Genomic DNA, 72,089 nt, shown 5'->3' on the forward strand with positions numbered 1-72,089 from the left:
GCTGAACTCAAGACATTGATGAGGAAGGGGATTTCCCGCTATGAAGTTTGTCTGAGAACTAGTGGAACAACACTTCAAATGATCGCTATCATGATTGGTTCTGGTTGGATTTTGGTTCCAACTTAATCAGTGTCACGCCCTCTGCCGTTGCATTAAGGAAGGAGACGACTAGCAAGACCAGTTGGTCATTCAGCTCCGGTTCGGTGGAAGAGAGAGGGGGATGGTGAGGATGAAGAAAAGAGAGGGAGTGTGAGAGAGAATCGAAGAGATCTAAGATGGAGTCAGGTGAGAATGAGGGAGGGATTGCCACCACTACAACTGGTTCGATTTCAGGTTGAGGACGATGCACAATGCTTCAGATTGACCTTTTGGCTCGATGGGGTGAGGAAGAGAGAGGGAAACGATGGGGATGGAGAAAAAAATCTGAGGAAGAAAGAGTGAGATAGAGATCGGAGAGAGAGAGAGAAGGGTCGGAGGGGGGGGGGTCCGTCTGCACCGACGTTGGCCTTCAAAACAAACCACTACATCGACCGCGAGGGACGAGGGAGATTAATGCAAGCAAAGGGACAGCAAGTGAGCAATGGAGGTATTTTTGGGTTACTTGGGTTTTAAGAGAAAATGGCAGTAAAAAAAAGTTTAGTAGGGTATTTTGATAATTTAACACTTTTATCATCTGACTTAATGACCGAGGGGGTATTTGTCATAACATAAAAGTTCAAGGTGGTTGTTGTCACAAAAAAAATGCAAAGGGTCTTTGTTACATGTCCTATAGCTTAGGGGTTACAGTTTTTTTACACTTTGTATTCTTCATTGTCTTCTCCATTGATGTTAACTGAAATGGCTACGGTAACACAACGGTGATTGTTAGAGTTTTCAAAATCCATAACCAACAAGTCAATGTCCCTTTTTAATTAACTCACATGAGATTTTTTTTTTTCTAATGGCGAGTGTCCCTTTTTTTTAATTAACTTACAACTTACTAGAGATTTCATCCTTTTCTAGCAATAATCAATAATCACCGGTGAAATGACAAAAATATTTCTTGACCAGAAGCAATGGAGGTATTTTTGGGTCAATTAGGTTTTAAGAGAAAATAGACCCAAAAAAGTAGAGAAAATTGAGTGGGTTATTTTGGTAATTTAATGTCTTTCATCATCTAGCTTAATGACTAAGGGGTACTTGTGGCAATGTAAAAGTTCAAGGGGTCTTTGTCACCGACCCCATAGTACAAGGGGATCTTTTTTTATATCTATTGTTTTATACAAGGGTGTCTTTGTTATTGACCAGGTCCAATCCAATCGGATGGAACTTTGGACCATTTTGCAATGGCCAATTCCATGTCTAGATTGCCTAATCTGTTCAAATTGGTTTTAATTTAGATTTATTGTAATTCAAACCTGGTCCATTGACACCTATATTCTTATATTTTATCAATGAATTAATATTAATTAATGGATTTTTTACAAAAAATTAATAAAGTTTAATAAATTTACAAAATCAGATAAATAGTGAACGGACAAAATAATTCTTTTTTGACCAATTTGCCTTGTATTAAATCAACAAATCAAATCGCCTTCCTCCTCCATGGCCGGCGATGGCTAAGGCTAGGGAGGAAGCTGAGCAGGTCATGTTTGGTGCTCTAGAAAACCTCTTCACCGATATCTCCGTGAAACCTAAGTCTTAACAATTGAGGAGTGGCTTTTGTTGGGAATACCAAAAGTCTTGCTTGTAATTGTGAACCAAGACTTGTAAATTCATGAGGAAGACGATGTACGGTAACTTATTATTTATTTTAAGAAGGGTCAATTTGGTAAAAAAAAATTTGCTTTATGTATGGATCATTGCTTTCACAATATGTTTTAAATCGTATACGGTTTTGTAAATTCATCCAATTTTATTAACTTTTTTTTGTTTTTGTAAAAAACCCTTAATTTAATCGGACCCAATCGAATATAAATCCATTATAGAAGGACTAGCTCCAATCCAATCTAATAAATATTTTGGACCACATTCAATATGTATTTTTATCCATCCAATCCTTCTAAATTGATTCGGTCCAACTCAAAACCGGTTTATTGACATCCCTATCTCAACCTTCTCTCTTTCTTTTTGATCATTAAATAGGAATAAACTTACAAAGAATAGGAGCTAAGTTATCTTAACTACCCATAAGTTGGGGATGCACCCAAACTGATAATAACAACAATTACAACTAAGTCTAGAACCCAGAATCCCTATTAAGTCCTTTCCTATTTAATCCATCAGCAAAGGAGTTTGCATTTCTCTTTACCCAAGTACACTGAACTTCCATATTCTTGATCATCCATTTGAACTTTCTCTTTTCACTACTATAGCTCCAAAGCTTAGAAGTGTCTTCTTTTAGCTAGTCTACTATGACCATGGAATCTCCCTCTATAATTAATTTCTTGACATTTAGGTCTTTAGCCCTTGGTACCCCTTCCAAAGCTGCTAACACCTCAGCCCTTAAAGAGTCTCCCACTTCAATTGGGTTAGAGAACATAGCTATTACATTACTTTTCTCATCTCTTAACACCCCCCAATTCCTGAGGGCCTTGGATTCCCCATACTACTGCCATCAAAATTTAGTTTGATAAAACTAGAAGGTGAAGGGTTCCATATGGGGTTCGAGGTCTTCTTAATTGAGATTAAACTTGCAATTTATTTCAATTTTCTTAACATATCATCTGTTGAAAAATTTGTGAATTCATCCATTGTTTTCAACCAATGTATTACCCTTATATGAATCACTTCTAGCATAGTTTCCAACACTCTCTCATTTTTTGAAAAAAATCATGGAATTTTTTTCTTTCCATATTGTCCAACAAATAATAGCTTTCACACATCTCCACGTGAATCTTGACCTTTTTGTTGGGTAGTTAAGAGAAGAAGAGGTAAACAAGCTTTGCACATTCGTTGGGGAGATCCACCTAACCCAAACAAAGAAACAAACCATTCCCAAATATTTTTTGCCAAAGCATAGGATGTTAGTAAGTGATAAGTAAACTCACCAGCAACCTTGCAAAGAACACACCGGTGTGGAGATAAACAACTATTGGGTCTTTTTCTTTGAAGTAAATCACTTGAGTTAACTCTTTTTAGGAAAGCTTCCCAATAAAAACTCCCAACCCTCGGAGGTATAGGTTGACACTATACTTTCTTAACAGGGAATGACAAGCAATAGAAATTTTTGGTTATATTAGCACTTTAAAGAAGGATGCACAAGTAAAGGATTTGGAAGGAGACAAAGTCCAAATCCTACTATTGTTTTTATAGGTTCAAAGAAAATCCCATCAAGAATGGATAAGAGAGTTGAGGTAGAATCCAATTCTGTATCCCTAAGAGCTCTTTTCAAACCCAAGTTCCAACCAAACCTAAAATTTGAATTTGAGGGAAAAGAAATGTGGCAATTGGTTCATTTTTGAAGGTAGAGATTGCAAAAAAGGGCCGAAAATTGGTCTCTCAAAGGAGACTCCCCAACCCAAACATGTTCCCAAAACTTAATAAGGTTACCTAAGTACAAATCATACATAATCCAAGGAGAAAATAGAGGCAAAATAACTTGGATTGATTTCCAAGGTGATGCTCTTGTAGTCGTAGCCAAACCCAGCCATCCTCTACAAGCCCGTGAATACTATAAATTATCTTAGCCCACTGTTTTTCCTTTTCCAATGAAATTTTCCACAACCATTTCCCTAGTAAAGCCAAGTTTCCCTTCCTTATGTTTCCAATGCCTAGACCTCCATCTTGCTTACTCCTACACACCATCTCCCACCTAACCCTATGTTCATTTTTCTTCTCCCTTGGCTCCCACAGGAAATCTCTCATTAGCTCTTCCAACTTGCTAGCCACCCTTACAGGCACCTTAAAGACCGAAAAGTAATAAATGGGCAAATTAGTTAGAGTAGACCTAATTAAGGTGTTTCTTTCTCGGAGAGATGGATAATTTTTTTTTCAAGATGTAAGTCTTTTTCAAACCTTTCCACAACTGGAGTCCAAAAACTTCATTTTTGGGGATTATCTCCTACGGAAAGACTAAGGTAAATTAGAGGCCAATTGGACACTTCACATTCTAAAATGTTTGCACATGAAAGGATCTCACTTTTCCCATATTCACACCTACAATACAACTTTTATCAAAGTTTACTTTCAAATTCGACATTCACTCAAAAAATTGTATTGTAAGTTTCAAATTCCTAGTTCAATTCATGTCCCCTCTCTTACAAAAGAGAACTATATCATCCCGAAACTGCAAATGTGTGAGTTACATCTTGGAAAGGCAACCTCTAATTAAGTGAGTTACATCTTGGAAAGACAACCTGGTAAGTTCGCCTAATCTCCATCCCTTAATTAAACTTCTAGAATATGCCCTAGAGATCAACCTTCTATTTACTTTTTATTTTTTCTATCAAACCAAACATAGCCTAGTTGCGAGTTTAATTTAGATCACTCCGTGAAAGACAACTATCGTCTCAAGCACTCTGCTCATGGACACGTAATCAAGCTTGAAAAAAAAAGAAACAAAATTGAAAAGCTCACATTAATACAATGGATTATTCAGTACCTTAACACGGTTGATCCAGTAATTGAACCGATTGGCAGGCTTTTTTCCCGGTTAGATGTCCGGTTTGGTTGGTTGGGATGAGAATGAGAATATGAGAGATAGATCAAAGATGGCGAAATGCCTCCTCAACAATCAACCCATGTTCGTAGTACCCACAGCTGAGCTGAGCTGAGCACGGCAGAGCTTGGGAAGATGACACAGGAGCAGCAGGAGCCAAACTCCGCCAAAAATCTCACTTCTCCTCCTGCTTCTTCTTCATCAACAGCTTCTAGGGTTTCTGGAGAAATCAACATAAACAGCGCCAGCAGTAGTGGCGGTGGCGCTGGTGGTGCGGCGCCAAAGATTCATTATCCGAACCCACCGGATGCAACGAACCCGGACGCTGCGACTTTGAGAGAGCAATGGAGGTTTGCGATCCGACAGTATAGCAGATGGTATTCCCACGCATGGGGCACCGCTATCCTCGCCGGAATTTCTTTCTTCGCCCTCGGATGGATCATTAAGGGGTCTAATCCTCTCCCTTCCAGGCAGGACCACCATGATCATACTTCGGACGAGCGGTGATTCCATTTGATCGTGAGCTCTCTCCCTTCCCCACTTCTGTTCCAATTGTTTCTTGCTTCTTATAAATGATTTATCTGTCTTCTTTTTGTTCGGTTAAGACTTCAAAAGGAACAGCCTTTCGGCGTTTTGATTTGTTGTTCTTGTTTTTGGAGGCTTGATTGCAGAGTTTTCTGTCATTTCTGGTCACGGGGCGATTCAATGATGAAGTCGGTGTTAGGGTTCGTAATCATTAGCCTGTCTACTGTGAGATTAGGGGATAATACTCTCTCTTGACTCTTGTGACACTGAAATGGGAAATCCGGAAATAATTTAACAGACCTGTTCTGTTCTTACGTATGTTGAAGAGGCCGTCAAACCATGGGGGTTTTGCTATGCAATGTAGGGTATCTGTGCTGGTACTATTTACTATATAAGCTACTTTCTAGAAACTTTGTCTTGTAATCGATCAGATAAAACAAAATTATAGCACCTGAAGAGGAAAGGCCAAGGAAAAGGATTTCTAATTTTTGTGTTGATACATCATGGCCAAATAGGTTCTTGTTAATAGCAAAAGTAAGCATTAAATCCCCCCACCATTTTTTTCTTAATTAAGAAAATCCAAACTTTGTAGATACACGAATGAAGATTTATTCCTGTTTATAGTTGTTCCTCCTCTCCCAAAAAATGTACTTCTAACTTTTAAGTCATAAAATTAGGCTGAGCATCATGTATTGCATCATTGTTTTTGATGTTGTTGTTAAGTCTCAAGTTGGAATTGTTGCATCATTCTGTACTAGCTGTTGTTGTTGGTTGATATCTGGGATCTTCTTCCCATGCTTTAAGTTATTGTAGTTAAGGGTACCTTGTCAATTGTCATGTTCCAGCACTTTTAAAGAGTTCTCTATATTTCTAGTAGTAAACAATATAAAGGATTCTTTGGCCTAGTACCTTTTGAGACATTTGGTTTGATAGAGTGTAAGCCTTGTCCACGTTGGGGATTTCCTTGGTTATAATAGCCAAACATAATTCCTAGATCTTAATTTCTCTGAAGGTTGAAAAGACATTTTTGCCCATTGGTGTTCTGGGCCTAAGGCAGCTCTTGTTGTCATGGATTACATAAGATAATTTTTTCATCAGTGACCATTTAAGAGATGGTGGTGGATTTTTTGTATGTTCACAGGTTGGGGAATCCTTTGTTGATGGGAGGAGACAAAGAATTCATGAGGCTACCGGAATAAGGAAGAAAGGGTTTAGGTAAAGCATTGGAAGCACCGTTTGATTGTTTTTCTCTCACTCACATGGCAGTGTAGCAATGTTCTAAAAATCGTAATCGTATTGTAAGTTATAGAGAAAGTTGAATCGAATCGAATTTTGAATTGTATAGTAAGTCATACAATGGCTCTTTATCCAACATATGATAGGAAATAAACTCAATATAGGGTCTTAAATAACATAAATAAATCAATTTCTAGTAAGGTACAAAATGACAAAGTAGAGAACTAATTCTTAATTAGCTATAAAAAAACAGAACTAATTCTTAATTGAGTTGATTTGAATCACAAGATTGCATAAATCATAAGATTTATGAATCAAATTGTAGGATTCAAACAAAAATTTTACGATTTTTGTAGAAAAGGATTTGGACATAAGATTCAAATTGAAACCCTTGGAATTCATGATTCAAATCATGAATTGTAAGATTTTAACAACACTGCAGTGTGGGCATTCTAATGCTTAACATACCGAGATTGAATTGATTCTGCGTCTAAAGGCACAGAGTGTAGGACATCTGGAAATTATCTGCTGTATTGAAGTAGCTTCTTACTGGTTCTTGTTTAGGTTTGTAAATTTTAATTTATCTTTTCTATATGCTGTTTCACTTTAAATGAATGTACTCTATGCTTATATGCTGGCATGACAAGAACGTTTTCATATGAATGCACCAGGAGGGGTATGCCTTGATTTAGTTTAGAAGTTTCAGAACAATAAAACTATCTGGTCCTTGCAGTGGGTGATAAAAAATCCGATGTGGTTTGAATAGACAATTCACACGATTCTTTTATAGAGGAAGACAAAGACCTATATGATTGCTACTCAATCTTAGATGTTTGTTATTTTCAGTAAATCATGTGTCCCTTTTACAGGCACCGTTGCTTGGTTTAATGGTGAATCTAAGGATGAAAAGGGTGAGAATGTGTCTATCCCTCCCAAGACCCAGATAGCTGGGACCAACATTAGGAAATGTTTCCTTTCATTGAGATTTCGGAAAGAAAGAAAAAGAAGAGTTGGTTTAATAGAAATACAAACCCTCAAAGAAAGAAAGGATCAACTCAGAGTGTCTTTGAAGACGTTATTGGGTGACAATGAAATAAGGATCTCAATTACTTGTGAGAATTTTGGATTTTCAAGATTCCAAAGGCCACCCATGATTTGAATGTATGCTTGGAGAATGCGCTTTAGGCAAAACCTTGGACTAAGCATAGTAGAAGGTAGCAGTAAGGACTTGGGCTTTACATGATGGGTGCTCTTTGATGCAGATGCCTGCGTTTTGGGAGGCTTGAAGTTGTTCTCACTAGATTAAAATTGAGGTTGAGATTAGGTGGTTTGCTCGTTGTTTTCATAACAATTCCTTTTTTTTCCTGCTTCCTCAGCAGTTTCAACATTAAATGTCTTAATACTTGATTCCATTTCCCCTTCCATGCATTGCCTTAGTTGTTTTCCAGGAAGGCTTTGACCAATCAAACCCCCCTGTGGATTTGATGAAAACCATCTGATGATTACCTCTTTTATGATGCCGGTTGATTAGTTATTAGTTTTTCTGGTATCATGTCTTCTGGCATCGTAGTCGAATTTGCTATTTTTAGTTTCTGTCTATTGGCTATTCATTCTTGAGTCAATTCTCTTAATTGTCCCCACTTTCTCTCTATTGGTTACTATTTCAATCATTCTTATATTATATTGTCTTTGCAGAACGATTTCCTGCTTAACTGATGGAAAGGTGGATGCTGCTAGGATGCAAGAAGATATGGCTAGTGGGTCTCCATATTATTGCACCTAATGATTGTTGCTCTGTTTCCCATTTTTGAAACTGATTTGGTGCATCATTGACGGCCAAAAAACAGAAGGTTGAAGATCATGTTTGATCTCATCAATTCCAGCAAAAGCTCTGTAAGATATTTACTGTCCGACACCAGAAAATATGCTCTTTATGGATGCCTGGTTAACTAGTTTGCTTATCAATAATTGTGATCCAAGATGTGTGATTGTGGCAACTGGCAAGCATTTATCCTCATGTTAAACCAGTCAATGGTGTTCATTTTTAGTTGCAAATGGAAATCTAATTTTCTTACATGGAGGCATATAAAATAGAATTCTAAATTTACGAGGTTCGGTTTCTTGTTTTGGAGACGAGATGCTATGGTTTGAAAGGAAGAGTGCCAGCATGGATCAGTTGATGCATTTACCGATCTGTGAACATCTGACGTTATTGTTCGACCGCTCCTGCACACTTTCTCCCCACATCCACCCCAACAGGTGGAGTGTAACGTGTAAGGAAGGTGGGAAAGACAAAGGAGAGATGGTAGTGTCTGTATTGTGATTTGTGAGGCTACAAACCTATTGATATATTCCAAGGTTTCTTTGTAAAGATACCTTGTTGAGTAGAGTAGAACAAAGTTGCAAAAAGGCCCCCCGGTTCCCTGCGCTTACTTGCCTATTCCTGCCTTTTATAGGTTCTCGACAGTGTAGCCTTCTCCTGTCTTGTGTGCAGTGCAGCCAGTGGTTGATTTTTCTTTCTTGATGCGTATGTGCTTACTCAAACAGTGACAGCTGAGAAAGGCAAGATTTTATATAAGCAGTCTTCATTAGGCTGGGAGCTTTGCGCCAATACAGATAGTGGAAACTTCACGTTATTACAAGAAGAGTTAGAGACTCAAGGTTTCTATCCAACGAGAGAGAGAGAGAGAGAGAGATGTCGGCGAGCGAGGGGATTATTTGGATGTTGAACATTGGGGTGAGTTCACTAATAAAGAGTTAAATGCCTTTGAGGTGAGCTTCAGAGTTTCAGCCATCTCAGTAGATGTAATCACATCACAAATCACATTTTAGAGTCTTTTGATGCGTTCCTAAAGAGGCTCAAATTGTGTGAATTTCACTTACACTGGTATAAAATACACGGGAGTGGAGTGACAAACTGCCAGACTCCCAGTAGGAGGGGTGCGCTGGAGGCAATCTTAACCTTTGACATTTTTAGCACAAATTAGATGCTCTCTGTCTCAGAGATGGACAGTCTATCTTGTTTGCTTGTGCGAAGTAAAATGGAGGTAGCTGGATGGTTGGTTGTTGGGGAACTAGGAAACTCTTATACTGTGTGCTCTGCACTCTATAAAAAGGACACTGCAGCCACACATGAAGGAGAGGGATTTAGGTTTGGAGGTAGATGATGCAAATTCTGCATATGCTTTTCAAATGCAAAATATGATACAAAAAGTGCAAATTTTGTATCACATGATATTATGAATCATAATTACAAAACAAATGTATATAAAGCTCAACTGGGTTTGGGTGCAAAAATTGCTAATCAAGCGGACTTGTGTTAATATCAACGTTTTATATGGTTTTCATCTAATTTGGTTGACTAGGCCCACAAAACTACGTATTCCTCTTTTTCTTTGGTTGATCAGAAAGCAAACCATGTAATATAATAATTCATTACAATTTGCATCAGTGACATTAAAAGCATTTCAATTATGATAATTTATGCGGCAGCAGCCAGACAATAATGAAGCAGTTGGATTCATAATTAAGTCGATGGGTGATGAACGGTTCAACTTAATACTGCCCATGATTTCATCCTTGACTTTGTCACATTTTGTCCCCCCATGATCTCATCCTCTCCCAATCCCCAATGACGCAGTTGAATTAGAACTGGGTGCTATCCTGGTAGTTTTAAACTTCCCAAAAGCTGTTTCTGTAGGCTGATAGCATATAAAGTTGTTTGTCAACCCCTCGGTTTTATTGGCGATGGTTTTCTTATTATTATTTTTTTTTCTTTTCTCTTCGCTGGTTTTTGTCTGCAGTTTTAGCTCAAATTCTCCACCTAAAAGGGAACCACTCCCAGTAACCAATAAGAATTTTTGTCATTTGAGCATAGAATGTTGAGTTATCTGCTTCATATATGAGGAGGGGGGTCTGTTTGGTGAATTTACTGGCAGGCAGCATGTGCATTGTATGGTCTTTAGGTGAACAGATCAGAATCCACCATAATTGAGAAGAAAGAAAAAGAATATGAGGGAATTGGGACAAAAATTATTAGTTTTAATGGCAAAAGTGTCGTGGTTTTGCCACAAGAAAGCACCCGGTTTGGGTTGGCAGAATATCTAAGTACAGAAACGACAAGAGTGTGGGGTCAAATGTTCATTGAAAATCAAATTGAAATCACGGTTTTGTGTTTTCAAATCTGATAATCCGAAATCATTCTCATATTTTACTGTTTTATTTACTGGCATGAATTGATAAAAAGAAAAACATGTTATAGCCTGCAGCTTCTTATGCAGAGGAAAAGTCTTTCATCTTGGCTTATTAGGTGCAACCACTATTCTCATTAATAATATATTACATACATGATACTACACCTTCATTCACATCTGTTATCTATATATTAAATCAAACCAACCGGTGAGATTCTTTTTTCCCGTTTTCCCCAATTTTTATGATTTTTGAAGAAGTCCTTTTGATATTTCTCACTTCCTCTCTCTCTCAATGACATTAATATTGGATTGGGGGGCCCTACCGCCCTAAAAGGCCATTACAAAATGTTCGCCCCGAAATTGGATTTGGTGCTTATAAATTTGTGATTATACCGTTCTCATACCCGTTTTCAGCCATGGGTTGGGTTGAGAAGTGAGAACATACAAGTATGGAATGTTTTCAATACACAACTGGAAACGACTGTGAGAACAGTGCAAGCACAAATTTGTGAGTACTAAATCCGCTCAGCTAGGGATGTTAACGGGTTGGGTTAAATGGTAAAATTGACTTGACCCGATCTTATAAGGTCGGGTTGGATTGGTATCGGATTAGACCCTATGCATTTTTAAGTCGGATTTGATTTGGATTGCATGCCACTGGAGAATTAGTGCAAACCCGTGCTGAACAGGACCCATTGACATCCCTACACTTTGCTATATGAGGTTTGGGAAGGTGAATTCGATTTGGTCTTATTTTTTGGGATTTTTTTGCATAAAGTGGCTGTTCTCATATTTCCATGCTTGAGAGCCCGAGATTTTACCAATACACCAAGTAAGGGTAGGACCCATGATTTAAAACTTCAAATTTTCGCAATGCACTGTACAATAGTTATCGGTTTTCAGGGTGGGCGATACTACAACTATAATCGGGTTGGATTCACATCGGATTAGCAACATCTAGATCTGATCCAACTATTGAATCTTAAATCTAAATCCAATCCAAAATCTGATTGGATTTGGGAATCTCGAATTGGATACAAATTTAACTTGACTCCACTTTGTATTTTTTAAAATCAAGAATAAAAATTTAAAATAAAAATTAACTACTTCTTAACTTATTTATTTATATATATTATATTAAATCAATATATATTATAAAATAATTAGATTAATATCAAATTGCATAGATTGGATCTGATTATTAATTAGATACAAATTGTAAAATCTAAATCTAATTCAATCATATAAATAAATCATCAGACACCGAGATAATCAAATCAGATGTTAGATCAGGTATTGAACTTTAAGAAACCATTAATAACTTAGGTGATACGTAAAACATTTTTGGAAGAATGAAGATATTCAAAGCTTGATCTTTGAGGGAGAAATGAAGGTCTTAAACCTTGAAATATTTTCATTTTGAGGGAGAAACCGAAGTTTGAAATCGGGCGATACATAAATTTTGGAAAGTTTGAACCAGGGTGGGAGGAGGACCCATCTGAATTGATGCTTTGTACTATCTATGCATAGTTCAGGATGCATTATCAGGTGTATAATGCGTTGCATTGTAATTATTATTTTAATTTTAACTTTTCTTATAATTTTTGTGGGATCCATTGAAATGATGCAATGTACCAGATGCATATGATCATGGGCAAAATACAATGCATCTTACTTCTTTTAATTAAAGAAACTAGCTCTTCATAGTTTTGGGTATGTTGAGAAAAAAAAAAGAGGTTTTTGGATATGAAGAAGTGTGTATATTGTTAATATGTATTGGATTAAATCTGAAGTGCCAGGAATTTTTGCACATTAAGCAATGTTTTTTAACTATTTAGTGATTAATTTATTGAATTCATTTATTTATCCAAGGGCTTATTATATGTTAAGGAATGGTAAGATGGAAGTGAATCCGCGCTGAGTCCCTGTTGGCGGTGACAATTAGGAGTTTAGTACAAAGTTGAATGAAATCAATACATCGAAGAGCCCAAGGGATGATTCGGGCAAGGGGACTCGGGCGGTCAAATTTGTACCGAGTTGACGAAGTGAAGGAACGCTTATAGACAAAGGACTAGAGCACAGTAAGTGAGCGTATTTTTTGAGGGTGAAGGGTCAATTCTTATATAGATAGATCTCAAGGCTTGGTGTAACGCTCGTATGACGTCGCAGTTGCCCTCATCTGGTTCCTCGCGAAGTGGAGGGAACTAGGCTCGTCGGTGCCCATCCACTGTGCCAGATGGGCATTGTGTTCCTGTGCGTTTCAGAGGCGTTAAGTGGTGCGGCTGGATAAAAGAGAACGTGCCACGCCATGTAGGCCGGAGTGGTCCTGAGGTCAATGTGATCCCTAGGTCGCAGGTTGCCCAGATCGAAGGAGTAGTTCAGCGCTCATGAGCTGATCTGTTGAGGAGTATTCGAGTAGGGTCGACGTGCCAGGTATGATGTTGAGGTGTCATAAGGACTGCCACATGGCAGTTTATAATTAGAGAGTCATTTTACTCTTCATCATTAAATAAAATATATGTTTTGGAGCAACATTAATGTTTTCTGTCCTATTATCTAGTGCCATGTCATGTCCCTATCACTGTTACTTTGCAACGAGCTGCAGTCCCCCGAAACATTAAATTTGGCATTATTCTAAACCATGCCTTCTTAATTTTTAAGACATGGCTTAGAGCACTGTTTTTCCAATGTAATACTGATGTATCACCATTTTCTAGGGCAACAACCATACCAAATATATACAAAGAAAAAGCACTGCCAAAGTTTATTTAGAATTCAAATCAACCTCTCACAAGATTGCCCCCCACAACGTCCTACAGCACATCCGTGCTATGTATTGAGAACATTTCCCCAATTATAATAATACTAGAAATGATAATGCCATCATTGGGAGATATTCCCAATACACTGCCAGAGTGTGCTGTGGTATGTTGTGAGAGGCAATCTTGTGGGGCTGATTTGATCTCATTTATTTGGGCATCGTAGTAAGAGGTATAATTGTCAAAATTTACTTTTAGAAATTAAAAATAAGCAAATTTTAACGCCATTGGTTAAGATCAGGTTTTAACATGCAGCCAATATTAATAAATTCTAATTCTCAATTATTTCCTTCGTTTTCTTCTTAATCTTCTTCTTCTTCTTGAGTGATCACGGTTTATAAAGCTCAATAGTTTATGTGATTAGTTGTTTTTGATTGTCAATTGTGTTTTATTTCTCTTCAATTTTTGGTTTATTCCTTTTCTTTTTTCATTTTGAGTTATTTTCCATTCTCAAGCCTTTTACTTTATGATCCCTCGGTTATCGTAAAAGTCTTTTCTTTGATTCAAGATAGATACAAGTGTTTGATGTCTGTGGCTTCTTAAGTAAAGATGATAAAAAAGAAAGAGATAAATACAGAAACTTGTTGGCATGCTAAGAATCTGTCAAACCAACCAGAATGAAAGACAAGGGATGATGGTGGGACAGGAGAGAGGATGGGGTAATAAAAAAATTCAGAACCGTAGATGGGTTGATTAAAAGTTGATAGTTTCTCCTTTCTCAGAATAATCAAAGAGATGAGGTAGTCTCTTTTTGTACAACTTCAAGTACTTTCTGTCTAGCTGAAATATTTTCTTTCTGCAATTTATAGGGAAATAAACACAACCAGATGGTACAGGACAGGAGTAAATTTCACTCTGGAGTCTCAGCTATTCTTTACTCTTGGAAGGGTGAAAACTCTGCCTTTTGCTCCTAGCTATGACACTGAGATGTGTTTTCTGCCTCTTTTTACAGTGGAAACAGAAGCTGTTCTATCATCTATGTGGGCCTCTGCTATCTCTTTGCAGGGTGACATATTGTTGTTTAGTCATGTGGAGGAACGTGTGGGTCAATCTGGGATCCTCAAAAGATAGAGCTCCTTTTGGATTAACCACTTGTTCAATTCTTCCTTTAACATCAATTCTATGGTCCACTATTTATTTTGTTGTGGACTTTGTAGCATCAAACATTTGAAATTTGAAAAATTCAAGTACCCAACAGGAGGAAACAGAAACTTCTTAAACCATCATCAGAACTTCTGAACATTACTGGTTCTGTAGCACATTTCTTTATCTCTGTACCAAAAATAAAAACTAGATAGAAGTTATTATCCAAATGTAACAATGTTTATGTGACAAGCATGTGAAGCCATGTTGTTTGGTCAAGCAACATTTCATCTATCACATGTTAAGAACATAGATGAAACAGATTCCAAACTGGTTTGATCAAGCAACAAACATAATCTTTTTTTTAAGGATCCTTTTTATGCTTGTAATTCTCTTTTCTATAGGCTTCTTAAACGCGAAAGCTGAAGTGGCATATATATATATATATATATATATATATATAAGTTGCGTACAAATTAGCTGTTCCACATGGAAAGAAAGAGAAAAACTTTTTAGGTTGTGTATTGTACCAATCAATACCAACCAGTTACAGAGATTTTTTTTTTTCTGCTTGAAATGTTTTGGATTGATAAATGCAAATTGCTATTTTTACTTGAAACGTCTTTAGTTTAAACATTAATATCAGTTCTACACGTCTTTTTCTAACTTAAATGGAACTCGTGCGATGTGACAAAATATTTCTCACCAATTTGCATTCACCAACCCAAAACATTTCAGTACAAATAGCAATTGGTGCCGAACATAACCTTAGTGGGTGTTTGGCATCGGAGCGTTTTACAAGCGTTCCATTTTTGTTGATGCATCATATATGCCACAATAGCAATTGAATGGAATCAGCAAAAAATCTCATTTGGCAACCCTGTTTTTCAAAGAAAAGCGTTTTTGCAATGATTAGCTTCGGGATTCAGGAAAGAAAGGGTTTCTTGAATAGTCAGATTGACATTTCTTGAATCGCTTTTTATGTATTTAAAGAAAAACAGATGAAAGAAAAAAAAAACATTTGCAAATCAGAACCAACTTATAAAACGGAATACTTAGGAAATGCTCTAATGCCAAACACCCACTTATCTCCCAAATTGGGCTTAAATGAACACAACTTGACCCATTTTGAATGAGTTCTGCTACTGTAATTATGATCTTATATATATTAGCTGACTCCAGATCATATATTTAAAAACTAGGGTGCAAGAGTACATCAAGAATAAAAAATGTGAACCAGTGAGAAAACAATACACCACAGTTGACATCTTTGATATTATTGAAGTTTTGGTGGTAAGTATACTGAAACTTGAATCGATGAAATCAATGATATGATGTGGTTAATGTAATTGGTTGAAATCTTAATGTTAAATAGCTATTGATAGTTGGAAGTATTTGAGTCCTCTTTCAAATATAGTACTTCAATTTTGTCCTCAAAATAAATAAAACATTAATTTTTTTTTATCTATAGCATCTTTAGACTCTGGTACTCTCTACTGCTGTGAATGATCTGGGTCTACCTGATAAGGCTGAACCGATCCGACCCTGTACACATCGATTCAGAATAGAGTATCGGGTCAGACCTTGTAAACCCAATTAATAATATTAATGGGTTTGGTTCTGGATTTATCAAGGACCGGGTTTTGGGTTTTTCATTCTGATTGGGTTAGGACTGAGTCTACCCCTGACCAATTCCCTAGTACTGCCGTAGTACTCTTTACTCCTCTCTTACAATTCAACTTTTATTAGTTTTTTTTTTTTAATTTAGAAGATATATATTTTTAAAATAGCTGTTTTTGGAATATCTCGTTTTTTTTTTATAAATTCAACAAATCCTAATCAGAAAACTTACCTACTGCTTGTAAAGTTGTAATGCTTAAAAAATTAATACAACAGTTTTTTTTTTTTAAGACATGTTTGAAATAATGAAAATGAGTGTGCCTCCTTTATAGAATTGGATTTGCCCCAATTATTTCCCTTTTTGTTAGAAAAAAAGGGTAAAAATAATGAGAAAACAAAGAAATAAATTAAATAAGTTATAGTGCCCTTCATGTAAAGTGAAGGGCTTCACTAGTTTATATTTCAAATAATTAATAAAAGTCCAATAAGGCTAGTGATTTTGTAGCCTTTATCTAGGGGTGGATACAAACCAATATTTCCACAAACTATTCGAGCTTGGTTCATAAAAAACACAATTTGGCTAGATCTAAATTGAGTTTTGAGCTGAGTTCAAGCCTAATATATAGGTACATTTGCTAATTGAGCTAAAGTCAAGCCAATGAAGTTTGGTTTGTGAAGTTTGCGAGCCTAACTGAGTTTATATTATATATAGTATTTTTAACTTTTATATGTATAATAATAAACAAATTTCATATTTATAATTATATATATATATATATATAATTTTTTGTACGTAAACATTTTTATTTTTTATATGAAACTTGGCCCATTATCAAGCCGTAACTTGTCTCATTTGGAACCTAATCAAGCTTATATTATATATAATATTTTTAATTTCTATATGTATAATAAGAAATACTTTTTACATAAATTATATAATTTTTTATTTTTTATATGAAACTTGGCCCATTATTGAGCTCAAGTCGAGCCAACATATTTGCTTTTTGAGTCGAGTCAAATTCGAGCTATGATCTCTAGCTTGAGTTGAACTTGAACTCGAGTCTCATGTTTTTCTGTTAAGTCAAGCTCGAATAACCAAATATTCAGCTTGGCTCGGCTCAAACCCACCCCACCTTTATCCAATAACTTTTATTATTTTCAATAAATTATTTTTTTGTCTTTTCATCTTCATAAACTACCTTTTTATCAAAAACAAGGTATACCCAAATTCCAACAATTCTTATTTGTTCTGACATAGCAAATTGAGAAGATCAGTCCAATCTGATTCATAATTGGCCCTCCAAACTGTTAATTTAACTGAAAATGTAGGAAAAGCAATCAAAAGGGGAAAAACTGTTCTAAATCTGACATTAGTTGAGGCAATCAAACGATTTCAAATTGGCTGTAGGGTTGTAATAACTCCACCTAATTTTAGTGTAATTTGGTTTAATGCTTGAACCTAACCCATAACCACCCAGTTCAATTAAGATCATCCAGCTTGATCCTGCGTTTAGAGAAGCGGATTTGGAAGAGTGGATTGATAAAGAGTTGTGAGCTAGGGATTGATTCACTCTGAAGGGATTCTTGATTAACTGCAATCAAATGACATCATTAATCCACCATCACTGAAATGAATGAATCTAACATGCTTGTAAGTTTAGCAAATTGACAGCCTAAAACTTTGTTAACCAATCTCCGGAATGGAATGAATCCAAAGTCCAAACCCCCCCAACTAATTAGTTAGGAATAGGAATGGAAACCTGTTATTTTGGACAAATTGGGCTTATAAACCATGGGCCCGGCCCATCCGGACCGGACTTGTGTCTTCAAGAGATTGCACAGTAGGCATTAGCCGACATGAAGGAGGAAATTCTAATGAGATTAGCAACTGCTCTGGATTGGCAATGTCAGGCCCCCATGTGGCCCAGAATCCCTGGCATTTCAATGTTGGAAACTGCTTCTCTCTCTCTCTCTCCAAATTAATTAATTTTCTTCTAATTAGGATTTAAGCAGAGATTAATTAATATAAAATGCAGATTAATTGCATAGTGGGCCAACAGTTAACAGTGAGATTATGATATTTAGAAATTAGAAATGGAAAGTTTAGATTAAGAGCGTTGTTGCTTTATTAAAAGGTTTCTTCACGGTCCATTATTCTCTCTCTTTCTCTCTCTCTCTCTGCATTCGTTTCGGATTGCAAGAAGATTTCTCTGTAAATTCACTGAACACGAAAAAGCGCACGTATGCATGATCAACCGTCGATTTGGTTAGTTTTTTCCCTTTCTTTTTCTTCACTTATATTTCTCCTTCTTAATCTACTCCTGTTTTTCTTAAATTTTCTGAATTTTAGATGTCCCTTTCTTTCTCCCCATCTTTTCTTCTCTCTTCTCACTTCTAAATTGCTCGTTATTTTCCCCGTTTCTTGGTTTTCTTGATCAAGGTAGGGAGATGTAACGTCGCTAAATTCTTGAATTTTCTCTTTTTTTTATTCTTTTTCCTCGGTTTCTGTTGTTGTGTTTTTGCGTTGATGTCCTCTCTGTTCGTTACTGATCATTTAAACAAGAATCCAACATTTATTTTCTGTTGCAGACAGGCTGGTCGAATTTCTTCGTTAAATAATATCTATTTGGAGAACTGAATCCTCGATCAGGAGTGCGTAGGTATCTATTTTATTCTGTTATCTCTTGTTATTTTGAGGATCTGGGTTGCATTTGTTGGAACAACGGAGAAGGGTTTGATCAAGGACAAATTCATGATAAAAGGTATTTTTTTTTTCCTCCCTTTTAGGTCTTGTCTTCTGTTTCTACAGTTTGTTATTATGGGTTCCTTTGGTTGGATCGGATCAACTACCATTCCTCTAGCAACATCATGATTACCGTAAAAAAGGAACAGGGGAACAGAGAAAAGAAAAATAAATAAATAAAGTAAAAGAAAGATATCACCTTCCCGTCTACGTTGCCCCCTTTTTACTAAAAGTATGTTTCTCTTGCAATTGTATGCTCAACGTTAGTCTTCTGAGAAATTTTGGCGTTTTACTTTCATTTTTTTATGCATGGTTGCCATTTGACCCAATTTATTTCTCTTCATGTGTGCGTTATAGCAGACTATTGTTTCTCTTTTCCCGTTCTAGTATGAGTTGGTCATTTTTATTGTTTTTTATTTTTTTTTATTTTGATTGGGGATGAACTTCAATTTGTCTGGAACTAAAATATCACCCAGGAACATAGTTGGTAATTCTTATTCATGTTCTACTTTTAGAAGCCTCGTCTGGCATGTAAATTTCACCTTATTTCTTTGTAGTTTTAGAAACTGGTCATCGTGGAAATTGTTTTTACATATTCAGTATATGAAAAGTAATTAGAAGTTGGAAATACAAAGGACCGTTTACGTGTGTGTGTGTGTGTGTGTGTAGAGTCCCTCTTTGTCAAGTACTTTTATTGAACTTTAATTGTACTGAATCCAATAAAAAAACTTTAATTGCATTGAAGTCAAACTTATGTGTTGTTAGGGCTTTAGAGTCCCTCTTTGTTGCATTCAAATTGGTTTGTGACTTTTATGGTCTATAGATCGTAAGTCCAAAACCTTCATTGCAACTCTTCCTTCTATTTGAGACTTGTGAAGTCCAAGTATTATAATGGAGAAGTTGGATGTTTGTATCAGACTAACACTTGTGCATATCGTGCCCATTCCTTGGGCATGGTTTGCATAATAATTTGTCAAATTTAGCCAGACAAAAATTTTATATTTCTTCCGGTTGATTCCTTCTCTTAGACCTTTTAGGAGATCAATATGTTTTCCTTCATGTCCTTATTACCTCTGATGGTGGCTGCTTTTTTATGGTAGGGAAAATTAGGGCTCTACCTGACATTTCATTTTATTAGCAAAATTCCATACTTGGGCAGATTCCATACCACGTCAGGCAACATAGATATAATAAGTTAGGGCTCTCTCTCTCTCTCTTTCCCCCCTTCCCTGGATCTCTGTTTTACTTTTGGCTATTTATTTGGTCGCTTCTGCTTCTATGAGTCCACTTCCAATGGCAACAATGCAATGTTACCCATTTCATATTGATCTCTGCCTTTAATCTTTTTTCCATACTGAACCTCTCAAATATATCTTTACTTATATTGTAGTTTCAATGGGTGTTTTCTCCTGTTAGCAAGCTTTTTTTTTTTATTTTTTTTATTTTTATTTTTTTGTCTTGGTTCAGATCAATAGTTAATCAGCATAAATTAGAGGGCTATTTTATTCTTGTGCATTTAGTGGATTATTGGACTCAAGATCGTGTTATTATAAGTAACACAATGCATCTTTTATTCTATGCAAATTTTCCAAGTATATGGGGATATTTCTTCTTCCTTTTCAAGAAGAGCATGTGGCATCTAAGAAATCCTGAAGATTTTTCTTTTCAAGGTGCCCTGTTCTTCATGGCAGCAAGAAGGAAAAGATATTTTGGAGTTGTTGGAGCATTTTGAAGGAAATAAATAGAAGAATTTTCAATTTCAAACAAAAAAGAGTGACTTTTGCTGAAAATAGGAAACATAGTGCTGGATTTCATATTGGTCTTACCAGATTTTTCTAATGTGTCAAGTGATTTGTTTGGAAATGATTTTTGGACCCCTTTTGGAGATGCCGGGACAGTCCTTTTGATTTGTATCTTTGAGTTTTTGTGTCCATGTTTTGTTTTTATGTGTCAGACCAGTCAGGGTGTTGCCTCATCACCTTCTTGTTTCTTCTATGCATCTTGAGCTTCTTACTTTAATAAAGCTCCTTTTTTGTTTTGCATCAAAAAGAAAAAAAAATTGGGACCATCCTGGACTCTTCATTTTACACTAAGTACCTGTGCAAGGCATGAGACAAAGTGGGATACATGCTTTGGATCTGCCAAATCCATGTCTATGTTTAATGTTAAGTTTTAATGGATTGGGTATATATCAACTTAATTGGGAAAACACTTGGAATAAATTATCAACTGGTATGCTTAACATAAATACTAAAATTAGAATTTGAAACTTTAAATGTATGTAATGCTAAACCAAGAATGTCCCTTAAACCTCATAAAATGTGGATTTTTTATGCACTATTATGATTTTTAATTGTCATGTTACAATTTGATCCATTGTTTCTTTCTTTTGTTGTTGATACTTCCTATTTTTGGACACCGAGAATGAAGACATCTTATTTTCATGGTTAGAAATTAATATCTATCATCCAATGTATGATCATATAATGTGCCCATACCCATATCTGATTCCATGTAACACAGAAGCCAAAGATATGGGACGTCATCTAAATGAGGGAAGAGAAGTGGTGCTTTGATTAACTTCTATGCTCTCTCATTTTTTATTCTAAGTTGCACAGCCACCCATAGTATTCAGTTGATTATTTTGTGTTTTCATGTTTCATCTGTTTTTATCATATGATTGAGTCGATGTAGATCTTGACTTACTTGTTCTGATTTTGTTGGATATTAAAAAACCACAAGGGACTAAGCCTCTACTAGAGAAGGAGTTACATTTTAATAACGTTAAATTTCAATGTCATCTGTGTATATGTTTTGCTTGTTTCTTATATGTTGAGCGCATTTCTTGCATATGTCTGTGACTTAATGCAGGCATCGTTGGCTACCATAATTTATCCAACAAACATGGGGCAAAGAAATATGATTTGTAGTAGTCAGATTCTTGATTTGGAAATGGATCAACGTGGCCAGGGCCAGTTCCAGCTTGAGCCCTGTATTCTTATGGGGAATACTATTGATTTTACACACCATAATGTCAATCCACTGTTGTCAGCTTCTCGGAACATGTTTAGTCTTAATCTCCATCATCTGCCAGATCATCACGATAACAGTGTAATTTATGGGACTCAGTATAACATTCATCCTATTCACCACCCTCTTGCAAACCTTGATTTTGGTCTCTCTGCTGAATCAAATTTTTACAATCCATACATGATCGCTTCATCTGGTGGTAGAATCTGCCACACTTCACCAAATCATGGTTCTACTGATCAGTTGCCTTATTCCAGCAATCATGGAATAAGTGGAATTGGTGTTGATGAATGTGATAGAATTGATAACTCCATGGATGATGCTAGAGGTTCATTCAAGAGAAAGACTGCAGAAGGGATTCCAGGAAACTACCAACATGTTAATGGTGCGACAAGCTCAAGTTCTGCTTCTTTGGGTGCTACCTTGAATACAGGGCTGCAGCAATGGGAAGAACAGTTCAGACCTGTATCTGGCATATTAGATGCTCGCTCTCTCAATCTACCGGAGTATAGAGGGAATGAGGTTGTACCTATTGTGGAAGGAGTTAGGAGAAGTGTGAGGAGCAGATCAGGTCCTATAGGTCTTCAGCTGGATCCTACTCTGGCACATAATCATGGCCATTTTCTTCAGGGGAATCACATCACTCAATCATTTCATCCAGCCAACAATCCTTGGATGGAAGAACAGTTTGGGAGCAATACTGGAGATAGAGGCGTTTCCACCTGGAACTGTGCACCTACTTTTCCTTATTTGAATGGTAGACTCTTCAACCCTTCATTTCTTCAGTAAAGACAGTTTGCATCACAAACAATTTATTGTCATGTAGCCCTATGAGTTTTGTTGGTATCCTAATCATGTTTTGATGTTTTTCTCTTTTAAATATTTAAAGCTGTAAATTTAAGTGTAAGTAAAAAACTCTCTTGGTTTACTTGCAGGAAGGAATATAAATGGAGGCTCTGTGGAGATAGGGAATGCCATTAGACAGGGATACCAGGAGGCATTAAGCAATAGAAGTTCTGCACCTCTTTTTTATCCTTCTCCTATGAACCCTCACCACAGCCAGCAGTATCATGAGAATCATCAGCATCATCACTACCACCACCACCAATTGCCTCCAACTATGCAAGGTCTGCGAGGACATAATTATGGTTACCACCATCAATTACCACCACCTTCATATGTGCATCCATCAAACAGCACCTTGCTCCATAGCAGTCTGAATCCTTCTCATGATGATATTGTGACAGGGCCTAGGTATCAGGGGCCCTTTCTACCCACTGGATTTAGGATATATCGGCCTAGCCGAAGAGGGCCTCAGGCTGCTACAGAAGAGGGAAACAGACCCTGCCTGAGAATTGTTTCAGATAATGTAATCTTTTTCTCCTTTCTGTTACATGAATGCCTTTTTCTTGGGCTAGACCATCTTTGCTATTTTAAATAGTTCTGCTGTTTTATCCTATGTAGAGTAAAATAGAAATATACCACTACTTTTTTCAAGGATATATTCATATTAGGGTGTGACTATGATATGGAAAAGATATGATATCTGAAAATTTTCTGACCAATCAACTGGAATCATAAACGTGGTAGCTAATTAGGTGTTATTTATCAAAATTCATGGGTGGGCTTTGATTGGTCAAAACTCTTCCCATATCATATCTTTTCCGTATCATAGATTTTCCCTTCATTTTAACTGGCAATCGACTTTTATTTTGTAATGCATACAGGATGTTGCTATACTCGAGTTTCAAGGCTTTGGAGATTTCATTGATCATCATAGTGATATGCGGTTGGATATAGATCATATGTCTTACGAGGTAAGTTAAAAGAATGAACAAACACAAACACCCAATAAGAAAAAAACCAGGAGCATTTTAAGCACTTGAATCATTTTGAATTGTCAAATCTTCAACACCATAGTAACAAATTTTAATTGAACATCTCAACTACAGGAGCTACTTGCCTTGGAGGAACGGATTGGTGATGTTAATACTGGAATGACAGAGGAAACCATCACAAGGCAACTGAAAACAAGAGCTCACGTTTCTTCAACAGTCTGTTTCAATTTGGATGAGCCAGCAAACATGGATCAGGATACTGCAACCTGTATTATATGCCAGGTAGTGATATTATCATTTGCTCATGTAAAGTTGCTTATTTCCTATATATGTATGTATTTATGTATCAAGGAGCAATAGTGTGAGTGATTGTTTGTGTTTGCAGGATGAGTACGAGAACCAGGAGAAAATTGGCACGCTCAGTTGTGGACACGAATACCATGCAAATTGCATAAGGAAATGGCTGTTGGTGAAGAATGCATGTCCCGTCTGCAAGACTACAGCTTTGGCTGTAGAAGGCAAGGATTGATAAGAGGGGAATTCCCAGTCTTGTTCTGTTTTGTACATATTGATGCTGTTACTGGTTAGTTACTGGTTAGACCATTCATTGTCAGCCCTCAGAATGTTGGGGAAACTCTCTCTCTCTCTCTCTCTCTCTCTCTCTCTCTCTCTCTCTCTCAAACTGTACAAAAACTCATTCAATATTCATTCATACACTGCAGAATGAATCTACAGTGAACTAATAATATTGGAAGGATTTGCTTGGATATATTTCCTTATTTCTGTTACGACTGTGGGAACTCTCTCTTTATCTTTAACAAAATATAGGAAATCTATGCTAGAGGATTTGTGTAGTTATTTTGACGCGGTGCCAGTTTATAGGGAGGGACCATCTCTCGTATGGGTTGTGATTGTGATTTTTGGTTGATGATGCAATCTTGGATACATGGATATGTAATGGTCATCTTATGATTTTGGAAGCTGGCAGCCACGCTCTCTCTCTCTCTCTCTCTCTCTCGTTAGATTAATCTAAAGTATTCACTTTTTCCAACATAAAGAACAGTGTTGGTCTGAAAGTTTTTTTTGGGTGCAAAATTCTGCCACTCAGGTGATGCTCATGGGGCTTGCATTAACTAAAGAACATGCCATAATAAACATTGGAGTCATATAATTAGTGCTGTCACGGGTTGGGTCTGGGTCAGTTCCAGGTAGAATCGGTCCTGAACCGATAATAAAAAATATGTAGGTCCCGGAATTGAACCAGGGTCTGTATTTCTAGACCCTGAACTGAACCGATCGATTCTTGGGTCCACCGGGTCCAACCCAATTATAATAAACCTGCTGGAGAGAGAAATAGTAGGGATTGTCCAGGGAGAGCATAAAAAATATGGAAAAACAGCTGCAGATGGTTGCAGTGGTTTGGGGCCTTCCGGTGGTGACTGTTTGGTTGAGGAATAACGGAGAGAGAGAGAGAGAGAGAGAGAGAGAGAGAGAGAGAGCAATAGGTGTTCGGTCTCTGAAAGTTCAATTGTTTTTATAGTCTCTTGAACGGTTGAACCAGCTACTATCTGTTTAAATACTGACCTATTTCGTGTTGTATGCAAAACAAAATTTGTCATATTAAACAAAAGCGAGTACAATAAACAAGTATTTTCATTAATAATGAAAGTGGAATATAAATTTAAAACCAGTTAAAAATGAATCATTTTCTATCTAGGTGGCGGGTTAGCAATTCAACCATTGGGGTCAAATGGGTATGCAATAGTTAAAAATAAAATATTTTAAAATAGAAAAATCCAATATATGAAAAAAATACAAAAAAATTATAAAAAAAATTTAGCATGATAAATAAGAATTATTTTATTAATGATGAAATGAAATGCAAATTTTAAAATCAATTGGAAAACAAGACTATTTGCATATCTAGGTGGCATGACAACAGTCTAATTTTTTTGTGTCAAATGGGTCAACTAATGATGTCAAATGTAAAGGTGTCAATGGACCGGTTTTGGATTGGACCCCGTCCAATCCAAAATCATTTTGGACAGATTGGACGGACCAACAAGACATATTGGATTGGATCAATCCGGTCAAAAATATTTATTAGATTGGATTGAACCTGGTCCGTCTGTAATAAATTTATATTGGATTGGGTTGGATTAAGTCAATATCTGGTCCATTGATATAATATAAGAATATATGTGTCAATAAACCGGGTTTGGGTTGAAACCATTCTAAATCAAAATACATTTGAACAGATTGGACGGTCCAAACATTGAATTGGACTGGTCCAAATTGGTCCAAAACATTCATTGGACTGGATTGGACCTGGTCCATTTATAATGGACTCGCATTGGACTGGATCAGATTGGACCAAATCCAATCCAATTGACACCCCTAGTCAAATGGGTCTAATCTTCTAGACACATCTCTAATGTTATATATTCATCACAACATATATTAAAAATAAGATTTACTTTTACTAATGAGAGAAATGAAATATAAAATTTAGAATCAACCCAAAAGTAAAAACGACTTTTTTTTTCCATTAACGTGGTGGGTTAATAGTTTTAACTATTTAGGTCAAATGGATCAACCCATAATGTGATGTATATTATATATTCAACATATTGAAAAAGATGTGATAAATAAGAATTAATTTTATTAATGGGTGAAATAAAATGCAGAAAATAGGAAAAAAGAGAAATAATGTCTAACATGCAACTACACTAAGTTAAATAATTCAATGGTTCAATTAACTAGATTACTATCTTGTTTACTAAGTCAATGGTTTCTTGTAGACAAGTAGTTTCATAGTAAATTGACCAAAAATCTTGGTTGGGAAATGGGTTGATCAGTTTACTCAATTGATTTTGGCCATGGGATAATAAACAATATTCTAAAAATCAATTTGAATTGCATTTTCCTCACAATCAAACAAATCAGTTTTTTGATGTCATAAATTATATATATATATATATATATATATATATATATATAATATTAAAACCGGTCCTGCCATGTCAGCATAGTTCTCCTTTGAGAGAAGCTATTTATCTATTTTCTCCTTTTTTTGAATTTTTTATTTTTCAATTCCATGTCATTATTGAAACAATCAATGAGATTCACTTTCCCAATAACCTAAATAATCTCTTTTCCTAATTTCTCCTAAACTACCTCCCCCACTATCCCTCACTTTCTCCAAAATTATCTCTAATTCCTATTTATCATCTAAATTATCTCTAATTCCTATTTATCATCTCCCCTACTTTTTATCCATATCTATCTAAAGAAAGTTTGGATTAAAAAATTAAGAATTATTTAAATATTCTAACAAAATTATATAATAACTTAAAAAATATTTATTAAAAGCACCAAAAAATTATATTTTTACAAAATATATCACAAAATTATGTACTAACAATTTAAATTATGTTTTTTTACTAATTATCAATTTATTTTTTTTCAAATATTTAATAATATGTAATATCTTTAAATAAATAAAATTAAAATTATGTAAATATTGTATAGATTATTTAAATATTTAAATAACTAAATATTTATCATAACTAGATTTAAATAGTTAAAATAACGAAATCATATAATAAATTTAAAAAATTTCACCAAGTAGAAAAATAATTCTAACATAATATTCAAATTATTAATAATTTAATATATTATAAAATTAATAATGAAATTATGTAATATATATATATATATATATTAAAATAAGGAAGCCTAGTAATTTTCTCTTTATTTTTAATTTTTAAATTTTTTTAATTCCAAGTAATTTTTTAAACAACCAATAAGATGCACTTTCTCAATAACCTAAATAATCTATTCTCCTAAAATTACTCCTAAACTACCTCCCCCACTTTCTCCAAAATCATCTTTAATTTAGTAGAGAGTTTCTCTCCTAAATTATCTATAATTCCTATTTATCCTCCCTTACTTTTTATCTATATCTATGTAAAGAAAGTTTGGATTAAAAAATTTAAATATTCTAACAAAAATTTAAAATAACTTTAAAATATTTATTAAAAACACAAAAAATATTTTTTATATTTTTACAAAATATATCACGAAATTATGTACTAACAATTTAAATTATGTTTTACCGTATTATCAATTTAATTTTTTAAAAATATTTAATAATATGTAATAGATTTAAATAAATAGAATTCAAATAACCAAAAAATTAACTATTTTATATATTATGTAAATGTTTAAATAACTAAATAATTATCATAACTAGATTTTAAATAGTTAAAATAACGAAATCATGTAATAAATTAAAAAAATCTTCAAAGTAGAAATATAATTATAAAACAATATTTAAATTAATAATAATTTAATATATTACAAAATTAATAACTAAATCATGTAATAATAGTATAAATTATGATTTTATGGATAATTAAATTCAATAAATAATTAATATTTTAAAATTTAAATATTTTACATATTATTTAAGTATTTAAGTAAATAAATATTTTAAATAAAAAATATTTAACATAAATATATTTTAAATAGTTAAAATAAAGAAATTATGTAATAAATTTAAAAAATCTAAAATATAGAAAAATAATTATAACATAATATTGAAATTAATAATAATTTAGTATTTTTACATAATATTGTAAATAATTAACTTCACTTATATCAAGTAATAATTTGAGAAAATAACTTTCAAAAAAGTAATACTTATTAATAATGATTTTAAACTCTTATTCTATATTTATTATATAATTATATGTACTAAAATTAATATTTACTGTCTATTGTGATAAATGTATTTTCAATTATTATGTTTAAATTTATTTTGTTTTGTTATTTAATAGAAAACTTTCAATAATTATTGGAGATTAAATTACTATTATTGAAATTTTTAAATTTAATTTGTTGTACTTATTGTATTTATTGTATTTTTGTTATAATTTATTGATTAATATTAAATAGAGGTTAAACTATTTTTTGAGATTATACCATTTATTGACTAAGTTAATATATTTTTAGTACTTATTGTATTTTTGTAATTTCTATAATTATTGTATATTTCATTATCAACATATTTTCAATAATTGTGTATTTTTGCTATAAATTTTCAATAATTATTGGAGATTAAACTATTGTATTTATTAAAGATAAGACTATTAATTTATCTGAAATTATGAGTGTTCATGAGTTGGTTCGGTTTCGTCATAGGTTGTTTGGCCAACCAAACTTGGTCAGGTTAGAGAGTTGGTCAGCTGAAACCGATTAACCTTTTGTGAAAATCGACCCACTCAAGTTGTACCGGCTTGGATCGATTTTTTGATTTGGTTAGTCTGTTCAAAGGATTTAAACTTAAAAATTTAATTTAATTTTAAAAATTACAGTGCAGTTATTAAATAGTAAATTTAAAAATTAGATTTATGATATGAAACATTTTAGACTAAGAAATATGGGAAAATTTCCACTTTTTCATATTAAAAAGTATATTTAAAATATAAAATATTAATATATATCCATGGTTAGGTCGTCTGATTTTGGTCGGTTTACAAATGGCCAAAGTGAAACTAATCCAACTTGGTCAAATTGGGCAAATTTTGAACCAAAGCCAACCTAAAATACTAGAAAATCGATCAACTCAGGTCGAGTTAATTGGGTTGGTCAGTTTCATCAGTTTGATTAATAAACCTAATTAAAATTAATTATCGTTATTTTTGTGTTATAAAATGTTATTAAAAGTAGTATATAAAAAATACTATTGTTTGAAAACATTTTGAGGTTTTGGGTCCCTACGAGGAACCCATCCCCGTCGGGGATAAGGGATGGGTGTTATTTCAAAATCGGGGTCGAGGACAAGGAATATGATCCCCACCCTATTGCCATCCTTGCACACCTTATAGTTTTTAAACCTACCTTATAGTTTTCATTTTACTAAAACATCCCATATATTTTACAACTTATTTATTTAACCAACATTTCATTAAGGATTGTTTGTGATGTAACCGTTTTCTGCCACGTACCAATGTTTTGTGATGTAAAATTTTTTGGCTAAGTACCTCGTTATTTGACCCGGTGGTGGCGTGCCTTAGTGACAAGCTACTTGGTGGTGAACTCCCTGGGGGAGAACTGCTTGGTGATGAACTGCTTGGTGGCGAACTGCCCGGTGGCGAGCCCCCTAGTGGAGAGCTACTTGGTGACAAACTGTCGGGTGGCGAACTGCCTGGTGGTGCTCCCTGGTGGCGAACTGCCTGGTGGCGAACTGCTTGGTGGCGAACTGCTTGGTGGCGAACTGCCTGGTGGCGAACTGCTTGGTGGCGAACTCCCTGGTGGCGAACTGCCTAGTGGCGAGCTGCCTGGTGGCGAACCGTCTGGTGGCAAACTGCTTGGTGGCGAACTGCTTGGCGAACTCCCTGGTGGCGAACTGCCTAATAGGCGGCCGATGCCTTAGAGAATGCTGGGGCTCCCTAGTGCGGCGCAATCCGACTGCCCTCAGCATGAGGTGGTCTTCTTTCCTTTGTAGGCTGCGGGAGATGAGGGACCTGCGAAAACTTCATCTTTTCCTCCTCTTTGTAGGTGGCGGGAGCTGAGAGACTTGCGAGAACTCCATCTTTTCCTCCTCTTTGTAGGTGGCGGGAGCTGAGGGACCTCCGAGAACTCCATCTTTTCCTCCTCCTTGTAGGTGGCAGGAGTTGAGGGACCTCCGAGAATTCCATCTTTTCCTCCTCTTTGTAGGTGGTGGGAGCTGAGGGACCTCCAAGAACTCCATCTTTTCCTCCTCTTCATAGGCGGCGGGAGCTGAAGGACCTGCGAGAACTGAATCAGAGGTCCCTGGGGTGTTTTCCCGGTGGGGGGCTCTCCAATGCTTAAGTTAACACTCTTATTGTAGAGAGCTTTGAAGATAATATGAGAGAGCTAGAGAGCAGGGTTACTTCCCTTTTTTCCTCCCTCTCCCCTTTGGGGGTGAGGTCTTTATATACCGGAGTCCTCGTGGGTTAGGTGGGTGAAAATCCTCCAAACGGTAAGACTCGTCACATCCTGCCAGAACCGGGGTATGGTGGTGAACTCCTCGAGGTCGTCAGGCTGGCGCTTGTGTCAGGCGGCCAGGTCGGCGCCTGGGCCGGGTTGTCAGAGGGGTGCCTGCATCAGTCGGCGGGTCAGTGTCTAGGCCAGGTCGTTAGGTCGGCGCCTGTGTCGGTCGATGGATCAGTGTCTAGATCAGGTCGTCAAGCTGGCGCCTGTGTTAGTCGGCGGGTCAGTGTCTAGGCCAGGTTTGTAGGTGGGCGCCTTGGCCGGATCATGCGCTAGGCTGGTCCAGGTCGGCCGGGTCGCGCAGGCCGTGCACTAGGCCGCGCGCAGTTCGCGCGTGTCGTGCAGTTCGCACAGGCCGCGCGCGCTGCGCAGGTCGCGCCAGGCCGGCCAGACTGGTGCCCGGGTGGGTCACCAACTTCGTAAGTTTGTTGGCTGGGTGTTTTCCTAGTTGTCACGAGGTGCCACGTGTCACAATTTCACTGGAGGGCCAAATCTGCCCTCATCAATAGCCCCCCACTCCCGAGCTAATAGTAACTCAGCGAAGGGAGTAGATTTCTTTTGGCACGTAAGTCGTTGAGCTAGTAAGTGCTGATCTAATTACTAGTATGGCCCGTAGGCTTTGGGAGCGACTCGTAGTTTACTCTTTTTTGACTTTGCCCGTGCCGGAGAGGCGACCGGGTCTTAAGCAGTAATGTGGCCCGTAGGCTTTTGGGAGCGACTCGTAGTCTACTCTTTTTTGACTTTTGCCCGTGCCGGAGAGGCGACTGGGTCTTAAGTAGTAATGTGGCCCGTAGGCTTGGCCTGCATCAGCTTCGTAATGCCGATCACCTACTCCTACAAGAAGCTACTAGGGGCTCGACCTTCGGGGGCAACACTACTAACTTTAGGTTGCCAGCTCACACGGGAGCCTTGGAAGGCTCGACCAGTAAGGGCGCCTATGTAGTCAGTTGGCCGCCAACTCCCGCGGAAGCCACAAAGAGCTAATCTTTGTAGGGGGGACCTTGCGGAGAGGACTGATGTGGCATTATCTGAATTGAAAGTAAGGTTGGTAGAGCTACTTAGTCCGTTAGCTCCCTACATAGTTTCTGAGTTCATAAAAAATGTAAACTATAAAGTGATAGCTTCAATTTCTAAAAAGTGAGGACTTAGTTTTGGCAAGATTAGAACTTAGCTTTGGTAGGATGAGAACTTAGCTTTTTGTAGCGTGTTCCCACAGACGACGCCAATTGATGTAACCGTTTTCGGCCACATACCAATGTTTTGTGATGTAAAATTTTTTGGCTAAGTACCTCGTTATTTGACCCGGTGGTGGCGTGCCTTAGTGACGAGCTACTTGGTGGCGAACTCCCTGGGGGAGAACTGCTTGGTGATGAACTGCTTGGTGGCGAACTGTCCGGTGGCGAGTCCCCTAGTGGAGAGCTACTTGGTGACAAACTGTCGGGTGGCGAACTGCCTGGTGGCGAACTGCCTGGTGGCGAACTGCTTGGTGGCAAACTGCCTGGTGGCGAACTCCTTGGTGGCGAACTGCCTGGGGGAAAACTACCTGGTGGCGAACTCCCTTGTGGCGAACTGCCTGGTGGCGAGCTGCCTGGCGGTGAACCGCCTGGTGGCGAGCTGCCTGGCGAACTCCCTGGTGGCAAATTGCCCGGTGGCGAACTGCCTACTAGGCGGCCGATGCCTTAGAGAATGCTGGAGATGAGGTGGTCTTCTTTCCTTTGTAGGCTGCGGGAGATGAGGGACCTGCGAGAATTTCATCTTTTCCTCCTCTTTGTAAGTGGTAGGAGTTGAGAGACTTGTGAGAACTCCATCTTTTCCTCCTCTTTGTAGGTGGCGGGAGCTGAGGGACCTCCGAGAACTCCATCTTTTCCTCCTTTTCGTAGGCGGCGGGAGCTGAAGGACCTGCGAGAACTGAATCAGAGGTCCCGTGGGTATTTTCCCGGTCGGGGGCTCTCCGATGCTTAAGTTAGCACTCTTATTGTAGAGAGCTTTGAAGATAATATGAGAGAGCTAGAGAGTAGGGTTACTTCCCTTTTTTCCTCCCTCTCCCCTTTGGGGGGTGAGGTCTTTATATACCGGAGTCCTCGCGGGTTAGGTGGGTGAAAAGCCTCCAAACGGTAAGACTCGTCGCCTGTGTCAGTCGGCGGGTCAGTGTCTAGGCCAGGTCGTCAGGTCGGCGCTTGTGTCAGTCGGCGGGTCAGTGTCTAGATCAGGTCGTCAAGCTGGCGCCTGTGTCAGTCGGCGGGTCAGTGTCTAGGCCAGGTTTGTCGGTGGGCGCCTTGGCCGGATCATGCGCTAGGCTGGTCCAGGTTGGCCAGGTCGCGCAGGCCATGCGCAGTACGCGCAGGCCGCACGCTAGGCCGCGCGCACGCTGCGCAGGTTGCGTGTGCCATGCGCAGGTAGCGCAGGCGCGCGTCAGGCCGGCCAGACTGGTGCTCGGGTGGGTCACCAACTTCGTAAGTTTGTTGGCTGGGTGTTTTCCTAGTTGTCATGAGGTGCCACGTGTCACAATTTCACTAGAGGGCCAAATCTGCCCTCATCAGTTTGTTTTGCCATTAGGCCCATGAATTTTTATTCAAAAAATACCCCTAACACCTTTTTTTTTTTGTATAAAAAACAAAATTGATCAAATATAGCCAATAGAGTGGTTTCCCATGTCTTATTAAGGGAAAATGGTATTTTTATTTTTATTTTGATTAAATTTATTAAAATGAACATTAGGGTCAACACTGTCATTTTCCACTATCATTTAATGGAAGATTGATTAAATCCATTGCAAATTATAAATTGGTGTTTTAGTAAAATGCTAATTAAATGGTAGATTTTAGTAAATCCATGAAACTATATGGGGTATTTTAGTATATAACCCTTTTTATTATTTAGCTTTCTCTTAATAAATCCCGTGCATTGTACGGGTCTGCGCTAGTAAAAAAAAATATAAAAAATCTTATAAATTTTATGAAAAAATTGAACAGGTTTTTGATGTAATATATTCTTCATATTAAACAAAAATATGTTTAACAATGAGGATAATTGTTATTAAAAATGGAAATTGGTGAAAATACAAAGAAAAAGAAATTTAATGTATCATAACCTGATCAAATAGGTCAACAGTTCAACTAGCAAGGTCATTTGATTATGAAGAAGTTAAGGTTTTTTATTTATTTTTTCTTGCAATAAAGTTGTTTGGGTTGAAAGGAAAAATCTCACCAGTACATTATACTTTGATTATTTTTGTTACATGTGTTATGATAAAACTTGAAATTTATTATTGTTGTTGTCATCATTGTTATCATTATCATTGATATTACGTTGTGCAAGGTATGCATATTTACTAGTTAATAGTGAAAAGTAAATATATTTATCTTCTTTTGATGCTCCGTTTTTCATGTGCTGGTGCAAAGTTGAAGCATAGGATAAATTAAAAAAGTCATGAAATTGGAACTTGTTTCTTCTGAAGTTGATCTCCATTAATCCATTTAATTGAAGGCTCACCACCAAATAAACCATAACCCTTGTATTATTGTTCCCTATATTCGGGGATGTTTTCCATTTTTACCTTTTCCTCTAGCAAATTATATTTACTCCTAACTCTAAGAGATGATACTTGTAAAGAAAGCGTGGGCAAAATTCTCCAAAGTTGAGGAGATGAGCGGAGATTGGAGAAACACATGAATTGACTAATTTGTTAGGAGAAAGACCATTATCTCGGTGCTCTAACGGCTGTGTTTGGTTTGAAGGAAAAAAGGTGGGGAAAAGAAGGAAAATCTGTATATGTATGGGTTTTTCTTCATTTCCCTACCTTTTCCTTCAAACCAAACACAACCTTAAGGCGTTCTAGTATGGGGATCACCCATTAACAAGGAGATAATAAGATGTAGAAGTTTATTTCACTATTCATCTAATCCACTATCAAACCTTTTTCTTTATCACCTTGTAGGTGATGGGGCCACTGGCCTGCAATAGTCCATTTTCATTTTCCTGTTGACTTTAACATTCATCCATAACCATCTCCATCTTTATCTCCTTAGTTTGCGTTTGATTAATTTGTAGGAAGGCAAGGTATAAAGAAAAATATTCTTTTCTTTTCACATTTGATCTGTAAAATGTCATGAGATAGGATAAAAAGTAATTGGGATTATAGCTCTCAAATTTTGGGAGGTGGGGTCCCACCATTTTAGTGTAAAAAAAAATTCAAAATTTAGCAAAACCCCAACTTATTTATTTATATTATAAACAAAATTATATCAAAAAATTAATATTTTATCACATACTCAATTAGGCTAATGGACGACTCAAGCTGAGGAGATTGGCTTCTGTCAATGCAAAATCTGTCTGAATAGCCTTTACAGTATTGCGTTGGGAATATCTCTATATTTACATGCTTTATTTTATGGAGAGATATTTCCAATGCAAGACGTGCTTTATTTTATGAAGAGATATTTCCAATGCAAGATTATAAGAAACTATCCAAATGGTATAAATATAGGCTTGCACTGACCAAAGCCAAATTCCAAAACTGAATTTTATAAAACTTGAACTTGACTCAACTAACTGTTCTAACTTACTCGAGCTCAGCTTGAAGCTTTGAACTCAATTATCTTCAAGTCAAATTCAAATATATGGTAAGCCAAAACTCAAATAGCTCCGTAGGCTCGGCTCATACACACTAGTTGTTGAGCCGATGATCCAACAGCTAATTGGGTCTTCGGACGTTTTTGATTCAATTGACTGGTTTAACCGGCTAGCTGCCTGGTTGAACTACCAAACCCGATCCGGATTCAACTTTTAACAGGTTATTGCCAAAAACATTGCATGAGTGCCTGAAACCTGCAAGCCATACCAAACACCATTCTGGCGGTAAGTCAATCGTTCAAATTCATGATGGAAGTAGTGCATGTATTACCTCACAATAATATCTAAATAACAAAAATAATCCTAGTCAAGGTTCAAAATATCGACATGTATCGACACTTATCAAAATATCAGCTGATACGTATCGTTCTGGGACCTCTTCGATACGCTCCTACAGTGGGTGTATCGGGGTTCTGACCGATTCAGGGGGCGGAGGAGCTCTAAACCTGCTCCCCTGAACCGGTTTTGAAAAAAAAATAAAAATAAAAAAGGTATCGATTTGCCTGATACACTCCTAGCGTATTGATATTTTGAACCTTGATACTAACCAGAACTATATTACAGAATTCAAATCACTGTTCTATTTCTTTCTTTTTCATTTTTTTTTGTTAAGCAGCTATTACAACTGTTTTACAAAGTATTGGTACACTTCGATATCACGAAAGAGATGTATTGATATTTTGAACCCTACACTTGAAATGGGATTACTTAAAATGTGCCTATCCTTAAAATGGGATTTGACCCCAAAACTTATGTATCAATTAACCACCAATACGATATAGAGTAATTGGATTTTGAGCTTTAACGTAATTGAAAATCTGTACTGCAATTTATACATCACATGGGGCCATAGGGGGCTGCTTTTGAGAAACAGGGAAGTGGAGGATAATTAACTGGAGATGGGATTTCCTGAAAGTGCTCTCAGCGTGTTCACATGATTTTTGCTTTCAGATTGATGGTTGGTCTTTGTCATGGATGGATCTTGAATTCTTGATATACCTTTCTGTGGTGAAGATAACTGATTGGGTCTTGGGAAAAGTAAATTATGCAATATATTTAATGAACCACACTGGGTTTAGCGTGCTGTGGATGACGAATGCCGATTGCCGGACTCAGAAATCATGGACTTGATAGCTCCAAAGAGGAGTATGTTATTGTTTCCCGGTGCTTTCAAGTTTCCTGAAGTTGGAAGCATAAGGTTTGAGGAATCAGAGGTTCCATAAGCCATCATTGCCTCTTCCTCTTAAATGCATATAAAAAGAAAATACTCAGTTGATGATTAACTAATCTATGGTTAGTAGAACTTGAAATGTGCATTTAGTAAATGAATAAGTTGTTATATACATATATATATATATATATATATATATATATATATATATGTATATATGTCCTTTGATTATCACACTCGATAGTCCTTCAGAATGTTTCTTATTCTTTTAGCTTAACCAAAATGTGAATTCGTCATCATCAAAATATCACGAAGCGAATAAAATCCAAATCCTGTAGGTAGGGCTGCAGAAAACAACGAAATGCTTGAAATAAAATTCAATCGACACAACCAAGACTCACAATTAAATTCCAAAAATGTAGGTTTGAGGTGCAACCTCCCCTAGTTAGCAGTGATGCGAAAGCAAGCCTCGCTAATGATTTTTTCTCCCCTAGTGGTTGCGCCCCACCATGTGGGAAGCTCAATACAATTTCCTGGCACTCTGGCAGGGCTCAATACCCCCAAGCAAACCTTTGGAGTAAGCTCGGATCAAACAAAAACAACTCGACAATCAAAACCCACTCATCGCATGCAGACTGCAGAGGAAAAAGCTTCAAGTGGAACTACAGAAAAGTAACCATCATAGTTAGGTTGAGAACTAAAAATTTAATCCGATACAAGAGAAAAAAGAGGTATCTGAATACATCTATAATTCAAAAGCAACCGAATATAAAAGAACCTTTTGGAAGTTAAAAATTAAAGTAATACAACGAGGAAAGAAAAATTGGTGACTAGGTGAATAGCACGGAGTCCACATTGGATGCAAACAGAATTGACAACGACCCACTCCTACATTTCTTCAGACTAATCGTTTTTGCTAACCTCAGACAATTTTTAAATATCCCTATCAATGAATACAAAACAGTTTTAAGTTGGTACTGTAAGAGCTTTTCAATGAGGTGTCAGCCCAACTTACTGACAAATTTCCAGCAGGCACAACACCACACAGAATTTGGACACCCGTACAAAAAGAAGGGACAACATATCATATGATCAAAGGCAGTCTGGCACAAATCTCCTCTTTTCTTCAGGTTAGGCAGAGCAACATCCTACTTTCTTCACAGCGGAGACATCATCCTTTGAGCCCACATTGATGGTTTGCCCTTTGGGCAAGGCAGCAGGGTCATCCCCGATGTCAAGAGCCTTCCTGCTAACAACACGGTATATCTGAGTGAGGACTTCTGTAAAGGCTTTCTCCACATTCATAGATTCCAAAGCAGATGTCTCCATGAAGAAGTTGTTCTCTCTCTCAGCAAAGGCCTTTGCATCTTCAGTTGAAACAGCTCGCAGGTGACGTAGATCAGCCTTGTTCCCCACAAGCATAATCACAATATTAGAATCTGTGTGATCCCTCAGCTCTTTCAACCATCTCTCCACATTCTCAAAAGTAACATGACGGGTGACATCATAGACAAGCAATGCACCAACAGCTCCTCGATAGTATGCACTTGTGATTGCACGGTATCTTCAGATAAGAAATTCAAATAAGGTGTCAATTATTCTGAACACTGTACAACTCAGTCCATGAGACATTCCACAGAGCACTACAACTTTTAAAGACTGTTAAAGGATCTTAAAAGCTTGAAGAACCATGAGGATGACTAGAACTGAAGAATATTTGACTGCATGCTATGACAAAAAGAGGGGAATTGAATTGTCACTAGACCCAACAAGAACTACTTCATTTCTCCCATTGTCATGCAAAAAATTATCAACCATAAAAGAAAAAGTGTAACTCAGGGGAAATAAACTTACCCACCTTAAATCCTGCAAGGAGCATTTGAAATTATAATCATATCTAATGAAAGCATAAACTGCACAAAGATATAGACAAATGCGTATCTCTGAAACAATGCCGTGGAGAATAGGATCAGCAATTTCTGGCTTAACCAATCCAATTTACAAAGCACAACAGTAGGGTTGGCCCCATATACAATCCCACCTTATAACCCACCCACCCCCCGTGCCAGCAAGGCAGACAGTAGTTTATCTTCTAACCCATCAAACCAAGGTGTTGTATACTGTGATCTTCCACCCCCACCCTATAACTTCCCTCTTTGCCAGAAAGGCAGAAAGAATGCAGTTTAAATTCTAACCCATCAATACAAGGTTTTGTATATTGTGATCTTCCACCCCCACCCTGTAACTCCCCTCTTTGTCCGCAAGGCAGAAAGAAAGTAATTTATCTTCTAACCCATCAGTAAAAGGTGCTGTATATTGTGTTCCAACCCCATCCTATTTTATTTGTCCTATTTTACTAAGAAATCCACTTAACCTTGTCCCCACAAATAAACTTCAAAATTTTCGGATGTAAAATGCAATAAAGTATCTGTTTTTTGGCTAAGTGCAGGTAAGTCTGTTGGTGCATAGCATTTCGCTTTGGACAACCAATCAATATGTACAAAATACAATAAAACAGCCATGCATAAATAACAGACATGTATAAATATGCCTATGTAGCTATAAAATCAGCGTCTCTTTTAAAGAACACTTTTATGCATGTTAGATCTATTTCTTTTCTAATTTCACATGATAAAGTATGTCACAATTATTATTGTAAAGACTATTAAATTATCCCACCAGTATCAGAACAAACATATTTAATGTTTTATATATCCAGGTGAGATACAAGGAATGGAAATTACTGATCAGGAAAGAAGGAACAGAAACGTAGGCCATAGATCTACATATTGGGTTTAAACAGTTACATAAACAAGTTGTAAAACTTCTTTCCTATTATGTTTCCATGAACTTCAACCTATCCAAGCAAGCAGAAAATGGAACTCATAATTACAAGCATAGCATGGTAAACAATTTGTTTGAGAACAAGTACTGTGTGCCACTATCTTCAGCAAAAATGATTATTCAAATGGAGCCAAATAAATGGAAAAAGCTATAATTTTGCATAGACCTTAATATAGAAATTTTCTAGAATCATGCACAGGGTTGATCAAAATCAACAAAAAACCAGAGGTAGAGACACAGAAAGGTTTGATGGCTAAAGTTCATTTCCATAGTAGATCTTCAAGTCTAGTAGAATCCTTCCTTATCAATTATTAAGTATGCTACTAGTTAAAGGTAAAAAAAAAATAAAAACCACTTCAGCTAAATCTAAACGTGCAGGCAAAAATTATTAAAATAGATTATTATCTTGCAGAAGCAATTTGATAAATGCAGATTGAAACCTGTTCATGCTGCATTGCCAAAACTCAAAAGTACCAAGAGAAAGATGAGATTTCTACAGATAGCATATCAGTGCATTGATGGTGACCTCAGTTTTAAATCAAGCATGATTAAAGCTGATATGCATGCTTTGCTAAAAATTTCCAAGATCAATATTCAGCATATAATGTGATGTTTATTAGAACCTCAAAGAACAAATGACAAAAATGTTGGATAGCGACATACATAACATACTATGCCACTTTCTTGATGAACCAACCAACAGGAAAGGTGATCATGCAACCTGGAAGTGACTAACCCAGTGCAAGAACCGCAACCAGAAGCAAGACCAGAAAGCATAATGTAGTCACCACCAGATAGAGGGCTCTTATGATTAGAAGCCAACCATGTTCCAAGAATAGGTGAAATTATAAAATGGATCTTCCAAAGTAGTCCTCTCCAAAGAGCTATGAATTGTTGATGTTCCAAAAACAGCTATTCTATGGGTTACAGTCTCCTAGAAATGCTATTCCAGAGATCTACTTGAGCGCTTTTAGGAAACAAGATAAATGGTGAGGAAATGGAATAGACTCTTACAAGGGAGACAACATCATTCTCCATTTCTCATATCTACAACCCATGACATGCAACAACACCTTCCTATTCATGACATTAATAGCTAAATACTTTGCATTGTTTAATTTCTTTTGAAGGTGTAACTATCCATCAGGACATCATATAAGCATCAGACATCAGTACAAGAAAATATTTGCTACATTACTGGAAACAAAAGCAAAATGTCCTCACCAACCTATCCCCTATGATAGAGACAATGTCCTCACTAAACCTTGAACAAGCCATAATATGAATAGTTTTAACAGCATAGTTTGCTTCTTTTTCGTTCAGGTTAATTGGGTATTACAAAGAAAAATTAATTTCACCATATTTACAAACGTTAGATAGTCAACGACATTCTAAACTATTGCTAGCGTTTATAGAAAGCAATAAATTAGACATTTTTTTACGCATTACGGAATGAACAATTGCAAAGTCAAATTTTACAATGTAGCATCTTCAAACCATGATCCTAACACAATGTAGTCACTACGTTCTGCATTCCTCAAAAATATAAGATCTAGCTCATTAGATCTGACAAGAAAAGGTCATTTATAAAAAAATTTCGAGAATTTTGGGAAAATTCAACAGTACTAACAAGAATACCAGGAAAGAAAGGTCAACGGATGACGGATGACGAAAATAAATCCAATTCAATTTGGCAAAACATTTTCCCATCGATCTCAGAAATTATTCCAGAATATACAACGAAATCGACGCTTGTCTTGTGTAACCAATGCATGGAATTTTGGAGAAAAACAAACAGCACAAACATTATAAAAGAAACCAGTAGTTGCACTGCCAATTGAATTCCCCGTCATCGATCTGGAAAACAACTTAAAACAATCTCTGAATGCTGGTGATCTAGAAACCCTAAAATTGGGGATTTAACATGCCAAACAAAAAGGACAGAAGTCCAGATCGAAAACAACGGAAGATCTACATAACCATAAGCAGAATTTTAAATAAAAAAGAAATAAAATCAAGAAGACAACACAGAGATGCGAAAAGGATAAATGACCAAACCTTTCTTGTCCGGCGGTATCCCAAATCTGCGCCTTGACAACCTTATCATCAACGTGAATGCTCCGGGTAGCAAATTCGACACCAATCGTGGATTTGGATTCAAGGCTGAACTCGTTGCGGGTGAATCTGGAGAGGAGGTTGGATTTCCCGACACCTGAATCTCCGATCAAAACGACCTTGAACAGGTAATCGTAATCGTCGTCGGCTCTGTATGCCGCCATTTTCTGTCGGATCCTTTCTCCGATAGAGATAGAGAGAGAAATGCGAGCTTTCACAGATCAAATACGGGCTTTACAAACTCTCTTTTAACAGGTGTCTCTCTTCGTCGCTGCCATCATCAACATTTCTGAAGAGAGAGAAAGAATGAAGAGGGAGAGAGAGAGAGGGAGAGGGGATAGGAACGAAGGAAGTTGAAGGAGTCCTCGGAGCGAGCACGGGCTTTAAAAGGCTTCGGAATAATTTTTCATAAAAGGAGCGAGGAGAAAACGAGAATGAGAGAGAGAGAGAACAGAAAAATATTAGATTGCGAAAATTCCCTATTTCGCACGAAATTGAAAATTCCCTCCTTCCTTTTTCTAAATTGAGTCCGGAATCCGGATCTGATCCAAAAGACGCTCCCAACAGCGTCCCAATAACCAATTGCAGCCGTACATCGGATACATGAAGTACAATGAAGATGTTCCTAATTCACGATTGCAATGGGTTTATGGGACCGTGTGTTGGGACTAGATCTGGGAGGAGACTTATCTTTAATTACCGAAAACGTACTTTGTCTTCGTGGGACAAATGAGAAGGCGAAACCCGTTCTTTTCAAGGGCATTATGGTCAATGTAGTCATCATTTTCATTTATTGACCCTAATTACCTGGTCAGGTCTCGTTTGGCGTGCTTATCCTGTATTCCGTGGTAAAAATGTCTTCCGAATTCCTACTGTTTTCTAGAATACGAGCCGCAGATTGACCCGGTCCAAGTTTTCCGATTTAAATCATTGGGTTTATTTTGGTCGGCCGGACGATGACATTTTAATTAGATTATATGATTTATATCTCCACTTGGGGCCGTTGGATATTTAAATAATTTCTACGCCCCATATATTGTTTATTTCCCCTGTTTCTTTTTTTTTTTTTTTTTTTTATCTTGTTGTTTTTGTTGTAATGAAATGAAATTGCCTAAGGCTTAAAAAAAGATCATTTATTATAAAACTTTCAATAGTTTTATGAATTTATTAAAATCTATCCTATAATTTGTATGTTATTATAAGGCAAGTCTTTTAAAGTATTTTTGAAAATTGACTAACTCAACTCTTATCATTTAGAAATTACCATGAAGTACCCTAAGTTTTTTTTGACAATTGATTAAATCTTTCTTGTTATTAGTGCCTGTTAACGTTTTATCACAATCTGTTCACATGTAACACTAGGTAACGTATAGAATTTTTTTAAACCCAACATTATCCTTTTCGTGGTCTATTTTACCCTCCATTATTCTTCAAAATTTTAAAATAAAACTCAACATCCACCATGTGGACAAGAATGATACAACCTTCAACTTTTACTTAGTTAATTATCAAGAACACAAAAGGGAATTTCTAAACATTTGGACGATTTTGAAATTTTGAAAATTACCTGACCTCAGATCACATCTTTGTGATAGCAGAGGATTGTTGTTGTAGATGGGAAAACATGTCATGTTGGGCCTTCCTCTCTGGGTTCAATGGATTTTCTCTGTCTTCATGCTCTATGTGTTGCATATATTCTACAGATTGTTTTCTACCATTGCAAGCAACAAGTAAGGCTGAAGAATTGTATTCTTGATAAGGCTAGCAGCATTTCAATTGTTGATCTTGATTCCAAACAACTATCTTCATGTTTTGAATCTCATCAATGCCTGCATTCATACTAACAAAAGATGGTGTGTTGTTTATGGAAATAAATCAATCTGCATATGCAAGGCCTCAGAATTGCCATTACAACAAAGTTAACCAACTCATTCTGACTCACCAATGCGATGGAACTTGGTTGTGTTGAGGCGTCTATTTTTTCTCCAAAGGAGGTACTTACAGTTAAAAAAATTGCCCCAAGTCTCGAAGAGCATGAAGAGGATAGGCTGATATGGAGATCCACACAAACTGGAGAGTTCTCTGTGAAAGCGGGATATCATCACATGGCATTGGCGTGGCAGATATTGCATGGGGAGTTAGATAGTTCTCATATTCATCTCGGCTTATGGAAAAAAAATATGAAAAACTTTCTATAGAGGGCGGGCTTTGGCAGTAATATGAAGCCCCTTTGTGTCCTATCCCATCTCAAGCGGCCTATCCCAAGTGTCCAGAGGTGGTGGAGAGTATCTATCATGTTCTGATTCAGTGCCCCTTTTTCCTAGGCAGTGTGGCTTGACTCCTAATAATGTTTCTCACCCTTCAATCTTTGCTTGGTTAGAAAGATGGTTCAGCCCCTCATCAAGCCCAGTAGAGGGACGGGAAAGTTGGAGCCAAAACTTGGTCGTATCATGTTGGGAAATCTGGAAAGGTCGAGACAATCTAGTTTTCAAAAATGAAATTTCCTCTCCCATCCAAGTTGCACACAACATATCAAAATGGGTGCGTAGCGTGAGACCAGACCATATAAACCAAATAGTCGAATGCAAATGCTACAAAATTCCATGCAAATCTGCAGGGCTAGCGGAGCTCCTGGCAATCCGTCAAGGATGTACAGTTTGCTACTATTTAGTGGGGGTTTAATTACTAAGGTCATCTTGGAATCAAACACTTTGGAAGCGATAAAAGCTTGTCATCTTCTCAAATTGAGTCTAAATATTGAAAGAATCCTTGCTATCCTTGTATGTATATGGAGCTAGCTATAATTAAGATGGCATCATCGAAATCTAGTTTTTGGGTGGGAGATAATCCCACATTCCCACCTATTCACTTGTTAAGAAGTACTTGCAGCAACAAAGAAGGAGATGATCCTATCTATTTTTTGAATTGCAAATGATTTCATTGGACATCTCTGTTTCATGTGTTGAGTCAAGATTGAATGAGAAGGATAGGATGGAGTTGGAGAGGGAAGTTACAAGTGAAGAGATTAAATAAGCCTTGTTCCAAATGGACCCAAGGAAATCCCCTGGATCAAATGGTTTCCCAAACCCTTTTTTCTAGAAATTTTGGGGAATTGTGGGTGATGATATTGTCAGATTAGTAAAGAACTTCTTCCTTTCCAGGAGGCTTAATAAGGAGATGAATTTAACCTTCATAGCTATAATCCCAAAAGTCAAGAATCCAGAATTGCCAAACCAGTATAGGCCTATAAGTCTATGCAACACTGTTTATAAGATAATAGCAAAAGTCCTAGCAAATAGGATTAAGCCTCTACTAAACAAACTAATTGGGACAAATCAACGTGCTTTTCTTCAAGATAATATCCTAATAGCTCATGAAGTAATTGATTTTATGAAGAAATCTAAATGGAAGAAAAAAAATTGATGCCAATGAAATTGGATATGATCAGTAAAGCATATGATAGGGTAGAGTGAGAATTCCTCAAACAAGAAATGGTAAAATTAGGGTTTGGAAGAACTTGGATTGATTGGATAATGGAATGTGTTTCCTCTGTCTCATGCAAAATCCTAATCAATGGGTCCCCAAGTAAAACTATCTACCCTAGAGGCTTGAGACAAGGAGACCCCCTGTCTCCCTATTTTTTCCTATCGGTCTCAGAAGTTTCTCTTCTCAATTGAATAGGTTGGTGAATGCTAAACAGCTGTCAGAAATCAAAATTAATCGGGATTTTCCTGTGATCTCTCATTTATTTTTTACAGATGACAGCTACCTCTTTTCAAAAGCTGATCCAACTGAAGGACAAATTCTGTTGAAAACTATCAAAAAATATGAACAAGTTTCGAGTCAATAGGTGAACTTGTCAATATCTGAGGTTTTCTTTAGTGCAAATATGCACCCTAAATTGCAGAAAATGTTAGCTAGAACTTTAGGTATGTAGAAAGTTGAACATCCATCAATCTACCTAGGTTTACATACATAAATTGGGAAATCAAAGAAAACCTTATTTGGGCACTTAGTTGAAAGAGTGGAAAGCAAGATAGAAAGTTAGCAAGATCTTCTCCTCTCTCAAGCCGGAAAGGAAACATTAATTAAATCAGTGGTTAATTCCATTTCCGTTTACTCAATGTTATGCTTTCTAATCCCCAAAACTATTTGTAACCAATTGTTTAAATTGTAGAGAGTTTTGGTGGAACGATAAAAAATCAAAAAGGAAGATTCATTGGGTTAGTTGGGCCACAACTTGTAGGAATAAATTGGATGGAGGAAGAGGTTTTAGGGAACCTCATTTGTTTAGCCTTGTACAGATGAAGAGAGCTTGTGGGTAAAGGTGATTAAAGCAAGATACTTAAAAAGGGAGAAATTTTCTAAATGATCCTTTGCCCTCTAGGGGCTCTTGGGGGTGAAAGAGTGTATTGGCTGCTAGGGAGATTATAAAGAGAGGTGCATGTTGGTCAGTAAATGTTAGTTCAAATATTAAAATATGGGAAGACCCTTGGCTTTCGGACATCCCAGGTTTTAGAATTCAGGGCCTAAGAACCCAAAATTAAAACATCAGGGTAGTTAAAGACTTAATGACTGCTTCGAGGAGAACTTGGAACGAGAGTTTAATAAGAAATGACTTCAGTGAGGTGATAGCAAGCCATATCCTCAGCATTCCTTTAGCAACAGGTGAGTAGAAAGACAGGTTAAACTGGACCTTGAGTATGAATGGAAAATTTATAGTGAAGTTTGCATAGTTTACAACTAAACAAATAGAGCAGGAAATTTCAAATAATTAGGTAAGCACTAGAAGAGCAATATCTTTTCTTAAAAACCACTGGAAAGCTCTTTGGAAAATGAACATTGATCCCAAAATTAAAATTTTCTTGTGGAAATCTTGTTGGAATGCTCTAGCAGTAAAAGAAAATTTGAGGAAGAAGTCCATAGGAGATTCAAACTTATGCCCAATTTGCTAGGAAGAGAGTGAGTCAATAATTCACTCCCTTTTGTTGTGTGATCATGCAAAAGCAGTCTGGTTTGCGAGTTCTCTTAATTTGAAATTTGATACCTTCAGATCTTTTGAGTCATGGTTTAAATGGTGGATTGAAGTACGTAAAAATCAAAGTGGTAAAGAAAACAATATGTTGTCTATATCGATAATAATCTTATGGTCAATTTGAAAAAGCAGAAATGCTTTTATATTTGAGAATGTTTCAGTTAATCCTGTTGCACCTCTAATTATTATTAACGGGATGATAAAGGAGAGGAGATTGACTTCCCAACAAGGATGGCAGCATTATTCTCCAGTTCTTGATCAGAGGTCGAAGTCCTTTTTTTGGTCTCCCCCAACAGCTAGGGTCCTGAAGATAAATGTCGATGGAAGTTTTGTTTCAAAAGGTAAGGCAGGTTTTGGGATGGTTGTTCGTGATCCTGAAGGTAAAGTGGTGGCAGCTCTTTTTGGCAATTGTACAATGAGCTCACCCATTCAAGCTGAAGCTTTTGCAGCCCTACAGGGGTTAAAGATAATTTCTCTTTTTGATGGTTTCAATTTTTGCCTGGAAAGTGACTGTTTAAATTTGGTGAATGTGATCAACAAAGGTGTTTTGGAGCTGGCTCAGGATGCAGTCTTCCTAATCCAAGGCTTTTTAAATGTTATTAAGGGCAGGGAGTTTCTAGTCTCTTTTGTAAATAGATTGGCCCATACCCTTGCTAAAAAAGGGTTAAATGAATCTGGATTGTATTTTTAGGAAGTTCTTGGGTGGTTATAGGAGCTAGCCTTGAAAGACTTTTTCTCTTCTAAAATTTAAATGCTTTTTTACCAAAAAAAAAAAAAAAAGAAAAGCTTTGCCAAGGAGAAAGTTTTCCATGAGGAGAAGATTAGCAAGGTGTTATTGTCAAACTCAAGACCAATGACATGTTATTCAAATGTTTCATTTTGCAAGTTTAAAGAAGAATGATGAATAAATAGTCTTTTCCATCTTGTTATTAATGGACACTACTGATAGGGGAGGATTTAGTCAATTGTAAGAAAATTTGGGGGGGTACTTTAAGGCAATTCCTAAACATTTGGGGTGAATAAGTTAATTTTCTAAAATTTACGGGTACTTTAGGAGATTTTCTTTTTAACAAAATACCCGTGATAGTTTGCAATTGATTTACTTAAATCAATCTTCAATTAAGAACCATTTGTATTGTCATTTGAAAATAATCAGCTGACCACCTAAACCAAGGGGAAAACATTTTAAGGGCATGGGACCATAGTTGTTTATTTTGAAAGTCAAGCTTTCAAAAAGAAACAATGTTTGATTTCAATAAAAAGAAGAGAGAGAGAGAGAGAGAGAGAGAGAGAGAAGAGAGAGAAAGTTTCACTTGAAAAGTTCAAAAAATTAATCAAGGTTGCAAGCTCAAACTCATGATCTTGAATTTGATATATGAACTCTGCTTTTTCACATTTGAAATAAATAGAAAAATATCAATTATTCCAACACTAAAAAGCCTATAGAAATTCAAAATGGAGGTGTTTTGTTTTTTTTTTAAGTTTAGATAGATAAAAAAGACATTGTAAGGCCTTCTAATATTAATATGTTATATAGGCTGTTTAATTAATATATGTTATATGATGTATAATTAAACTCAAGCTGAAATTGTTCAATTAAAGCTAGACCTCATTGCACCCTAAGGTCCTGTTCGCATTTCGGTAAGTTACTTATTGGAGTAAATGCACTTACCTAGGTAATTGTTTCTTAGGAAAGATTTACTCGGATAAGTGCATTTACCCATGTTCTTTTACTTCTCATGTAAATAATGCAATGACCATTTTATCCATAAAAATCTATTATTACAAGAAAAATTTTTGTCCATTTCAAGTTTTGGAGACGTGTAAGTGATACTTAAGAAAATAAACTTTCTCTAGTCCCCACATAAATCTAAAAAAAGAACATAGAATTTTTTGTCAATGAGAATCAAAATCCCATTGACCAACTTTCTCCCCTCTCAAAATCCAGAAAAGAAATGCCCCCTAAGGCTATGTTTGGTTTGAAGGAAAAGGTAGGAAAAGGAAGGGAAACACAAGGAAATCAATACAAGGGTTATAAAGGTTTCCCTACCTTTCCCTTCCTTACATCCTTCAAACCAAACATAACCTAAGAATCAGATTATAAAGAAGGATGAATGCCAAAACAAGGGGGCTGTGTGGCTCACTATCATATTAAATGAACATATAATATTTTCACATACTATCATTTGCCTTTATAAATCTAAAGTGAAATTAAAAAACATGAAAGTTTGAATAACGTGGGATTTGCTCCTCATGTGTATCTCACACCAATTTTACAATACAATCGCAGCGCTGCATTTAGAACATCTTTCCATGGATGATAAAACCATGTGCTGAGAGATGTTCTCAATGCACAACTGAAAACAATGCACGCTATGTGAGCCTGTGAGGAACAAACCAAGATTCCAAAGTAATGGCAACAACGAGTGTGACAGAAGAATCTGGTCCACAAACAAAAAAACGAAAGGAAAAATTTAGAGCATTTACTTTGTCCAGCCAGCAATGGCACTAAAACATTAGCATTCGCAGTTCCCTCGATACAACCAACATGAAATTGGCTTCAGTGCTCACATAGTTCTCACAGTTCCTTACGATCTTGTATTGAGGATATCTCCCCCATAAAAAAATAAATAAGTACGGAAATATTCCTGATACAGTGTAAAAGGGTGTATGAACGACTAACATGCATCCGATGAAAACAAACTTAATATGCGTCAGAATCGCTCAGCTCAGCTCCGTAATCAAATTCATTCATTGTATACTTGAAGCCCTTTTCTTTGTTGAATATCAAATGACCATAAGAAGGGAGATGTGGTATTATAATGTGTGGAATGCTTTCTGCCGAGAATGTTTGGCGTCACAGAAACATAGCACACTGTCATTTAATCTTTATTTCATGCCCAAATTTGTGGGTCTATATTATATCATTCCCAGATGAGAGATGAGGAAACCCGGGTGCATAGCAGGTTTCAAGGCCATCAGTAGTAGGGAATGGATGCCCGCCATTATCCATGAAGTCAAGATCAATGTTGAGGGCATTTCTACGAGTTGTCTTTCATGAATTAACAATCCTTCCTGATTTCCTGCTTTATCATTTAGGCTGTGTTTGGAAATGATGCAAACAAGTGTGAATGTAAATATGTAGAGTATAAAATGGTTCATATAAGTTGAAAAATTGAGTTAGTTTTACATTAACAAATTTACCTTCTTATCAAATAAACTTAGCTATAATAGATGTAAACATAAATTTCAATAAAGTATATGCTTTTTTTTATCAAAAGCCCACTTGAATTCAATTTTTTTTATTGATATACTTTTACATCTTATTATCAATGTAAATATGCATTGGTCTGTCATCATTTGTCAATGCATAAATATAATATTACCAAACACAGGCAAAAGTGAACCAGAATGCAAATTTACATTGAACCGGGATTTACACTCCGTTTGCATCATTTCTAAACGCAGCCTTAGGAAAAATGCAATTAATTAATGGTGATTGGAATTTGCTTGCATTAGAAGTAGAAGAGAGATGAGGTTGACAAAACAACCATTTACAACCCAATAATGTAAATTAGTGCTTTGAGTTTTACAAAGCTGGCAATCCTCCTTTGATCATTCTGCCTGAGCTTAAAACTGTCTGTGCCCTGTTTGGAAGAGTTTTTATGTAATGGCTTCTGATTTTCTAAGGTGGATCCCACATGGATAAGCAGAGATCTGTGTATTCGAGTGATCCCATTGAAGTTCAAAAAAAGCATGAAGTTCATGTATTATTTTCAGGTTTTTCAGCTCACTTTCCCATGTCTTCCTTAAGTTATGTTTGGTTTGAAGGAAAAAGTAAGGAAAAGAAATGAAAAAGAGGAAAACCTATATAAGGTTTGTAAAAGTTTCCCTCCATTTTCATTCATTTCCCTACCTTTTCCTTCAAACCAAACATAGTTAAATGAAAATATAAGATTATAGAGTCAATTTAGACATTTTATTTAGACTTTACTAATTGACTTTTAACTATATATAAGCCTGGTTATGCATGTTAACAGAACCACTTCTAAGAAGCTACCTATAATACTTTCATCGAAAATTTGATTTTTGGGCCATGTAAGTCTATATTCAGCTTTCCAAAATTTTACCAATTTCTGTGTGAAATCCCTCCCAAATGGGCACAACTCTGTGAGATGTGATTGACTTACACAACACTAGAAGACATTGTATGTTCAAGCTACAAACTATAGTTTGAGGCCCCCTCAAACGGGCCCTCATTCTCATCTTTTATAAAAATTAAAATGGAAAAAAAGACCCATTTCACATGCCTCACAAGTTACAACACAACTAAAAAAAGAAAAAAACTCCCTTTGTTTACCTATTTTGTCTTTCTTCCCCTTTTATCTTTGTGTCTCTCTTTTCCCTTCTTTCCTTATGGATTCAGTGGATATATACATATATTCTTGTGTTTAATTTCATTGTTTCAAGGAAAGAAAGAGTCAATAAAAGATGGGGTAATTTGAGTTCAGCCCCCTAAGAATTATCCCTCATTGTCAAGGGGGAAATATTCCCAATTCACGGGGGGATGGTGTGTATTGGAGGGGAGGATGTGCGTCATGTGAGAAACCAATAAAACAAATCTAAGGGGGACTGAACTCTAAGAAAGGCCTGGAAGATACTTTCAAGCAGCCAAGCAAAAGGATGTGACAGGGATGCTGCATTTTCAAGCTTTCTTAGTAATCATATCCAGTGGCGGATTCAGGACCTTTGATCAGTAGGGGCACACCTGTGGACTCTCATTTCTGACTCTGAGGTCGTTTAAAACCATAAGATCTAATTTAAGAAAATTTGACCCCCCACTATTTTATTTGAGTGGGGGTAATTGTAAAAATAATTAAATTTCTTCATATACATATAAAGTAGTTTCAAATTTCAGTGAGGGCAATTGCCCACAGTGGCTTCTACATAAATCCATCATTGACCATATATTGGTTTGATAGAAATATAAAGTTGAGGGAATGCTCATAAAGATCCATTTGTTTGCATACAGATTTTATTTGCATTGGTATAAACAATGAGAGTGAAAATTCTGATTTATTCTTGCTTTAGATTTGACTTTGTCTTATTTATTTGAGGTAGGATGGCAATACTAAAAACGAAGATGATTCAAACACAATATACAGTTAATGAGTTTGGGTTTATCTTAATTGTGTTTATGTCAAAATCGTGTTTATTCGTTTAACATGACTAATAAATGTGTTAATTTCGGATTGACCCACTTAACTTGAAAATGACCTATTTTCTTTACTATCTAAACTATTTATTGTTTAATTTGAATAAGTTAATCATGTTAATTTGGGTTATATGGGTTGTGCCAAGCTACGTATGTAATAAACAAGTTGTGTTCATGTGGACCCAAATATCTGAATACCCATACTTTAACACAGCACAAATAGAACATATGAACATGAATTGCCACCTCTAATTGATTCTCACTTTGGGAGAGGATTGGGGTAGAAACAAGGTGATGCAAATTTTGTACCACTTTTTGGATGCAAATTTTACACTACCATGCAAATATTGGAACAAAAGTATAAATTTTATATTAAATAAAATACATATGCAAAACTGAACCAAATGCAAAATTTGTATCAAATTCAGATTTGTACTACAAACAAACAGAGTCAAGGAATTATCTCTTATTTTCTATCAAACCAAACAGATCGTTAAAATGGATCCAAGTATCCAACACCCTTGAATCGATCAACCATGTAGTCTCTAGCTAGCATCCTCTTGTCTAATAGATTACTTTATAATGATCCGAATGTAGGTTTTTGGCCTCACCAGTGGGGAACGACCAATTTATTGGTAATTAGGTTCACCCACATGTACATAAGTCACATGGCATCCCCCATATGCTCCCTAAAAATGTTTCATGCTTAATTCTTTTTTAATATGCCTTTTCTAGTCTAAAAATTCTTCAGCATTTTATTTTTTGTCGATTAAATATAAAAAAAAAAAAACTTATACTGTTAATTGTAGCCCTTGTAGCCACTGACTGCATGGATGTTGAGGGGTACCTTCGCATGCTGTTAGCAAGAGGAATCCTCTTACAATCTTGTCAGCCTTCGTCTTTGTGTGGCAGAATATGAAGGTTTTGAGCTGAACTGATGCCTCTAGTTGCTAGGTCCGAATCATTTTGTACATGTACATCCATCCATTCAAACCACATTATTTCACTTTGGATGAACAACAACTATGTCCCTCTTCTGAAAGAAATAACCGCTATCTATTGTCAACAAACCATTCTTTGATTTTTGACATATGCCCATTTTGATAGTGCTTATTTTTAAGTACTTATTTGAATAAATACTTATTTACGTCATATCAATACCAATAAGCACTTTTTTATTGTTTGGTAAATAAACCCCAACAAGTGATTGATCAAGGAAATACCAACAAGTGCATCAAGAAAGAACTTATTTTCAAACACTTATAGCTTTCTGACCTGTCTTGACCCATCACATAATTTTAAAATACCTATATCACCCCATTTGAAAGAAACACTTTTCACCAAACACTGGTAATAAGCACTTATTTTAACAATAATTAAGCACTCGATCGCTTAATTGATTGCAATTGGAAGACTAAAGTTTAAAGGAACTCAACTAATCAGCGTTAATAAGTTTTAATTTACTACGCGTTTTCGTATGTTCCGTTTAGTACTGCTATTTTTCTAGAATAGAATTTTGTTCTAATTAAGACTCTGAACTCTGAACAAATTCATTAATCATATAGCAATCAACAAGGAGCTGGACCATCAAATTCACTGCCACATATCAAAGAAAAAAAGGAATAACTTTCTTTTGATAACTTTAGTGGACCGTATTCCTTGAGAAAAAGACTATTCATGGAAGCCCTGTAAAGCAAGCTGATACGGACTAGAACTGTAACTGTGGTCCATCAAGAGTTTCTGATTACTCTGGGCCAAGCCACTTTATTCCTCCACAAAGTTGAAACAGAAGGGGGTCATGGTAAGGAGATCCCGGTGACCCATTTAAAATTCAGTCCATGAAAAGATACATAATGGGGTGGGCTTTCCACATGGGCCCTTTGATTAAAATTCTGAAACATTAATTAGTATTGTGAATCATCAAGGAAAGAACCCAACAGCACATGGTAGGGTTTTGGAGCAATCATCAGTACACCTGGCAAAGATAAAGGTAATTGATCCATTAAATATAAATTAATGATCAAGTTCATGTGATTTTGGATCAACATTCCATGATTTTTCTTGCCATGCTTTGGTTCCATTTCATGAATTCAGACATGGGCACAGCCATCCATGCCATGCCAGACTTCAAAAGACCATGGAGTTGGTAGACCAGAATTGACCCTTGGCCTGCCCAAGTTGACCCATCAAATGAAGACCGGGGTGTTGATACCTAGATCTAATTTTGTTCCGAAGTAAATGGTTTGTTGGTTGAAAAAACATGGCTCCTACCACCACATTGGAGGACATCCATCCTATCATAACCATTTTATACACTAATTTTAGGTTTTTGGGTTAGGATTTAGGAATATATGGTTTAGGACTTAACGGTTTAGAGTTTAGATCATATGGTTTAAGGTTTAAAATTTTTAAGGGTTTAGAGTTTAGATTTTAGGGTTTAAGATTTAAGGTTAGGATTTAGGGGCTTATGGCCTAGAGTTTAGATTTTAGATTTTAGGAGTTTAGGGTTTAAGATTAGGGCTTAGGATTTAGGATTTAAGAGTTTAGAGATTATAGTTTAGGGTTGAAGGTATCGGAATTTAAGATTTAGATGTAAAAATCAGTAGGTGATCCAACGTGGTAGGAATCAAGTATTAGCCTAAGTTGGTAGCCATGTAAGGTAATTCCAGGTGGAAAGTAAAGGAAAGAGAACAATATTTGGGTCGTTGAAAAGGTTCTAGTTTCTTGAACGAACTTGTTCCTTGTAGTCAAAAAGAGTAGCCTTGGGCTAACTATTCCCCTTAGATTTGCTACTAGTTCAGAGTTCATCACATCAGATTCCTCCAAACAGCCCACACGAGAGAGGGAGAGAGAGAGAGAGAGAGAGAGAGAGAGAGAGAGAGAGAGAGATGGGATGGTTTGCTGATCATCATCATTCGTTCTCATGGATGATGGATAGTTCGTTCACAAACGCCAAGAAAAAGGGAAGAGAGGAAAAGCAGAGACCTTGACGTTTCGCAGAGATATAAGGGGAAGGAATTTTTGCAGATCGATAAATCTTTTTCTTTCACTCAACTCTACTGTTGGTGGCAGTGGACACGTAAGTATCCTGCACCACTCAACCATATGTTGACTGACCCACCCACCCCCATCAACAACCACCACCATCACGTTCACACTCACACGTTCTTCTCCCCGTTCTCTTCATCAGTCTTCTTGAGTCTTCTTATTCACTTGAGCTCAATCAAACACAGCGAACGACAGTGCCTACACTGGGATCAATGGATTTTGGACTCCCTCTGTCCATATTCCTAAAACCTTCAGCTTGCTGCCTAATTGGCTCAGCCGCTCAGCCAAAACCTTCAGCTGCTTCGTTGCAAGGATAATGCATATATACAAAGCAATGATCGCTTGGAGATAAACATCCCAACTCAACACAACACATACTTCATTCTGAGGTACCTAGCTTACCATAATTATAAGCAACTATATATACTTCCTACACACATCACCAATCCCTGAACAGTAATGAGAAGAATCTTAACGTAGCGTTCATTATACATGCTAACCATAATGTAATCTACACTCACCCTTGTTTTACAGTGTTTATACAAGGGTGAAAGCAGGTCTCTATTCCTACTCGTGACAGTACTATTTCTTTAAGGGTCGTTTCACCACGGCTGAAATGGCTGAACTGAATGACTTCTTGCTTTGTCCAATAAGTGGATACATGATATATATAGGAACATAATAATCAAGACAACATCACATTCAACCATTAAGGAAAACACCACAACCCACTCATCAGTTCAGCCACTTTAGCCATTTTTGAAGAAGCTGGCTCCTAATTAATACTTTTATTATGCTATGCTTAAGGTTGATAAAAACCCTTGTCGGTATTAAACAGTAAGACATATGTCTCGGATATTGAGAGTTTTTTGTAGTATTTGAGTAGGGTTCCCTTGGGCGACCTCCTCTCATAGACAGAACTTTACTGCTAGAACATTTCACTATTTCAGGATAATCTACAGCTTGATTGACATAGTATCCAAAAAAAAAAAAAAAAAAAGAAAAGAAAAAAACACAAGTTACAGTTACCTAGTCCAAACTGATGGTTGTTCATAATTCTAATTTCTAGAATGGTTATTGAATTCTTAGGTTAATTCCAAAAACAAGGCAAATGGGTTAACCCGTTAGTTAACATATTGATCATGAAAACTATAGATTTCTGCAGTGAAATTGGAGAGTCATATTGGTGCATTTTGGGGCCATGAAGATTAACTATATTTAGCTTTCCCGTGTTATTAATCCTTTGTTCTTTCTGTGCATTTGAGGCATCGAAAAGACTCTAAATAGTTGGCATTTGAGATGGTTTAAACAAAATAAATAAATAAATACAGTGGATAGGGCTATGAAGCTAGCAGTGTAATATTCCAATGGATTATATGAACAATGAAAACAATATAGAAGAGCTTTTGCTCCATCTCCAAACAAATTTTTAATTGCATTTGGTGCACAACTTCAAGTTCCCAATTTTTATGTATTTTCTTTTTCTAGATTTTCTTTGAGAATTGTTTTCTGTTTTTAGTTTTTTCTTTTTATTTTGAACTTGGAGTAATAAAAAATTTATATGACCAAAAACTTGGTCAAATAAACAGGTTACTGTATATAAAAGTCAGGTAAATATGTGCTTCCATTTCATTAAAAAAATTAAAAATAAAAGATTTGGCATATTTTATATCTAATATATCATATGTATAATACCTAGCAAACATTTATCTATAAAAATATAAGCTAAGTTTTAATTGTAAAAGACTTAAATATTTCTTTTTTCTGTTCCATCATTTTTAAATCCATTTCATTCCTCTCTTGTACATTTCTCCCAAATTAATCATAAAACACATATATGCTACATCTTCTTCAAAAAATGAATAGGGCATATAATACAAGTATTATCAATAAAAGTATCTACGTGAGTAAAGAGGAAATTCCAGTAACTATATCTGTTGGCTAAGGATGATCAGACTTAAATAATTCCTTATTTAGTTAACTAGTTATATAGCATATAGGAATCTATGCAATGCATACAGCAATTTAATTAAGATTGGTTAAGAGGCTATAGAAAATAATGTACCCAAGGGGAAAATGTTTCTCCAACAATATTTATGGGAGATGGTAATGTCTAACCCCATTTTTGAAAAGCATGGGATGTCTCAGCCAGTTTCAAAAACCATGGAGAAGGAGAAGTTTGAGTGATTTTCCCTGAACCACTAAACCAATTTAAAAAAATACCCCCTGAACCACTAAACCAGTAGTACGTTGAATTCTTTACTTAAACAATTTGATAAAACTCAAACCACATACACAATTAAAAGGTTTATCTCATGTATCAATAAAAAAGGAGTTGCACCTCATGATTATAAACAATGTATCCTAACGGCTGTGTTTGGTTGCAGTGCATTTTTATTTGCACCAATACAAAGGCATGGGAGTGCAAATGAAAAAAATGCAAAATCTCGTTTAATTTTATTTTGGGTTTTATTTTATTCATGTCTTAATTTATTTCATTTGTACTGCAATCAAATAAAATAAGTTAAAATTTGGAAAAAAAAAAAGTTCAGAATTTACATTCAAATCATTTGCACTGTCATAATTTTGCATAAATGCAAACTTATTTGCATTACAATTAAAGTCATAACATCAAAGGCAATTAGAGTCACTTTTCACTGATGTCATTTTGTATTCCATGCATGTTTCCAGCTTGAGAGAGACACTGCAAATAGTCCTTTAATTGATAACTAGCAGGCAGTCACCTTTCAAAGCTCAAGATGAGATTGACACCCCAGTAAGTGCTAGGCAAGCTCTCAACTACAGTGGCTGTACTGCGCAAGATTGCAGAATGATCAAAACTAGAAGTAAATAAACTAAAACTAACCCCTCCAACTTTCCTTGAAAGAAAAGCAACTCTACACACCCAAAAGTTGATGGAGATCAAGTTTATGATATCACCCAAGATGGACATCTGTATAAGATTATCTGACATGGCATGATACGTATGGAAATTGTACAATACTTGAAAAATAGAAAAAAAAATAAAAAAGAAGCCAAAAAGAGCAGATTCCCATGTATATAGATATTATATATACTACCTTAATAAAAAACTACAATATCCTTCCAAAGATCTGTCTTATATATAATCAAGGTCACTACATTACATTCATCTTCTTATCTGATATCAGAAAACCTAAGAAACCTAAGACTGAAGGAAGCACAAAGCAAGCAGCCCATTTGATGCAACTTCATCTCTTTGTCTCGGCCACTTTAATTCCTAAACCTGAAACCAGTCAACAAATACAAAACTTCTTCATTTGTTCAAGTTGGAGAGAGAGAGAGAGAGAGTAATGTTAAATGATACTGCATGTTCATGCACATGGATCCCTTGATATGGCAGAGCTCAAACATGGTTGACATTGTAGAATAAGAATCCATGGATCTAAAATATTAGGACCATTTCCTTTGTTTGGGTGTGTGTGTGTGTGGAATGGCAATTACCGTGCGCCAAAGATAGTAGAATGCGCCGTGCTGGAGGGATTGCAGAGTAACGCCCCACTCGTTGGTGAGGACCGGCTGGCCGGACGAGTTGACGAGGATGGCGTCGTCTCCAAAAGCCTCACGCACGTTCAAGGGTCCCACAGCCACCTCGAAGGCCACGTCGTTTATGAACACCGTTGATTTCACCGCAGCAGCCGGAATCATTCCATTTCCACCTGATTCGCCAACCCCTGAATACACAGAATCATTCATGGTTTCATACAACAAAATACAACGAAAAATAATAAAATAAAATAATTAGGAAGGAAAAATCTGATGACGTGCTTCGAGTCTTCGGCTAAACCCAAAGCAGTGGTCAATCAGCAATAGCAGCCATGCACACGTCCTATCTAGAAAAGCGTGACTCAACTTAAAAGACCATTATATCCTCGTTATCATTCTAAATTGACAAACATGTCCTTGACCCCTACCTACCCCCTCCATCACTCCACCTCCCCCACGCAGTAACATGAAATGAACGTTCATGCTTGCAGAATTTCTTCATAAATTAAAACAAGGACAAAACGAGACATATATTCTCATCATTCGTTGGTGTCTATTTAATTCATTTAATTATTATTTTTATCAAATTCGAGATGCAGAGAGAGAAGAAAATTTTCCGTGTAGTGAAGATGCATAAATCGCAAAGAACACCTTGTATTTGATTGAGAGCTGTAGTATATCCTGTAGTTGTAGTAGTCACTGGCGCAGTAGTGATGGTGGTGTAGCTGCTGAGTTGCTGGTTCAATTTCATCTTTACTTGAACATCCTTCTTCGGAGCTCCTTGATTAATCAGGTCGTTAAGAAGGAGACTATCTGGGCAAGGATTAGTGAGTTGATCAGGGATTTGAACGACGTTCGATAGCTCGGAGAAGCAAAATCCCTGCGAAAAGGACGGAGAGTGCACCGGGAAGAAGAAGGGTTCTGGGTTGAAGTCCACGTGGGGCTGGGGCTGGAAATAGGTCTGGTTAACCGAAGTCGTCGGAGAATTAGATGCTTCGATCACATTGTCCCCACCCGCCGGGAGAGGCTTATCGGTTCTTCTCGGAGGTGACTTCTCCGATGAAGAGGAGGAAGATGACGCTTGCACAGCAACGGCTGGGGCTGGGGCTGGGGAAGTGGTGACCGGAGCAGTTTGAGCCTGGGATTTTGCAGACTGGAGGTGTCGTTGCTTGTGCTTGCTTCTTGATTTCCTGTTTTGGAACCAGTAGAAGACGTTGGCATCGCCGACTTGGCCGTATTCCTGTAACTGAGCTCGTATCTTCCTTATCTCGTCTCTGGGTGGATTCACCATTCCCGAGTTGAATATCGCTTCGAGTATGCGTATCTGCTCCGGTTTAGGGTTCCATCTCGGCTTCGGCTCGGGACTCCTCTCTTCGCAACCTGGCACTGTCACAAACAGATTCTTATTAGAGATTGCAAACGTCATAGTTTAGGGTTTCACTCTCTCTCTCTCTCTCTCTCTCTCTCTCTCTCATACTGGTATAAGTAAACAGTTTTGGCGAGCTACAAGAAGATCCAGAAGCAAACATGTTAAAAATAGACAACAACAGATTGGGTTATGATCATACAGTACTGTGAAGGATGAACAAAAAGAATTTATCAGAAAAGGAAAACAGACAGAGATAACAGTAAGGGCCTGGAGTTAAATCAAGGTAAGACAACCTTCGACTTTCATCTCCACTCAGAATTCATCAACTGATGGAATATTGGCAGGCTGTAAAGCTAGAACACCCCAACTCTTTCTAAACATGAGCAGGGTCCAAGAAGCTATGAGAGTAGAACATGATAACACAACATCAGAGAGAAGAAAAAAGAGAACATAAATGTCGATCGATTTGTTGTTATTAATTACTAAGAAGGATATATTATGATTACCTGGTGCATATGGGGTTCTCTGGCATGGAGTTGACATGAGAGATGGGTTGATGTCATGTTGCCATTGGTGGTGAGTGTTGCAGGGTTTGGACTTGAACATGCTAGGCCAGTGTCTGTTAGATGAAGCCATGATTGATGATGATAATGGATATTGCCAGGTGAATGTGAAAGCTACAATGCTAGAAATCTAAGTAGCCAACTGGATTAAAAAAAAAAGGAGAAAAAAAACAGATAGAATCCCTATCTCGGCCCTTGTTTGCGGTACTGAAACCTCAGGGAACACAAAAGACCTCTTCTTATACTTATAGCCTCTCCCTCCACCTAATCCTGTTCAGTTCTCCTCTATTAATAAAACAGTCCTTCCCATCTCCCAAAGAAAAATAAAAAATAAGAAAACCATACTTAATAAAAAAAAATAAAAAATAGAAACAACTCTGATACAACAAAAATTTCCCTGTAAGAAGTTGAATATAAGAATGGCAATAAACATTATGAAAGGAAATATAAAGAAGATGGAGAGAGTACACTCCCATCCATTCCTTACACTTTTGCATTAAAATTCAAATCTTTCTGCCCATTACTCAAAAGTACAAGCCAATTCTCTCAGATGCCAAGTTTGGGAAGCATGGAAAAGCTCTCCTGCTGGTGCTTAATTGGAATTTTTCTCAGAGAAAATAAAGCCAGAACTCTTTCAGTGTAAGGAGAGCACCAGTGCAATATAGATGAGATTGGTAGCTTTAAAAAAGTTGAGCTATTTTGGTCAGTTCTCTTTTCCTTTTAGTTTTATTCTTCTTATTATTAATTTTTTAAGGAGAGGATTCTCTTCACTTGGCCTGCTTGCAGAGAGTATTAATGGAGGGAGAAGGGGGCTGTACCGCTGTAGCTTTGGGATTTTTCTAATAGGAGAGGTTGTTGCAGGAGTAAATAAGGGGGGGTTTGAAAGTCAAGAGCATGAACCATGAAGTGGGGTTTGATTGGAAAGTAGTGGTGAGCAGTAATTGCAGGGGATTGGGTTATTTCGGGCAAAGTGAGTTCGGCTTTGGATTGACTCGAGGGCTCATTTTCAAACTTAATCTCTTGCAATTTTCAAACTTGCCAAAGCCAAATTAAATGGTTATCTATCTAATACTAATACCAATAATCAATTCAGTTCAATCCCTAATAATTCATGATAGATGAACTAATTAAACCGAGTTACAAGAGTTCAAAAGTGGGTATTTGATTTTGAGGACGCTGGACGCAAAAGAAAGAATATTGGTTGGAGAAGGGATGTTCTTGATAAGGTCTTTTCCCAAGTGCTTGACATTTCTTTTGGTGGATTGTGCTTGACACTATGTATCAGTCTTTCAACTAGTACTGGCTAGAATTTGACATTGCCTTCCGATTGATGGAATTTCATCATCAAGTATCTTGTCAAAAGATAATAAATAAAAATATTGATATATTTTGGTTATCAAAAAACATGTTTCCTCCATTTAATTGCAACTGAGCTTAAGTTGCCTAACAAGTACATTTCTTATCGTATGCCATTGTATTGTATTCTGACTTGTGACTGCATCCTCTGATCCTCTATTCCTATGTAGCCACAGTTAGTGAATATGCATATGACATCATGATGAGTTTAAAGGAAAACAATGCCTAAGACAATCAGTCGGGCATATAGAAAGTAAAGTAAACAGATTGGTTAAGAATGGATACCCACAGTTAGTGAATATGCATTATGCATATAATGCATGCATTTACATTCATAACTTTGCCTTTGTTTATTTGTTTTGTTTTACTTGTGGAGTTAGGGTTTGTTGTTTAATTAAATGGGTTAGGTTGTGCTGGAAAGTTATGCAAGATGACCAAATTAAACTTCAATTTTGATAGGATAATACTTATCTTTCTTGAGAAAATTGTAAAGGAACTGGTTATTCCAAATCCCTAGCAATATTCTCCCCCTTTTGCTCTACACACTCCCTTTATAAAATGCCTTAATTTTGACTAAAATAACCCTATAAATTTTGTCTTATAACATTTAAAAACAGTCTACACTATCACCAAAACAGGAAAAACGTCTAAAGAAAGTGGCAAACTGGCAATAGCTACCCGTTAAATAAAATGGACAATGCAGTAGCTAAGTGAAAATTGAAAGAAAAGAAAAAGAATATAAGTATATATTAATAACCCTTTTGTAAAACTATTTAGTTGGTGTGAAAATTATGTTTGTGTGTTATTTATGTTGCACAACCAAGGATTTTTTTTTTTCTAAGTAAGAAATTAAGTTGTTGTACTAAAGTTGCATGGATTGAAGAGCACTTGAAAAGGGTGTATATAGTGATGGTGTGTTACCTTTTCCACTGAAAATATTCAGACATCAAAAACAAGGAAAAGGATAAAGATCTGAGTGGGATCAATTTTGATTCAATAAAAGGGTCTGATGTTGACTCCATGTAGAGAAGATAATGAATGAACATACAAATAAAAAAGGCATAGAAACTGCAAAAGGGAAAATGAAAATAAGCTGGGGGTGGGGGTCCCTCCATGGCATATAGTGAATTCTAGTGCAACAAGGGAATCCCCATCTTTATTGAATGACAACAAAAGAAACCCTAATAAAAGTTAAAAGCAATAAAGTCAGACAAAATTAGGGTCAGGTTTCCCGTTCACTACTTCGGTTGGGTAGTGACCATTTAATATATCTCTCTCTCTCTCTGGTCTACAACTCCCCATGCAAAGAGACTTAAAGAGAATTAATGGTTGGGCTACGTGGTGTCGGTGCGATTCCGACATGCAAAGTTCACACCCCATTCTTCTGCATTCCATCTCATCAATTATACAATTATTTAAAATCCCCTTGTCCACCCCATCTCCTGCAACCCTTCTCTCTCTGTCTCTGTCTCTCTCTCTCAAAAGTCTCAATACCAACCTTCATTGTGGTTAATTGGTTTTTGTTGTTTGAGCAAACCTAATTGCATCTATCTTCCAGTAATCTCTAATCAAGTCTATATACGTGGTATACTGGTATACGTAAGAGAGATAGAGAGGTTTATAGGGAAGGACCCATGACCCATCAAACGAAAGGTGGATTAATGCTTCAGTGGGAGTTACCCAATCGCGAGAACTAATCAACCAGCAAATTAACATTTGTTTTTAAGCACACCAAATATTTCTTTCACGAAATAATAAAATAAAACATTCACGTCTTCGTCTGGTAGTTCTCTATGATCCTGACACAAAGGAAACATGGGATGTCACGGCCACCCGACTTTTCTCTTTTGCCATTGCCATCACTCCCTCTCTCTCTCTATGTCTCTCTCTCTCTCTCATGATTATGACTTTCTGAAGTTTCAAGAAAATAAAAAACAAACAGTGTTTCACTTTTTTCTGTTTCGGTCTTTTGGATTCTGCCTTTGCTCTCCCCCTCGCTCTCTCTCTATCTCTATCTCTATCTCTATCTCTATCTGTTAGATTTGTTGAGAAGAAAGAAGGGGGGGATACAGAAAGTGCAGAATGCAATCCCATCATAAGTCCAGAACTGAAGTCGACCCATGCACGTACGATAGAAGGAGGGTGAAGTAGGAACTTGTTGGTGTGGTGCCTCTTTAATTCACTCTTTCCTAACAGTGTGCATGCGTGTTGGTTAGGCTTACCGGTCCCCCACCCCCCTTTAAAGCCCTTTTCTGTTTGGGGGGGGATCCTGTGACAGACCACGTTTCCCTTCTTTATTTACTTTTATTTCTTTATTCTTCTTGTTCCTCCCTTTTCTGGTGACATGGGAGAGTAGACACAGAATTGAATTTGACATCCCCAGCAACGAAACCCGAGACATTGTTGCTATACCTATACTATACATCCCCACAGGTTCCTTTTTTATTCATACCTGCACCCCAACCCAGCTCATGTTCCAGACGGATCCTGTTGGTAGGGGTGCTCAACAAAAAATCAAGAAAAAAAAAAACGATAAACCAAACCACACCGAAAATTTCAGTTAATCGAACCGATAGATTTTTTTTATTTTTTCAAGAACTGGTGGTGCTGGAATCATCAATTTGATTTTCAATTAACCTAAAAGAAAAACTAGTGGTGAATTGAACGCACACACATATATAGAGCTTGTTTGAACTAGTTAAAATCCGTTTGTCTTTTTGGCTATTGCTTATATACCAATGAGTGATGATCCTTTACGGTATTTATAAGTCAACTATTGATAGTTTATAGGTAATATTGGACTGTTGGTAGAAACATAACTATTGATAGTTTAACGTCTTTTGTTTCACTAAGCCACACTAAAACAAATGTGAATTAATATGCTATATTGATTTCTGTTTAGCCATGAAAGCTAGCTTTTTATGCACATTTTAGAGTTTTAGGACTTAAGAGAGAAAGTGAGAGATTGAATCACTGAGCAGAAGTTTATGTAGGAGGAATATAACCTGACTGCTCCATTTGGTTGCATGTTAATTGAAGGAAAGGAGAACAAATTCCTGGGAATTGCCATTTTATATGATGTTAGCTTGTTTAATGCTCATTGATAAATGATAACAAATCTTTTCAAAAAGTGAGTGGTGGAAATAATTTGTTTTCCTTTATTTTGTGTGAAACCAAATACACATGCATCAGAAATAAAAAAAAAAAAAAAAAAAGAAAGAAAAAACAAACACAAACCCACAACAAATAAATTTAAACAAAAAGACTTTGTTCTTTCTTTTAGGATTATGTGATTACAAACACATTATATTATGTTACATAGCATGCACATAAAAGTTTCAGCTTAGGTCCTCAGCCTTCCTTTATTTATACTGTTACGAAGCACATCTTTGTTTCGATTTTAGTGTAGGTCTTAAAATTAAATTTTATTATTTTATAATGTTAACTTATATCTTTACCTTTTTTTCTATAAACCCGTACAACCATTATTCTAAGAGAAAAGAATTACAGTGAAAACCAACCCACAATTTGAAATTAATCTATGGAACGGCCATGACCCTTGACTGTGATGATAATCAATCTACACCAAATGCATGCATCAATTTAATTTCAATCTTGATTAATTCTGAGGAATTATTATCTGGAATTGGAATGATGGAAACAGAAGTTGTCTAGCTAATTTGCTTCTCTTCAAAATTGAAATCTATAGAGATTATAAATTTACCACCCTCATCACTACCAAAATCCTTAAATGAACTAAACTTACTTGCACATGGGTCCCAATAAATGTACCTAACATCTTATAGAAAATTGAAATCTATAGAAAATTGAAGTGGGTACGTTTACAACATTCACTAAATGCAAACGTTCTTGCAGTAAATTCACAGCATGCTTGCTTAAATGCATGCTTTTGGTGCAACATGTGACCATTATTTTATTCTACATATTGGTTGAAATTTTAAGGCCAGATAAAAACTTTCAGTTACTGCTCCGGCACAGAAAAATTTGTAAAAACTAAAAAAAATAACAGAAGAAAGCAACCAAAAGTTCAATCTGAATGCCTTTGTTGGAATGCTTAAGGAACCAGAAGCAATTTAATCCACCTGTTTGACATTATGTATGAAACTATGTGTTCTTGGGGCTCCCGTGATAATAACTCTATTTTTTATTATATTAATCAGAATAAATTAACAATTCTAAGATAACAACAACTATAATGTCTGTAAAATTTGATAAAATCAATGAAATATGAAAGAGAATTGATATTGTAATTTGTCAAAATATTGACTACAGGCTGAAATTTGGATAACATCATCATCATCCAAGCCTCATCCAACCACACAAGGTAAGTTACATGAATTCTGTTTCAACGTTTGATTCTGCTTAGGGTCCGTTTGTTTCATAGTTAGAATCGGAATTTGAATTGAAATCGAAATCCTCCGGAGTCGAAATTGAGTCGTCCATTCTCAGTCTGTTTGGTTCATACAAGAATGGGAATGCTAAATTAGAATCAACAAGAATGGGAATGTGATTCTAATTTCGCCCAACCAAACAGTCCGAATCAGAATAACTCACTCCAATTCTGATTTCAAATCTCTATTCCCACAAACCAAACGGAGCCTTAATGTCATATCTATTGATGATACGCGTGTGATCTGTTTTGTCTACATCACTAATCAGAAATTCATATTAAGTATGTGATGTCTAGCAAAAATATTTTAATCCAATGTCCTCCGAGAATGCATACATCCTTTTAAGAAATTGCAGAATATATCAGAGATTAGGTTTACATTGAAAAAGTAATGTTTTGGTGAATCAGAATCAAAACCATTTTTTTTAAAGAGTTTACAATTGACCAAGCCATTAACTGCTTCTACTTGTTTAAATTGTTTTTGGTGGTTCAGAACTTCAAAGGCTATATTTCATGTTGGGATGCTAAATCAAATAACAAGTTGACTGTAGAGAGGAATGTCACTCGGTTATATGGTTGGGAATAAAAAGCTTATTAGAAACATTTGGCCTATAAATAATAGTAGCACCAAAACATATATTCCATGTGATTAGAGGCATGCAGTCTTTCAATTTATTTGACAGTGCACCAGATACGTGGAAGACCACGGTTTAATAAATCTAATTGCATTGTCCATGGGCTGGACTCAAAACAAGTTGAAACACCTTAACGTTTTGTTTTGATTTATTTTCTATTATTTTAAAAGTATGAATATTCTCAAAAATATTTATGAAATTTTATGATGATAAAATTTATTTTTTTATATTTAAATTTATTGATAAAAAATGAGGGCAAATAGGGTAATTAGTTATTTATATTAAATAAATTGAAAAGAGTTAATTTCAATATATTCAATGTATTCAAATATCTTTCATTAAATCCAACATTTAAGGTATTAATTTCCATTCACTTTCATTGAATCATATATTTAATACTTCTTTTTTTCTTCTAATCATTAAATTCTAAAATTAAATACATACATAACAAATTAATAATTGCAATAACATAAAATGCGAGTTTTGCTCCTCTCCTCTCTTGTGACAAAACTCACGCTCTCTCTCGCCATCTACCCGGCGACGACTACACAACTATCACTGCCTATACTGAAGCCGAACTCAAATGCGAGTTTTTCTCTTCTCCTCTCCTCTCGCAAACAAACCTCACGCTCTCTCTTCCCATCCACCCGACAATGACTGCACAACCATCATTGCCGGTGACAAACAATCATCACCAGCGGGATCAACCTCAGGTATTGTATTTTTTGCATCTCTTCTTCCATCGCAAGCAATGAAGAGTTCACCGCTCATAGTGGTGCCAACGTTGTCACCACGGATCTGGCAGACCTGGTCGTGCTTTGAACTCTTTGGCTGAACAATCAAATGACATAATTGGTAAAGCTCAGGGGAAGAAAGGAAGAAACGCAAAACTAATTAAGAGCACAATAAGACAGAATTTCTGTGCAATGAATATGTATTTCGCAAAACAACAAATAAAGTGATGGATAAAGAACAATGAACAAACCAATCTATGCTAAACTACTAAAATTTCCATCAGATAAGTAAAGCACAATGTGAGACAATGAAATCTCATGACTTTGAAAACTGAGATTCTTATGCACCCAATGAATTTCAGAGAAAAGTGGATAGGGGGAACAGTTCGAATACAAACCGCTGCCTCTCCTTCGGACTCCATTGGCATCTGTTTTCTATTCAGTCGGGTAGGGATGATCGATAAGATAAACTGGTTAAATCTTAATGAGATCTAAGGATCATCGACACTCCAAAAAGTCTTGGGTCTGCCTCTCACCACATGCAAAAAAGCTTATATAGGAATCTGCTTTTCCATGTTTTCACTCTGAAAAACATATTTACCTTTTCTTCCTGAAATGGTTCAGTTCCAATTCAGATCTGCCTTGAAACACCTAAAAAATATATACTAAGAATCAGCATTCCCCCTTCCATAAGTCTTCTCTTGCGGTCAATTCCTGAGGTTGATTTCGCCGCCGGTGATGATTGTTTGTCATCGGCAGTAATGGTTGTGTAGTCGCAACCGGGCGGATGAAGAGAGTGAGAGAGAGAGTGAGGTTTGTCTACGACAAGAGAGGAGCAAAACTTGCATTTGAGTTCGACTTCTGTCTAGGCGGTGATGGTTGTGCAGTCGCCGCCAGGCGGACGGGGAGAGAGAGCGTAAGGTTCGTCACAGGAGAGGAGCAAAACTCGCGTTTTGCTTAACCCAAATTAATGGTAGTGGTAACTAACGGGGCTGAAGGCTTATCCCCGCGAACGTTGCTTGGACGCAGATTGCATGGACTGAAGCCAATCTCTACTTTAAAAATCTGTGTTTTCATCTAGGTGGTGGTGAGAAATTAAACCATTTGGGTCAAATGGGACAATCTATGTTACCCCAATTAAATAATAAAATTCAAAAATATATAGAAGTTAAAAAAATGGAAACGTTTTTAACATCAATATATTTAACATATTAAACAATAATAAATATGATAAACAATGTTTTAAAAAACCAACTTGGAGGTTGAACTGCTTTTGCCTTCAGGTCACAGGTCACCAATTCAACTGTCAAGGTCAAAGGAGTCAAACCACTCTGCGTCAACACTGTGTGTGTGTGTAAAAATACATATTTTATTTATAAATAATATAATTATGTTTTACATATATTACATATAATATATGTATTATGTTACATTTATTTATGTTTTTAATTCCATTTTATTTTTTATTTATAAAATAATAAAAATTGCAATTTTGGGCCAAAAAGGTTTTTTTTTCGCAAAAATAGCAAGGCAAAAGTACATAATGCCCTTGGGATGTATAGATCTTGAAAAGTTACTCAAAATTAAAAAAAGAAAAAAAGATAACCCCAATCGGACATTGGAGTGCAAAGTTATGGTTTCCAAAAGTTTGCACATAATTAAGTGCACAACCTGCGACTTAGTTATTGGGTCAAACGGGTCTATGGTTGAACCAAGTTAAACGGTTTTTAACTAAAAGGAGGAGCTTCAATAGAATCAAACTTAAAATCAAGGCTGAGTGACAATTTGAACGGTTCAATTGACTAGGTCAACAACAAGCCGAAAACATTTATGATAATAAGAAATGTTTTTATTAATGATGGAAATGAAATGTAAAATTTAAAACCAATTAGAAGTAAAACTAATTTCCTATTATCTCTCATTAAATCTCATATCTAAGGTATATTCTCTTATTAAATCCTATATTTAAGATATATTTTCTCATCACTAAACGTAGTTAATTAAATACATAACATTAATTTTAATAATATAAAAATAAATATTTTGAAAAATATTTTGAAAACAAAACCATTTTGTTCCCTCTCGGTGGTGGGTATGCAATTCAACCATTTGGGGTCAAATCTTATAATAAATAATGTCGTAATTAAATAATAAATAAAATATATAATACAAAAAATAGAAAAGAATTGGGCATGTCATTAATATTGTATATTCATTATACTAAACTATTTAATGCATTCAATTATCTCTCATTAAATCCAACATTTGAGGTATTAGTTTGCATTCAACTTCATTGAATCATATATTTAAGGCTTCTTTGTTTCTTCTCATCATTAAATTCTATAATTAAATACATACAAAATAAATTAATAATTTCAATAGCATAAAAACTTATACTTTTAAAATCTACCTGAAAAAATAGCGTTTTCATCTAGGTGGTGGTAGGAAATTAAACCATTTGGGTCAAATGGGACAATCCATGTTGTCACAATTAAATAATAAAATGAAAAAAAAATATAGAAATTTAAAAAAAATAAGAACATTTTTAACATTGTATATTTGACATAATAAACAATAATAAGTATGATAAATAATATTTTAAAAACAGACCCGGAGGTTGATCCGCTTTTGCCTTCAAGTCACAAGTCACTAATTCGATTGTCAATGTCAAACGAGTCAAACCGCTCTACGTCAACACTATGTGTGTGTGTGTAAAAATACATATTTTATCAATAAATATTATAATTATGTTTTACATATATTACATATAATATATGTATTATGTTATATTTATTTATATTTTTAATTCTATTTTAAATTTTTTTATTTATAAAAATATTAAAAATTGCAATGTGGGGCCAAAAAAGGTTTTTTTTTTTTTGTGAAAAAAGCAAGGCAAGACACATAATGCCCTTGGGACGTATAGATCTTGAAAAGTTACTCAAAAAAAAAAAACATGATTGAACATTGGAGTGCAAAGTTATGGCTTCCAAAAGTTTGTACATAATTAAGTGTGCACAACCTGCGACTTGGTCATTGGGTCAAATGGGTCAATGGTTGAGTCACCCAAGTTAAATGATTTTTAACTAAAAGGGGGAGTTTCAACAGAACCAAACCTAGAATCAAGGTCGAGTGACGGTTTGAACGGTTCAATCTGGCAGGTAAACAACAAGTTGAAAACATTGATGATAAATAAGAAATATTTTTATTAATGATAGAAATGAAATGTAAAATTTAAAACCAATTGAAAGTAAAACTATTTTCCTATTATCTCTTATTAAATCTCATATCTAAGGTATATTCTCTTCTTAAATCCTATATTTTTTTATTAAATCCTATATTTAAGATATATTTTTCTCATCATTAAATTGTAGTAATTAAATCCATAACAGTATTTTTAATAATATAACAATAAATATTTTGAAAAATAATTCAAAAACAAAACCATTTTCTTCCCTCTCAATGGTGGGTAATAGGGTTGTTCATAAGAAGGCCCAACTCAACCAAACCGACCAACCCGGACTGACCCAACCCGAGTTGGCCAGGTTTTCATCAGCACCAGTCAGTTTCGGATTGTACAAATTCATAAACCGATGGTTCGGGTCGGTTTCGGTTTTCATTAAAATTGAAATATATATTTAAATAGATTAGGTCAATTTAATTTAAAATCAAAATATATATTTAAATAGATTATATTTAAATAGTTAAGTAGGAACTAAGTCAATTCGGTTTGGGTCGGTTTCGGTTTTCTTGTGTGAAAACTGAAACCGACCCAAACCGAATTGACTTAGTTCCTACTTAACTATTTAAATATAATCTATTTAAATATATATTTTGATTTTAAATTAAATTGACCTAATCTATTTAAATATATATTTCAATTTTAATTTAAATATATTTTATATTTAAAACTGTTAAATAAAGATATTTCAGTTTTACATGAAAACTGAAATATCTGACAACCCAAACTTCCACCACACAAGCACATGAGCCATGGGGGCATGGATGAACTTAGAGCCAAAACCGACCCAAACTAACCAAACTGACCAAGTTGGCTTTGCTTAACACTGGGTCAGTTTCGGTTTCCATCTCAAGTAACCCGACCAGGTCGGGTCGGTTAGAAAAACCTCTGTAAACCGACCCAACCCGACCCGTGAACAACCCTAGTGGGTAAGCAATTCAACCATCTGGGGTCAAATTTGTTAATAAATAACGCCTTAATTAAATATTAGAAAATTAAAATAAATAAAATATATAATACAAAAAATAAAAAGAACTAGGTATGTCATTAATATTGTATATTCATTATAATGAAAAAAAAAATAAGTGTGAAATGTAAGAAGTATTTTTGCAAATGATGAAAATGAAACGCCAAAATTAAAAGAAACCTAAAAATGAAATGATGTCATAGTCAAATAATAAAATTTTTAAAAATAGAAAATACAAAGAATCACAAAAATAAATATTATACATAACATATAATGTTATATATTTATAAAAATAAAATATTGGATACATATATAATATTATACATTCATTATATTGAACAAAAATAAATATTATACATAAGATATAATTTTATCAATAATAAAAATGTAATACAAAATTTAATGTCAACTTAGAAATCAAACTATTTTTCTTTTTAGGGTTAGCGGTTTGGGTCAAATGGATTAATCGATGATATAATAGT

At 36.0% G+C, this 72,089-nt stretch overlaps 4 protein-coding genes and 1 long non-coding RNA gene across 13 annotated transcripts; 2 read left to right on the forward strand and 3 right to left on the reverse strand.

Moving 5' to 3' along the window:
• Positions 1–4,675: 4,675 nt before the first annotated feature.
• LOC148876037 (uncharacterized) lies at positions 4,676–8,474 on the forward strand. Of its 5 annotated transcripts, none has more exons than XR_016105467.1 (4): positions 4,676–5,158; positions 5,311–5,524; positions 6,306–6,379; positions 8,096–8,474. XR_016105467.1 is itself a non-coding variant. In XM_088965950.1 (2 exons), exon 1 carries the CDS (start codon positions 4,775–4,777, stop codon positions 5,144–5,146), a length of 372 nt encoding a protein of 123 aa, XP_088822076.1. In that variant the 5' UTR covers positions 4,679–4,774; the 3' UTR covers positions 5,147–5,158; positions 8,096–8,474. The 5 variants fall into 5 exon arrangements, 1 of the variants encoding a protein (XP_088822076.1); XR_016105466.1 differs by having other exon boundaries at positions 5,311–5,364; XR_016105468.1 differs by lacking the exon at positions 6,306–6,379 and having other exon boundaries at positions 5,311–5,364.
• A 9,520-nt stretch (positions 8,475–17,994) lies between these two features.
• LOC148876038 (putative E3 ubiquitin-protein ligase ZFP1) lies at positions 17,995–24,495 on the forward strand. Of its 4 annotated transcripts, none has more exons than XM_088965939.1 (8): positions 18,226–18,381; positions 18,705–18,877; positions 21,730–22,645; positions 22,824–23,015; positions 23,136–23,257; positions 23,616–23,705; positions 23,841–24,008; positions 24,112–24,495. In XM_088965939.1, exons 3-8 carry the CDS (start codon positions 21,763–21,765, stop codon positions 24,253–24,255), a joined length of 1,599 nt encoding a protein of 532 aa, XP_088822065.1. In that variant the 5' UTR covers positions 18,226–18,381; positions 18,705–18,877; positions 21,730–21,762; the 3' UTR covers positions 24,256–24,495. The 4 variants fall into 4 exon arrangements, with proteins under 4 accessions (XP_088822063.1, XP_088822064.1, XP_088822065.1 ...); XM_088965940.1 differs by having other exon boundaries at positions 18,229–18,381; positions 18,709–18,877; XM_088965937.1 differs by having other exon boundaries at positions 17,995–18,381; positions 22,824–23,257.
• A 12,739-nt stretch (positions 24,496–37,234) lies between these two features.
• LOC148876039 (ras-related protein RABA1f) lies at positions 37,235–42,024 on the reverse strand. The gene is made up of 2 exons (XM_088965951.1): positions 41,452–42,024; positions 37,235–38,113 (listed from the first exon to the last, which is right to left on the reverse strand). Exons 1-2 carry the CDS (start codon positions 41,670–41,672, stop codon positions 37,681–37,683), a joined length of 654 nt encoding a protein of 217 aa, XP_088822077.1. The 5' UTR covers positions 41,673–42,024; the 3' UTR covers positions 37,235–37,680.
• Positions 42,025–57,947: 15,923 nt separating this feature from the next.
• Positions 57,948–60,393, reverse strand: LOC148876040 (WUSCHEL-related homeobox 9-like). Its single transcript, XM_088965952.1, has 4 exons — positions 60,207–60,393; positions 58,983–59,717; positions 58,290–58,519; positions 57,948–58,071 (listed from the first exon to the last, which is right to left on the reverse strand). Exons 1-4 carry the CDS (start codon positions 60,334–60,336, stop codon positions 58,066–58,068), a joined length of 1,101 nt encoding a protein of 366 aa, XP_088822078.1. The 5' UTR covers positions 60,337–60,393; the 3' UTR covers positions 57,948–58,065.
• Positions 60,394–67,056: 6,663 nt separating this feature from the next.
• On the reverse strand, positions 67,057–68,393 carry LOC148876041 (uncharacterized). Of its 2 annotated transcripts, none has more exons than XR_016108279.1 (2): positions 68,001–68,393; positions 67,057–67,496 (listed from the first exon to the last, which is right to left on the reverse strand). It is a non-coding gene; the product is annotated as an uncharacterized LOC148876041 (long non-coding RNA). The 2 variants fall into 2 exon arrangements; XR_016108254.1 differs by having other exon boundaries at positions 67,798–68,393.
• Positions 68,394–72,089: the final 3,696 nt, after the last annotated feature.

Source organism: Nelumbo lutea, chromosome 1 (assembly GCF_056320005.1).
Source record: "Nelumbo lutea isolate HS-2025 chromosome 1, American lotus-T2T, whole genome shotgun sequence".
Taxonomy (NCBI): Eukaryota; Viridiplantae; Streptophyta; class Magnoliopsida; order Proteales; family Nelumbonaceae; genus Nelumbo; species Nelumbo lutea.

Excerpts from the sequence above, each read along its gene's own strand:
- LOC148876037 (XM_088965950.1), top strand. The coding sequence starts at position 4,775 with ATGACACAGGAGCAGCAGGAGCCAAACTCCGCCAAAAATCTCACTTCT.
- LOC148876040 (XM_088965952.1), bottom strand. The coding sequence starts at position 60,336 with ATGGCTTCATCTAACAGACACTGGCCTAGCATGTTCAAGTCCAAACCC. Across the intron at positions 59,718-60,206 it reads GAGAACCCCATATGCACCAG|TGCCAGGTTGCGAAGAGAGG; the intron begins GTAATCATAATA and ends TGTTTGTGACAG. Across the intron at positions 58,520-58,982 it reads AGCTCTCAATCAAATACAAG|GGGTTGGCGAATCAGGTGGA; the intron begins GTGTTCTTTGCG and ends CTGTGTATTCAG.
- LOC148876039 (XM_088965951.1), bottom strand. The coding sequence starts at position 41,672 with ATGGCGGCATACAGAGCCGACGACGATTACGATTACCTGTTCAAGGTC. Across the intron at positions 38,114-41,451 it reads GATACCGCCGGACAAGAAAG|ATACCGTGCAATCACAAGTG; the intron begins GTTTGGTCATTT and ends TCTTATCTGAAG.
- LOC148876038 (XM_088965937.1), top strand. The coding sequence starts at position 21,763 with ATGGGGCAAAGAAATATGATTTGTAGTAGTCAGATTCTTGATTTGGAA. Across the intron at positions 23,258-23,615 it reads TGAGAATTGTTTCAGATAAT|GATGTTGCTATACTCGAGTT; the intron begins GTAATCTTTTTC and ends TAATGCATACAG. Across the intron at positions 24,009-24,111 it reads CAACCTGTATTATATGCCAG|GATGAGTACGAGAACCAGGA; the intron begins GTAGTGATATTA and ends TTGTGTTTGCAG.